Source organism: Oratosquilla oratoria, chromosome 12 (assembly GCF_046742065.1).
Source record: "Oratosquilla oratoria isolate Oo_2021 chromosome 12, ASM4674206v1, whole genome shotgun sequence".
Lineage (NCBI taxonomy): Eukaryota > Metazoa > Arthropoda > Malacostraca > Stomatopoda > Squillidae > Oratosquilla > Oratosquilla oratoria.
In genome coordinates, this window is record NC_134788.1 from 43100396 (window position 1) to 43156779 (window position 56384).

The 56384-nt window shown below is 39.2% G+C and overlaps 1 protein-coding gene across 2 annotated transcripts; it reads right to left on the reverse strand.

The window, feature by feature from the left end:
* Positions 1-11827: 11827 nt before the first annotated feature.
* LOC143031544 (uncharacterized) lies at positions 11828-26956 on the reverse strand. 2 transcript variants are annotated; one of them, XM_076195532.1, is made up of 2 exons: positions 26879-26956; positions 11828-14325 (listed from the first exon to the last, which is right to left on the reverse strand). In XM_076195532.1, exon 2 carries the CDS (start codon positions 14140-14142, stop codon positions 12712-12714), a length of 1431 nt encoding a protein of 476 aa, XP_076051647.1. In that variant the 5' UTR covers positions 14143-14325; positions 26879-26956; the 3' UTR covers positions 11828-12711. The 2 variants fall into 2 exon arrangements, with proteins under 2 accessions (XP_076051647.1, XP_076051649.1); XM_076195534.1 differs by having other exon boundaries at positions 26805-26892.
* Between the last annotated feature and the right edge of the window lie 29428 nt (positions 26957-56384).

Consider the following 56384-nt stretch of genomic DNA (forward strand, 5'->3'; position numbering starts at 1 on the left):
CCTCCTGTGCTCTAAGACTCGTTTTTCATACACACACACACACACACACACACACACACACGCATGCACGCACACACACACACACACACTTGTGGCGCAGTTGGTAGAGTTCCCGGGCGCCACTACGGCGGTCCGGGTTCGAATCCCGTAAAGGGCTGATTTATTTCAGTATCGCTGCGCTGCGGGTCGTTACTCCAACTCTCGTGAGCAATGTGTGTGTGTGTGTGTGTGTGTGTGTGTGTGTGTGTGTGTGTGTGTGTGTGTGTGTGTGTGTGTGTGTGTGTGTGTGTGTGTGTGTGTGTGTGTGTGTGTATGCTCTGAACTCTCATTCGGGATGGTAATAGCTGTCGATCACGTGCCCAACACGTGATCCAAGACCGTGGTGAAACACACATTGGAGAGTAGGAGACGGGACCCCACTGGTGTTGTTCTTTTCATGTATACTACAGTTAGGTAAGCACACACACACACACACACACACACACACACACACACACACACACACACACACACACACGACTCGTTGGCGCAGTGGTAGCATTCGCGGCCACCACTACGGCGGTCCGGGTTCGAATCCCGCCCAGAGCTGAAATAATTTCAATATCGGTACGCTGCGAGTTGTTACTCCAACTCTCGTGGGTGGGGAAATGGGTGTGAGTGGGTGTGCGTGTAAGGTCACAACATTACCCATAGATAGGTCATATATGAGCTCTGAGCTCTCTTCCGGGAGGGAAATACTTGTCGATCACGAGTCCAACACGTGATCCAGGACCATGTCATCATCTATCTAGACGAAAACAAATTGAAAAAATAAATATATAAATGGATAAATGAATAAATATATAGATAAACAAATAAACAAACAAATATATAAGGAAATAAATAAACAAAATAATATAAGATACAATAGATGAATTGATTTTTTTTTTTTATTATTCTCTATATTGGCAGGCTACCTTCCTTATTAAAAGGGGAAAGTACATTTGGTATATAAATAGATGAATTTTCATAGATCATGTGATTGAAGAAATTGTGGGATATTGGTAAATAAAAACTCGTTTGTAACGACAGTTGATTCTTTTTTTTACAACCGTTATAGTAAAAGAATTTTTGAAATATTATCTATCAAATGTTCAGGTAGAATCAAAACACCCGAGACCAATATATATAAGAAAATTCTAAAAATTATTTCTGTTGGGTGTTTTAAAAAAAAATTAAATTTTGCAGAGAAAATAAATATTAGAAAAATGAAAAAATCAATTAGAAGATTTTTATGAGAAAGATAATTTATCCTTGTTTGAAAGTGAAAACAAAGTTCAGAATCGATCATAATGGTTTTATTGAGAATGAACGTTAGGATAATATATACTTTGTTCGACAATGGGCGACTTGGGGGAATACTACTTAATAGTATGCACTGTCTTTTCCCAATTTATTTTAAATCATACAAATTGGAAGAACAAATATTTCACTCAACAGGTAATCCCAACTATTATATATTACATTAGATAATATCTTATATTGTTTATTTACCTGTTTCTTCCCGTAACAAGCAAACTTTTTTTTTATTTGAAATATTTTTCTTTTCTATGCAAAAGTAATGTTAGGTTAGGTTAGGTTACGAGCTATTGGACAACGGAAATTTAATATTAAATACCAATGTTTGTGTGATCTTAAAACTTATCTATATAAATTCCATGCGTAAATTTGATAACTCTGCTTAGTATATAAGTACAATAGAAAATTTTGCTTCTGCATTATACAATATACACAGTGAACTTTATCGTACATTTTGATGTGTGAAGAAACAACGGGAAACTTGACAGCTACATATTTCATTGTTTTATCTTGGAAATAAATGACTGTAAGTAGGTGGGGGGGTAGGGGGGAGTGAGTTTTGTACCGTATACTAGAGTTCAACATTACATTTAGAAAAGAGGCCCACAAACTAGAATCCAACAGCAAATAAGAAAGCCGTGAAGTTAGGGCAGATCAGATTTGGAGAGATTAAATTTGGTCACATTTGGATAAAGTGTTGGGTTTTAATTTAGCTGAACTTGTTTCGAAAATTAGTGGTATATCTCTTGGGATTATTTGTGAATGTTTACATCTGTTCTTTTGTGTAATTTGTGTGTTTTTTGGTTACACGCAAAATCCCCGCAAAGGAAATAAATTGCTAGAATCGTTTCGCATCCTAAGTATATTACCATCAGCTAATGCTCTACTAGACAGCGACACCAACAGAACTGAGCCCCAGGATTTTAGTTCTCTTGTTTATAGGAAATTGTCGATTGATTTTACTGTTCAGGGTGGTCAGTATGTCTTGTTACCCCAATCAATAGAGGAACAAATATTACAGTAATACAAAATACCTCTCCTGGATTTAGTTTATTTACTGTAAGAACAATAGAACAAAATAAGAACATTGGAACAAAATTTTCCAATCACACTATTGTCATCTTCGGATGAGCTGGTTTGACGAAGTTTTCAGTGACGTCATGTCGCACAGTCCCCATGCTCATGTGCCCATACACTTACAAACAACCTGAATTAAGGACATGTATTTTGTATTACTGTAATACTTGTACCTCTTTGGTAGGGGTAACAAGACATTCGGACCACCGTGTAGGATATTTCTTTAATTCATGACTGTCTGAGATGAGTGAAGGTACATATGATTTCTGTGAGGAGACTTTCATCGTTTTCTTTTATTAGTTGATACAGCACATTCACAGCAAGCGGCCTTGCTGTGGATGTGCTGTGTCTTGTGACACTGCTTCTGACCCAGGGCAGTGGACAAGATGCAGGGATGACCCGTCATCCAGGAGGTGCCAAGGTAAGAGGGAGGGAAGAGGGTAGAGGGGAGTGGAGTATGTAGGGGATGGAATGGGTGGGAGTGGTTTCTATGCCTTTGTTTTTTGGCTACCTCCCGTGTAAGGGGGAAGAAAGCCTTTGGTATATGTATGTATATGTTCACTATAAACCCACTATCGGAGAAATAATAACGGAAAATACAGGGAAACTATATTTCGACTTCTATCTGTAGTCCTCTTCTGCTGAAGAGGACTACTGATACTAGTCGAAATATACAGTTTCACTGTATTTTCCGTTATTATTTCTCCGATAGTGGGTTTATAATGAACTTTTACAAATGTGTTATAACATACCAATCTCCAATATGTATGTATGTAGTTGTTGACCATGCTACCACAGCATGGTTCCCAATGATCAAGAAAACAAGCATTGACATCTTACAGCCTACACAAGACAGAGCGTCGAAACTAGTAACAGGATGTAGCGAAAACAACCCCAGTAGAATATCTGGATCCGGAAACCAATGTCGTCCCCATAGAACACCACATGAAAATGATAGGTACAAGCAAGATCGAGAGAATACGAGGTCTACTCAACAGCTATCCAGTATTTAGGTCGTTTTGCGCATTGACGTCACTAGAAGTGCCTGGCCCAAAGACTATATAGGAAAGACGGGAAAGCTCACGGAGAGCCGCATCGTCCCACACATACAATTTTACTGTGCGGCTCTCTCACTAGATGGCGTTTACGTCAATCACCAGTTTTAACTGTATCGTCTGTTTCTTTATTGAATATGTCAAAGATAAACCACAAGAACATTTTTCCAAAATGAAACCCCCATTTTAACGGTTGCAGAACATGAAATAGGTAAGTCTCCCAGAAACTCTGTGGTGCCTGTACGTTTTCTCTTTTACCTTACCTAACATTTTCACCATTTTCTCTGTGGGCTCCCCTTCAGATGACGTCACAACATGCGCGCGAGCAGACCTTGTATTCTCTCGATCTTGGGTACAAGGTTCTTTGCACGAGTCCTCATCTCCATTCACACCATCTCGCTACACTCGAGCACAACCAAGTGGGGGAAACAAGGCAGCATACTAAAAACATGTTGAGACATGAATAGAATCACCAGTGACGGTGACGTTGGAATCATTTGATCGACATCACCGTCAATGGTGATTCTATCCAGGTATGACAACGACAATAAATCCATCAAGGAAACGTACCAGTCTAAACCACTAGCTAAAGCTCCCCTGGTTCTCTGTGAAATAATAAGTGCGGACGGCAGTTAGCAGTCGACTTAGTTCCCTCGGGAAGTAGATTAACTTCCAGGTTGGAGAATTTCATAGGGTCAGTAGCTCAGTCGGTAAGGCGATGGGACTGACATTTCACGACCCCGGTTCGTATCCAGGGACGACAGTCGGAATTATTTGATGTTGAGACATTGTGATAGGTTTGAGGAAGGAGGAAGAGAAAGACAAGGGTCTAGGGCCGAGTTTATTCCTGACCGGTTTCGCTTATGGCTTCGCGAAACCGGTCAGGAATAAACTCGGCCCTAGACCTGTGTCTTGCTCTTCCTCCTTCCTCATACTAAAACACCTACAGCACAGGAACCTTCCGTCTGTACCATGCAACCCATTGATACAAATGCAATATTTACACTCTAGACAAGAGCCTTAAAGAAAAATCCTTCCCAAAAGAAGCAGCTACCATACTTGTACAAATACATTCTGGTTCATCACCCCAGCCATGACACTTTTTTATTATTATTATTATTATTATTATTATTATTATATTATTATTATTGTTTAACGTCACACACTCCCCCCAATCGGAAGGCTAGGACAGTGACCCTCACAGAGGGCTTTGTGACATGGAATTTAATGAATAATGCCCTTGGTTCAACTTTGCTGGTGGCAGGATTCGAACTGCCCTCACTTCGACCTCCGCCACAAGTAACGATGCCCTAACCCGCTCAGCCAGCGAGCTTCCTGAAACACAAGACAGACCAGAACAAAAAAAAAAAAAATAATAATAATAATAATAATAATAATAATAGAAAAAAAATAAAAAAAATTAAAAAAAATAGATAAATAGATAAATAAAATAAATATACCAAATTTAGCCACCACACGGAAAACACAGAATACACAACCTTACAACGTCTCACCCTAATAACATAACCAGACAGCAATACAATCTAATCTGAATAAAAGCATTTTCAAAGGGTGAATAAAGTCTACAAAAATAGCATACGTCAATCATCAACTGTTTTGTCCTCTCATAGATAATATTTACTACAAATTTCCCTACTGGAGTTGTAACGAAGGATGTGACAATTTTGGGACACGAAAGCATCAAGATAAGCTTCATAAGAACATAAGAATAAAGGAGACTGCAAGAGACCACAAGGCCCATACTAGGCAGCTCCGTATCCATCACCACCTGCCATCCCCATCCATAAAGTTGTCTAATCGTTTTTTAAAACAACTGATAGTTTCAGCGCTTACTAAGTTTATTCCATTCGTTGACCACCCTATTAGTAAACAAATTCTTGCCTATTTCCTTCTTAAATCTAAATTTGTCCAGTTTATACCCATTACTGCGAGTCCTGTCCTGTTGTTTTATTATGATGGCCTTGTTCGCATCACCCTTGTTATAGCCTTTGATCCACTTGAACACTTCTATTAGATCACCCCGCACTCTGCGTCTTTCCAGAGAGTGTAAGTTTAGGTGCCTAAGCCTCTCTTCGTAAGGCAAATTTCCGAGTCCATGTATCATTTTGGTCAGTCTCCTCTGTACTGATTCTAGTGAATTTATGTCCATTCTTTTGGACGGAGACCAAAACTGCACCGCATAGTCAAGGATGGGTCTAACTATCTATGTTTATCCAGTTGTAGGATACAGGAAAAGAACAATGCAATATAATATACAGCTTCAAATCCATGCATGGTTCCAAGGTGATCTATATCCTTATTTTCCAATTATCATATTTAGATTTCAATTCGTATAAAGTAAACCCTCGATATAACAGACGATATGGAGACAGGGGTCTGTCGTTATATCCGAAGATCCAATATAACTGAGGATCCCATATATCCGATGGAAATACCGGACATATCCGTTATATTCCGAATTTTGTCCGGTATTAGAAATTATAGTAACCCCTCGATATAACGGACGATATGGGGACGGGTCTGTCGTTATATCCGAAGATCCAATATAACTGAGGATCCCATATATCCGATGGAAATACCGGACATATCCGTTATATTCCGAAGTTTGTCCGGTATTAGAAATTATAGTAACCCCTCGATATAACGGACGATATGGGGGACGGGTCTGTCGTTATATCCGAAGATCCGTTATAACCGAGGATCCCTTGCTATAACGGACGAAAATCCGTTATAGAGAGGGTTTGTCCGGTCAGATTTTTTTTTTTTTTTTTTTTTTGTCCGGTATATCCGATATCCGGTATATCGAAGTCCGTTATATTGAGGGTTTATTGCTCCACCTTGGGCTATATCACCCAAGCTATTACAAGTATTTATGCATCTCTATGGGAAACTGAATTTCCTATCCTTTAGTATTTCTTAAGGACTGACCTCTTGATCATATTAACAGCTTTAAGGTTTAATGTTAAAATTGTCTTTTATAGGACGGATGACTTGTAAGAATTGTACCAATTATGTGAAATGGAAGAATTGGCAGAGTTGATGGAGATGATTCCAGTGGGGTAACATGTGACTAAGTGGATGAATCCCTTCCACGTTTACAATGATGAGCAGTTTGTGGCCAGATATCGACTCCCAAAAGAGTGTGTGATTACTCATCTTGAAAGCATTAGACCATCCCCCCAAAAGTAAGGAACCAGAGAGGAGAGAAATGTTTTTTGTGTTATTATGAAAATGTTAATTTGAATTTAGTTATTAGAATAGTAGCTACTACAGCGAGTTTCAATGGAATTTTGCAGCCTATAGTAATCAACAGTATTCCTTGAGCCCTCATACAACTCAACATGAAGAAAATTTGGATTGTTATCTAATCAGATACATCCATCTTCTACTCTTCTAGTCTTAAAACTGAGAATGATGGTAATAGGAATTAAAAAACTCATGACCAGCACTGTTTTGTACAACTCCATGTTCCATTATAGAAATTAGAGTTATCTGATGAGCTTTTTTAAGTACATATATACTCCATCCACTTGTGCTTTCCACACCTATTTTACAAATCTTTCTTCACGCATTCTCTCCATGTGTCCAAACCATCCCATTACTCTTTCATCAACACTATCTCCCAACTCCCTCTCTTCTCCTCACTTCTTGCTCTATCCAGCCAAGTAACCCCTAACATACATCCGAGGCATTTCATCTCAAACACATTTAAACTCTTCCTCTCTTATGTTCCATGTTTCTGCCCCATACAGTGCTGTTGGCACAATCACCCCTTCAGTCTCCTCTTAGCATCCATTCCCAAATGTCTATTTCTCATTACACTTTTTAATCCCCCAAGGCATTTACTTGCTTCTCTCAGTCTACATTCTACCTCCACCTCCACTCCTCCCTTTCCTGCCACATTTGCCCCCAAGTATCTAAAGCTATCCACTTCCTCCAGTCTCTCTCCCTTAATACTCACTTCCAATTTGCTGTCATCCTCTCCCCTTGTACATCTCATCACCTTACTTTTACCCACATTTATCTTCAACTTCCTTCTTTCACACACCTTCCCAAACTCCATCACTTTCTTAATCCTCTTGTCCTGCTACAAGGGCAGTGTTGTCAGTAAACAACAACTGGCTTATCTCCTATATTTCTCCATTTTCTTTAACCATCTCCAATTCTCAACCCATTACCCTTGCATTTACCTCTTGCACCACCCCATCCATGTATAAATTGAACAGCAATAGCAGCATGACATATCCCTGGTGAAGTCCCACCTTTACCTCAAACCACTCTCCATTTCTGATTGTAACAGAAGCACTACTACTCTCGTAAAGACTCGTGACTGCTCTTAACAGCTTTCCTCCTACCCCATATATCTGCAATACCTCTCACAGTGCCTTCCTGCCTACCCAGTCATAAGCTTTTTCCAAATCCATAAAGGCCCAAAAATCATCCTTACCTTTTCCTAAAGCTTTCTCACATATATGCCTTACCACAAAATTCTGATCCACACAACCTCTATCTGTCCTAAACCCATACTGTTCTTCACCAATTACTTCCTCTGTTCTTCTCTTAATCCTCTCAATCAAGCCCCTCCCAACCACACTCAACAAACTGAACCCTCTGAAACTACTACACTCACACTTGTCCCCATCTAACCCAGGTACCTTACCTGGTCTCTTCCTATTAATAACCACTTTCACTTCATCTTTCTCCATTTTCCTCATTCATGCATGGGGGGACGGAGAGGGGGGGTCACCGATTTAATGAAGCGGCCTTGCTGTGTCTTGCGACACTGCTTCTGACCCAGGGCAGTGGACAAGGTGCAGGGATGACCCGTCATCCAGGAGGTGCTAAGATAGGAGGGAGGGTGGAGGGGTGTGGAGTGTATTCAGGGATGGAATGGGTGGGAATGATTTTATGCCTTTTCCTTTTTGGCTACCTCCCTTGTAAGGGGGAAAAAGCCTTGGTATATGTATCATTTTCTTACCGTTTCCCACTGCAACTACCTTTCCCTCCCTATCCTCCTTCACATTTAGCAACTCCCTAAAATACTCTGCCCACCTTCCTCTTACTTCCATTATCATCTCTCCATCTGCACCTTTTACCTTCTCTTCTCTACTTGATTTGCCTCCCCTTAATCTTAACTTTCTTCCAAAACCTCTTTTTATTACTTTCAAAATTTTCTGTCATGCTCTTACCCCATTTCACATTTTCTCCCCATTTTGTCTCCGTCTTATGGCCTCCCTCCTTGAAACATCCCATTTCTAACTCTATCCTTCACTCTTCTTCTTGTACTCCTCCTTCTTTCTCATTTAAGCAGTTTACTTAAGTATGTACCTCCCTACCTTCTGTCCTTTTCCTCTACTCTCAACTTACCTCCCACCAAAAATTATCTGGTATTCCCCCACTCTCCTAAGAACATGTGCATCCAAAACTCTTCCCACTCTTCTCCTGGTTACCACTGTATAGTCCATTAAAGCCCTATCTACCGCCCTCTCCCATGTGTACTTATGCTTGTCTTTCTTCCTAAACACTGTGCTTCAGGCACAGATCAAGGAATGTTATTGGGGCGGGGGGGGAACCAATAACCGATATTTGAAATACGGCGATATTTTAACCCCAAGACAATGACGCCAAATGAAAAGTTGACACCTTCAAATTCTACTAGCAGATAAACAGAAAAGCCTACGTGGCTGAAACAAAGTGTAAAGAACTACAAGCCAGTGACATAGAAACATCCCCACACTAATATAATACACAAGTGTAATGCTTCTGTGGGAGAGTTCAGGAACCATTCTCACCCGATATTGAACCACAGACACAAAACTTGAGGCAGCTACCATTGTTGCAAATTCTTGTTAAATACTTTCTAAAAATGATCAGCTTCTTTAGAAGCTACTGAAATATACCACAAGATGGTATAAATTAGGTGAATAATAATTGTCTTATGACAAATATTTCCAAAATGCATATCATCAGTAAGTCAACACAGATCATTAAATTATCAAAGAATAGGGAATATGAATGTCACATCTATTCCATCCTGTCCTTAGGTCTTTTTAAAGAAACTTTTTCATTTTTCCTGGGTGGAAACTACTTAAAACACACTAGAACTAATGGTCAATGTTAACCATAGTTATCAATGGTTTCCATAAAATAATGACTATTTGCAGTGACAAGACATTATAAATGTGATGCCTGCTGAAATAAAAGATTCAGCAAAAATCACCAGCATCATAATTGTGGAAACCAAATTGAATGAAACATTGATATATTAAGTACATATAAAATATCAAACATTCATAATCAACAGTAAAGTCTGAGTATACACGAGACACCCCTTATCTTTATAGTTTTCTTTCATACATTCATTTTCTGTGATTATATGTGACTAACCTCTTCCATGATGTCTACAAATCAGATAAATTTCATACATTTACCAAAAGACCCCTTCCCCCTTATGAGGTAGCTAGCCAATGAATCCACACCCTTCACAAATCCAACACTCATTTGTTAACTTGTATAATTTTCAGGCCTCAGAGGTGTATGAATTTGTATACTTATTATTCCTTACATATGTATATATAAATACATATATACAAGTGAGTAAGGTCACAGCATTACCCATAGATTGGGCAATATATGAACCCTGAGCTTTCATCCAGGAAGGTAATAACTGTCATCACAAGTCCAACATGTGGTAGGATTGAGGAGGCTTGAAAATGCAATGTCTCTTTGTGGCAACAGGGTTGATTGTTGTTGTTGTTGTCGTTCCCTAGACTGTCTGTCCGAGCAGTCCCGTCTCCCCACGGAATGCCATAGCCGAAACTGGGTTTTCCCACAAATCCTTTATAGAGCGTATGTTGTGTTGTTTGCGTGCATGATTGTGTATAATGCAGTCTTCCATTATGTGTTGTATGGTATGGGGTGAAGTGTTACATCCTGGGCAGCTGTTCACAACGCGGTCATCCAGCCTCTTCTGGTAGCTTAGAAGTGCTGGGTGGTGACCGCACCGCAGTCTGGCCAAGTGGACTCTGTCCTTTCGTGGGAGAGAGGATTCAGAAGGGTGGATATCAGGGGGTCTGGCATGCAGCAGTGAGTTGTCTTTCAGTGTGTTAATGGAGCGGTGAGTGATATGTGGCAATAGGGTTGATTGTGGTGCTTGTGTCCATTGACGATGTCGACAATGGTGATTACTATCCCATAAAGGTGGGCAATTGCTCCAGTGTTACCACCATAGATTGTTCTCGCATTTGTAAGGGGGGCTCTTCATTCACTCACAGGGACGTGTTGTATGTGGGAAAGCAACAGAGGGACTTTGATACTAGGAGTGTTATGGCTCCCTTCCTGTTATTCTTTGAGCATTACTATCATTTACACCACATTTGGTTGACCTCACTGGAGGAAGCTCCTCAGCTAATTCTGGGGAGGGGAGACATGTACGAGGGACCTTTTCTAGCCTCCTCCCTACGTGAGGTGAGGATCCTAAAATGGGCTGCTCAATCATACAGCCTCCAAACTTCAGTGCCCCATATCCCACTACATCACCACCCATGTGGATTACAACTTGGGGCTACCACCTGCCCCCACTATTAAACACCACCATTGGAGGACTTTTTACTAAGTGGAAGAACTATTTTACTCTCAAATAGTAGGAGGGAAGTTCGATAGTGACTAAATGTAGTCACAGTCACTGCCTTACTCCTGGAAACCTCCAGATGGGAGAAGGACCCAACATGCATCACATGGAGGTGATAGGCAACAGTTGATCTTCCTCTTTAGATGTCATGGCTCCAAATGTCACCTTAAGACCTTATCCTCTTCATGATGGAGAGATGAGGTAAAGAAGAATGCTGGATCTCATAATGATATCCACACAAGTACAAGATACCCAAGGAATATTTGTACATATCATGTTTACATATTGTCTCAGCAAGTCTTGGAAAAACAATCTTCAAATAGGGCTGGGTGGAAAGTGGTGTATGGTTGGTGCTGTGATACATGAGGGGGAGTGGGGTGAGAGTGTGTGAAAAATAAATTGATGCAGCCTGAAGGGATTTCTCCCCGTCTTCTCCATTGCATGAGGGGATGGAGAGAGGGGTTGCATATTTAATGAAGCAGCCTTGCTGTGGATGTGCCATGTCTTGCAACACTGCTTCTGACCCAGGGTAGTGGGCGAGATGCAGAGATGGCCAGTCATCCACGAGGAGCCAAGACAAAAGGGAGGGAGGAGGGTGGGAATGGAATGTTTATTGGCTACCTCCCTTGTAAGGGGGAAAAAGCCTTAGTATATGTATATTTACACATTGTTTCAACAAGTCTTGGGAAAACAATCTTCAAATGTGGAAATAACAAGCAGCATTGTAGTTCAAGTATTTAATAGATATAACAAAAAGTATCATCTTTCATAATGTACAAATGGTTATTAATATACTTTTCATCTACTTTTCTCAATAAGTTTTGTGTACCAAAATAATTGCCTTCACTGCATTGCACTGGAGAGACTATAATATTATGTAATCAATCATTCTGTTAGCCAAGATCTCTTGCAAGAGACCATGAGCTCAAAGATAAACCAGTGGATCGGACCAATACCCACTCAAAGAATGAATGTTGTTGTTGTTGCCTGGATTTGGCTAGAGTAGGGCACTGTAGGATGAAATGTTTGATATCTTGAGTGTGAGAGTTGTGTATGATGAAGGTAGTTTCTGTGGCCAGGTCTCTTCTATGTTAGCGTTGTTTTAGTGCTGGATAGTGACCTGAATGGATGTGCTAGTGTAGTTCTTCCCTTGAGAGGAACATTTCTGTGAAGCTAATACCTAGAAGGGTTTGATGGGGCAGATGACTTGGAGGTTTGTCTTTAAGAGGTTCTTCTGTGATATAAATGTAAACGTGTTTTTGTATGGATGTGTAGTGCAAATAAAGTGGATGATATAATAGTACTGATAGAGCAAAGTATTGAAGGTACTACAGCAAAATATATAAAACTGTTGCATAATATCTATTCAGCATCACAAGGGATGTCAATCAAAGGAACATTCAATTACAAATTAACTTTGCACACTACATATAGGCAATAAATATTCATGAGACCAATGATCCTATGCAATATATGATGATTTAAAAAATCCTATTTTGTGTTCAGAAGGTGCAAGTTGTCACTATCCATTGGTTACTTGACTAAATACTGTATCAAAAACAAGTTTAATGAAGACAATCTTCTAAACTTTTACATAGACAAATCCCACGCATTCTGATCTTGATTAGGCTCCGTTTTTATTTCAACTTTTAAAGACTTGTCCAACAGAGAATTGACACTCAAACTATTGGTGGTAATTATTTGATCAAATGTACCAGGTACTTCCTCCTTAACTGCATACGACTGAACGTGTTCCGTTTGTGGTTGGGCACATTCAAGGACATCTGAACCCTCGGAGTCCGTTTCGGCGTTATCTATCGACCTTCTCCTACGAGGACGAAGAGTTCGCTTACACGCTTTAACTTTCTCGTGTGTCCTCAGATGACTCTTGAGGGAACCTAACTGCGAAAACTTGGCGTCACAAATTGTACATTTGTGTGGCTTTTCGCCTGTGTGTGTCCTCATGTGCGACTTGAGGTTGAAGTTGTTGATGAAAGCCGCCTCGCACAGTTGACACTTATAAGGCCTGGCCCCTGTGTGGGTCCTGTAGTGAACCGTCAGCGCGGCAGACTGCGAAAACCCTCTGTCGCACTCGGGGCACTTGTGCGGCTTTTCCCCTGTGTGGGTGCGTTCGTGGGACCTGAGACTGTTCGTGGTGCTGAAGGCAGCCGCGCAACTCCTGCACTTATACGGCTTCTCTCCGGTATGCGTCCGGTAATGAACCGTGAGAGAAATGGCCTGTGCGAAGGCGGCGTCGCAGAGCGGACACTTGTACGGCTTTTCTCCGGTGTGCCGCCTCATGTGGACTGTGAGTCCGAACGCCTGCGAGAAGGTGGCGTCGCACGACGAGCACTTAAACGGACGCTCGCCCGTGTGCTTCCTGCGGTGGAGCTGAAGCGTACCCGACCTCGCGAAGGCGTCACCACAGTAAGGGCACTTGTAAGGCCGCTCTCCTGTATGCGTTCGCATGTGTACCGTCAAAGTATACCTTCGAGCGAACGAAAATGAACAAAACGCACACTTGTGCGGGCGTTCACCTGTGTGCGTCCTGAGGTGCAGTTCGAGAGATCCTGCCCGTGCGAAGGTAGCGACGCAAAGGCTACACTTGTAAAGTTTCTCGTCTGCGTGTGCATCTTTACGGTGAGATGTCAGTTCTCTCTTTTTTTGATACGTTGTATTACATAATGAACACGTGTAAGATTTCTTTTCCTTTTCGTGTTTTACCATGTGGGCCATCATCTGATCTACCGTAAAAACTTCTTCATCACAAACTTTGCAATGTACAGGTTTGGTATCATGACTTTCTACACTGTTGACTATATTTGCTGGAGCAAATGCATTCATGTGTACACTCTCATAGGAACTTTGTTCAGTAGCTGTAACAGGAACATATGCTGGATCCACTGTAGAGAAAGGCATTCCTTTACAGTCAAGACTCTTTACACTGTTTGCATTCATCTTTTCTGAAGAAATTACATTCATATCTGCACCTTCACAAGATCTACTTTCTATAAATTTCATAACAGGACTCTGGATTGCATCCACTGTTGAGAACAAACAAAATTGTTGTACTTGACTTGAACCACATCAATTGTAAGACTTTTCAATGATTTCTAATTTTACAAAATATCTTCAGTTTTCTTCATGTTTAGGTGCAAATCCATAACCAACAGCAGACATTTACACCTTGTCACCAATTTCTCTCTGAAATGGTAAAAAAACAAAACAAAAAAATAGTTACTATTGAAGAATACAAGAAAACAATGGTTTAACACATCTATTTCGGATGGACCCCTTACCCAACTAGGTACTGAGGTAGCAGACGTCATGATTGGTTAACTTTTGCCCCCTAGTGCTTGATAGGGAGTAGAGCATTTCCCAATAAGAGACTAAACATGCCACCACACTCTCCACCCTCAATTCTCATCACCCACTGATCCAAAAATTCCACCCACATGTCAGTCTACATCTATTTCAACTCTCACATTGGCATCCCTAGCAATGAAACAACCAAAAAGGCAGCTCAAGAAGCAAAGTTTTTCAATACCTTCACTCCCATTTCCTGCAATAGATTGCTATCCCATCCTCTGAGCCACAATACAATTCCACAATACCATTCCTGCTATGGGAGTTTGCCCAAGCTCAAAACTTACACACCTACAAGCCCCACTTACAGCAACTTTTGGACGTCTTAACTTCTAATATTTCCTGATGAAAAAGGAAACTAATTCCATTAAGTACGAAGGAGTGACCGTGCTGACAGCACTGTATGGGGCAGAAACAAGGAGCACGAGAGAGGAGTTTCACTGTGTTTGAGATGAGGTGTCCGAGAAATGTGATCGGGGTTACTAGGCTGGATAGTGAGAAACGAGGAGATGAGGAAGAGAATGGGGGTGGAAAAGGAGTTGGGAGATAGGGTTGATGAAAGAGTATTGGGATGGTTTGGACACATGAAAAGAATGAAGAAATATTGGTGAAAGAAGTGTGGAAGGCAGAGGTAGGAGTGAACATGGGGGGTGACCAAAGATGAGATGGATGGGGTAAAAGGACAGAAGACGGAAGATATGGGTGAATGGAGAATGGTTATGTATGGATGATGCTGTCATGCATGAAAGGTAAGATTGAAAAATAAGTTGATGTAGCCTGAAGGGATTTCTCCCTGTCTTCTCCATTTCAGCATGAAGAAATGGAAAGGGAGGGTCACCGATTTAATGAAGTGGCCTTGCTGTGGATGTGCTGCATCTTGCAACACTGCTTCTGACCCAGGGCAGTGGTCAAGATGCAGGAATAACCTGTCATACAGGAGGAGCCAAGAGAGTGAGGGGGGTGGATAATGTGGGGATGGAAAGAGATGTTTTTTGGCTACCTACCTTGTAAAGGGGAAAATGCCTTTGTTATATGTATGTATTAATTCTATTTAGTTTTTCCGTTTCTTGCTAAGGAGGCATATATTTTGTAATTCCCATCAAAACAAGGAAGAACTGAGGTTTCCCACTCAGGAAATGACATATAAACAATTGTGCAATATAATCTGTACAGTAGAATGCAGCCAATACTTTAAGGACAATAAGAGGTACCCCCTACAGACCAGAGCTACACAATTTTCTCCATGTTAGGGGAAATCTCTACTCAGAGAAACAATGCTACTCTATTGCATTGCTACTGTCCCTCCATTATGCTGTTCCTTCCCTCCTAATATTACCCTGTACCACTTCTTTGAGTATATATTTCCATTTTCGCCTCTGTTCCCTGTGGTAGGGGGAAGAAAGAATACTGCCCGTCTTCACACTCAGGTTGTAAAGGCAGCTAAAATGGGACAGGTTGATGGTCCTAGGCATCCTGCTATTTGTAACCCTGATGGGTACAGTCCTATGATAAGTTATGGCATAAGAAGGTCTAGTTTTCCAAAGAGAAGCCTATGATTTGGATCTCTTAATGTGTGTGGATGTGATACAGATGAGAGTAAAAGGGAAGAGATAGGCAGTATATTTGTGAGAAGGAAGATGGATGTGTTGGCATTGAGTGAAACTAAGTTGAAAGGGAGGGGTGAGTTTGAGTTTGGGAGTGTAGTGGGGTGTCAGGAGTGAGGAGAGGTCAAGGGAGGGAAGGGGTGGCTACACTAGTAAGTGAAGAGACAGGTAAGTGTGTGGTGGTGTGGAAGGTGTCTTCAAGGTTAACTTCCTCAATACGAGTCAAATTCTCGCTTGCAGTATCAGATGCCTGATGTAAGATGATTCAATGATGCACTGCAATACTTGCACTATAAAATACAAAGACACTGCTGATTTACTAATTCTTTTTCACTCTGAGTAATATAAAAACAGGAAACATGATCAAGCCAGTTCACAGAATTCGGGAGTAACTCGGCTACAACTACAATATCCTCGCATACCCACTTGCGCCTCAGGATGCCTATGTGGGTGTTATCATATGGAGGAGGTTTATGTGGATTAAGACGAAACTGGTAAGGGAGATGTGGGTATTAGTAAACTCGTATGGGCCTTGTAGTGAGAAGAGTAGAAGGGAGGGAGGCTTTTTGGAAAGATTTAAAAGAGTATTTGGAGAGTTTTGGGAAGAATGTCAATGTAATAGTTTCTGGAAATCTCAATGCTAGGAGATAAATCAATAGACGGAGTGATTAGGAAGTGTGGAGTGCTGGGTATAAATCATAGTGGTGAGTTAATGTTGATGTCTTTAGAAAGAGATACATACATATACCAAAGGCTTCTTCCCCCTTACAAGGGAGGTAGCCAAAAAACAAAGGCATAAAATCCACTCACATTCACCCCCTCCCTCCCTCTTCTCTTGGCTCCTCCTGGATGAGAAGTCATCCCTGCATCTCACCCACTGGGTCAGAAGCAGTGTTGCAAGACACAGCACATCCACAGTAAGGCTGCTTCATTAAATCGGCAACCCCCCCTGTACGTCTCCTCATGCAGAAATAGAGAAGACAGGGAGACTATCCCTTCGGGCTGCGTCAATTTATTTTTCACACACTCCCTCCCCCACTCCCTTTCATGCATCACAGCATCATCCATAGAAAACCATTCTCCATTCACCCCTATCTTCTGTCTTCTTCCTTCCTTCCTCAACAGACATTCCCCTCTTTCCCAATACCCCTTTTACCCCATCCATTCATCTCATCCTTGGTCACCCCTTCATGTTCACTCCTACCTCTGCCTTCCACACTTCTTTTACTAATCTTTCCTTGCTCATTCTTTCCATGTGTCCAAAGCATCCCAATACTCTTTCATCAACCCTATCTCCCAACTCCCTTTCCACCCCCATTCTCCTCACCTCATTTCTCACTCTATCCAGCCTAGTAACTCCCACCATACTTCTCAGGAACCTCATCTCAAACACGTTCAAACTCCTCTCTTATGTTCCATGTTTCTGCCCCCTATACAGTGCTGTTGGCACAATTACTCTTTCATTCAATCTCCTCTTAGCATACATCCCCAAATGTCTATATCTTATTACACCTTTTAATCCCCCAAGGCATTTACTTGCTTTTCGCAATTTACATTCCATCTCCACTCCTCCCTTTTCCACCACATTCGCACCAAAGTATCTAAACCTATCCACTTCCTCCAGTCTCTCCCCCTTAGTACTCATTTCTAGCCTACTACCACTTTCTCCCCATTGTACACCTCATCACCTTACTTTTACCTAAATATATCTTCAACTTCCTTCTTTCACACATCTTCCCAATCTCTGTCACTAACTTCCTCAATCCCTCCTCTGATCCTGCTACAAGTGCAGTGTCATCAGCAAACAACGACTGGCTCACCTCCCACTTTTCTCAATTTTCTTTAAATCTCCTTGCTTACCTCTTGCACCACCTCATCCATGTATAAATTGAACAGCCAAGGCACCATAACACATCCCTGGTCAAGTCCCACCTTTACCTCAAACCACACACTCTCCATTTCTGATTCTAACACAAGCTCTATTACTCTTGTAAAAACTCTTGACTGCTCTTAAAAGCTTTCCTCCTATCCCATATATCTGCAATACCTCCCACAGTGCCTTCCTGTCTACCCTGTCATAAGCCTTTTCCAAATCCATAAAGGCCCAGAAAACATCCTTACCTTTTCCTAAAGTTTTCTCACATATCTGTCTTACCACAAAAATCTGATCCATGCAACACATACCTGTCCTAAATCCACACATCCCCTTTTCCCTTGTAAAGTGGAACTATAGTCACTCCTCCAGTCCTTTGGTACTCTACCCTCTCTTAAATAAACATTAAATAACCTTACCACCCAGTCCACCATCACTGTACCTTTTTTTTTTTAAAGACATTCTGCTTGACACCATCCAGTCCAGGTGCCTTACCTGCTCTCATCTTCTTAACAACTCCCTTCACTTCATCTTTCCTTATTTCTCCTTCATTTTCCTCACTCATCACTTCGTCATTTTCTTAGCACTTCCCACTGCAACTACCTTGCCCTCCCTATCCTCCTTCACATTTATCAACTCCCTAAAATACTCTGCCCATCTTCCTCTTACTGCCTTTTCTTCCATTATCATCCCTCCATCTTCTCTTATTTGATGCACCTCCTCTTCCTCTTAATTTCTTTCCAAAACATCTTTTTATTACTTTCAAAATTTTCTGTCATACTCTTTCCCCATTTAACATCTGCTCTCCTCTTTGCCTCCTTTACCTTGTGCTTTACTTCTCTTTTCTTTTCTTTGTACCTCTCATATGACTCCCTCATCCTATTTTGTAACCAATCTGTGAAAGCTCGCTTCTTCTCTTCTACAACCTTCTTTGTTTCCTCATCCCAGCATTCACTACCCTTCCTTCTATTTTCCTCCTGTCCTTCTTGTTCCACACACCATCTTTGCACACTTTGTGACTCCCTCCTTCATTCCTGATAACCTCCCAAACTCACACTCGCCCTTCCCTCTCAATTTAGTTTCACTCAAAGCTAACACATCCAACTTTCTTCTCACAAACATACTACCTATCTCTTCCATTTTACTCTCATCTGTACCACATCCACATACATTAAAAGACCCAAACCTTAGGATACTGGTTGGAAAACTCCCAGACCCTCTTATGCCTTTACCTTTTTTAGGGTATCCAGTCAAAATGGCCCCGCATTCTAAGTACCAAAATGGCCCCCTGGTCTAATATAACGGTACTGCACAAGGGATAGCTAACGTAACTGTTAAAAAGCACTTCTTCAATACCTAGCTATTATTATTTTGTCATCTCCATTCTTTATTCTCTGTGGAGTCGAGTATATAATCCTAAACCCCTTCCATACGGTGCCACATATGTAGGCGTCATGAGGAGCAAGTGGATACGTGAGGCTGCCATATCAGCATCTTGATTATATTCATTGTAGTTGCCCCCTCCGTAATGACATTCTCTTTAAACTGCCTGTAATCACATTTTCTATGGTTATCAAAATTCACGGGTGAAAGAGAGAACGATCGATATAAGCGGTGACTATATTTTATGATGCGAGTATTATTACACGTTGTACAGCTGGCATCGGCTGCTGCCCGCGAGATTTAAGGCCCATACTGAAGAGGTTAAAACTGTCGTACCTACTGTACCACTACCAGTCTCCTGGGGATGTTTGGGATATCCTGACCAACATAGGTAGTCAAAGGTGAGCCCAGATAAGGAACAACAAAAGTTATTAGCTAATTATCAACCAACGGCCCAGCAATTAGTTAGAATGAGGCTGTTTTGACTTGCCCGGGGTTGTTTTGGTCACAACGGTCCAGCTATTAAGTACCAAAATGGCCCCATTACAAAAATGGCTCCCGGTCTAATTGTTAACCTCTTCAGTACGGGCCTTAAATCTTGCGGGCAGCAGCCAATGCCAGCCGTACGACGTGTCGTAATAATACTCGCATCATAAAATATAGTCACCACTTATATCGATCGTTCTCTTTCACCTGTGAATTTTGATATCCATAGAAAATGTGATTACATTCAGTTTAGAGAGTATGTCATAACGGAGGGGCAACTACAATAAATATAATCAAGACGTCGATATGGCAGCCTTGCGTATCCACTTGCTCCTCATGACGCCTACGTATGCGGCACCATATGGAAGGGGTTAATCTAACGGTACTGCACGAGGGATAGCTAATGTAGCTATGTTAAAAAGCATTTGTTCAATACCTAGCTATTATTATTTTGTCATCTCCATGCTTTATTCTCCATGGAGTCGACTTTATAATCCTTATGATGATATTCATCAGTTGGGAGTATAGATGATGTAAAATTGAAATAAACTCAAAAGTATTTCAATTATACAGTGGAAGGGAAAATGGAGTTAACGAAGAAGGTGAGGGGGGCTGGGAAATATCAGATACTGAAAATAAATGTCACAGATTCTTGAACAATGAAACTAAAAATGGAACTGCCAAATTAATATGTACGCTCATTCTGGATGAACAGGAAGGGAGAATCACAAAATTAAATTTATTCTACACATAATGCCTATAAGCATAGATCTAAAAGGCTGTTACAGATGACGATGATAAAATAATACAATAAAACGTATGCACAATGGTGGCACTTCTACCGCTTAGAGTATGTAGTCCTGAATCTTTAGATGAAGAAATAAAAAGGATTTATGAAATAGCATCAAACTTGAAATGCCCAAAACACATGTTAGTTAGATCACAATACAAGGCCAGGAAGTCATACTCCGATTCTTCCCCAAAAGATTCTAACAAAAAGAATCTTTTGGTTCTTCCCTTTCATCCCAATCTGGTGAATCTTCCTCGTGTTCTTACGGTTTTTAATGCTAATGTTGTATTCAACCTCTTCAGTACGGGCCTTAAATCTCGCGGGCAGCAGCCGCTGCCAGCCGTACGACGTGTCATAATAATACTCGCATCATAAAATATAGTCACCACTTATATCGATCGTTCTCTCTTTCACCCGTGAATTTTGATAACCATAGAAAATGTGATTAAAGACAGTTTAGAGAGTATTAAAAACGCAGGGGCAACTACAATAAATATAATCAAGACGTCGATATGGTAGCCTCGCGTATCCACTTGCTCCTCATGTCGCCTACGTATGCGGCACCGTATGGAAGGGGTTAAAAACAATACAATCAAAGAACTTCTCGTCAAGAATTCGCCTGATAATTCAGTGTGTTGTGTCTACAGTATTCCTTGCAAGAATTGCAATTCTTGCTACATTGGTCAGACTGGTAAGGAATTAAAATTTAGGTTGACCCAGCATGGGTATAGTGTCCGTACTGGCCAATCGTCAAGTGGTATTTTTCCTCACATTAGAGAATACAACCATTGTATTAACTGGGACAATTCCCAAGAAATTGTTTCATGTAGTTCCTATTCAGTAAGGAATATTATTGAATCGTATCATTGAAAAAAAACTTTCAATGAGAATCTAAATTTAAGTACTGGTCTTTTCAAACTAGATAATTTTGTCATCAACCAAATTGTAGGACAATGTCACAAAGCTCCGCCTTAGCCATCTTGTGTGACCTTTTATCACATGTGTCAATTGTCACCCACTTTGTTTATTCTTGTTATTATTTTCATTTTTATTATTTATATTTTTGTTTCTGTGTAACACAATCCATTGTATTGATTGGGACAATTCCCAAGAAATTGTTTCATGTAGTTCCTATTCGATAAGGAATAGTATTTAATCATGTCTCGTAAAAAAGAGAAATCTGCATAACAATCCTTTTGTATTTATGTTGAGTGACCTCTCCTGTTCTCTACACTATTGTTTTTAAGCTTAGATAGATGAAAAGGTTCAGCATTCCGTTCTTTCATTTCCTCGTGGTTTCAAGCAAAATATATTTATCCACGTGATTACTGTGATCACTGTTGCATTAAACAGAAATTATGAGCCAAGAGGAAGATCCTTGTATCGTTTGCCGCAAGCAGGTCAGGCCGCGTCAGCAAGCACTTCTCTGTAATGGCTGCAGCAGATGGCAACATAGAGTATGCAGCACGGGCATTACCCAGGATGAATACAGGGAGGCAATGAGGAGCAACAAGACCATCAGTTTCAGATGTCAAGAACGTAGTTACCACCTCGTCATTGGCTTACCTTTGGCTGAGAGCAGCAAAACGTCAGAGGCTATAACGAGCTGGACAGAGGACCACGAAAGAGAGGCCATTCTACCCATGGGATCCAAAATTCAGAATGCAGTGGAAGATGCGGAAAACATGGACACTAGCATAGGAATTGGTTTTCAAGTCCCCTCAAATTTAGAAGTCTTCCCTGGAAGATGCCACACCCATGTCGTATGAATCAGAAAAGGTTGAGGAGACGAGCTACAAAGTTATATCGGCAGGATCCCAGAAAAACAAAGTGCAGCCTGCGGATAGCAACGGTTGTGAAGACAAGAAGGAAGAATGGCAACATGACGTGATGCTGCAGTTTGCGAAACAAGAACGTTTGGTGCAAGGCAGCGGTATCACAGAAAGGTGTGGATTTCATGAGAGACTGCCAACCCCACATCCATCCAAGAGAAGTCGGTGCTGCAAAAGCGCCAGAAATGCAAAATGTTGTGAAAGAGTCTGCGGCAAACGAAATTTTCACGTCTGCTGCAGACATTGTCAATTGGGTGATGTTGAACAAAATACAGATGTCGAGAGAACCAATCGAGGCACTACAGAAACCAGTGAATCTCGCTAGAGCAGCAAATCAATACAGGCAGAAGATGTGGCCAGCAGAACCACAGAACAACACCCAAAGACCTGTATCACACACAGATACTCTCTTCTCTTCCTCCACAACCACCAAATACCAGCCTCTGGAAACATTCATAATCATATCACTCACCGCTCCATTAACACACTGAAAGACAACACTGCTGCATGTCAGACCCACTGATATCCACCCTTCTGAATCCTCTCTCCCACGAAAGGACAGAGTCCAACTGGCCAGACTGCGGTGCGGCCACCACCCAGCACTTCTAAGCTACCAGAAGAGGCTGAATGACCGCATTGTGAACAGCTGCCCAGGATGTAACACTTCACCCCATTCCATACAACACATACTGGAAGACTGCATTATACACAATCATGCACGCAAACAATGCAACATACACCCTATAAAGGATTTGTGGGAAAACCCAGTTTCGGCTGTGGCATTCCTTGAGGAGACGGGACTGTTCGGACAGTCTAGGGAATGACAACAACAACAACAACCACAGGATCTTGATTTTAAAATCGACGAAGGCCACACTCCCGCGGATTTTCTTTGCAAAAACTTACATGTTGATGGAAAACGGCATTTGCTATTTGCCACCGAGAAGATGCTCAACCTGCTGAGCCGATCAAAAATGTGGTACATGAATAGAACATTTAACCCCTTCCATACGGTGACGCCTACATAGGCGTCATGAGGAGCAAGTAGGTACACGAGGATGCCGATGTCGGCGTCTTGATTATATTTATTGTAGTTGTATCTGCATGACCCTCATACTCTGTAAACTGGCTTCATCATATTTTCTATGGTTATCAAAATTCACGGATGAAAGAGAGAACGACCGATACAGCCGTGACTTTATTTTCTATAATGTGAGTATTATGACGTAACATCATACATCTGGCAGCTAATGCTGCCCGCGAGATTTTGGCCCAGAGTGAAGTGGTTAAAGTTGTCAAGGAGCCTTTTATGCAACTGTTCAGTGTGCATTTGTTTATTCAAAGTGTAGATGATACCAAACAAGTACCTCTTTTATTTGTTTTGATGTTGGGGCGACAGAAATTTTTTTAGAAAGAAAGTACTGAAAGCCATCAAATGCCTAACACCCAACAATGACATTAGGAAAATTGTCATCGACTTCGAGCGGGAAGTGTGGAAAGCCATTCCATCGGTGTTTCAAGGAGTTACTATTCGAGGATGTTCCTTTCATTGGGCTCGTGCATTTGGCAGAAAAATACAAGAAATAGGTCTGGCTCCAGCATATCGTAATGACAAGGACACGCACAAACTTTGTCGCCAATTTCTTGTGTTGCCCTATCTCTCTCAAGAACACATCCAGCCCATGTTCGAGAGACTAGCAACACATACATCTACAAGCTTGCTGACAACATTGGTGGATTTATTCACACCAACTGGATCGAAAGTTCACTCTGGAATCCTGAAACTTGGAGTATATATAAGCAGCCGATTCGTACCAACAATGACGTTGAGGGTTGGCATGGTGCACTGAATCGTCACACCATTGTGGGAATTTCTGTTTTTATCTTCTTGTTAAACTTTTGCATGATCAATCGCAGTTAATCAATATACAAATAAGATTAGTGTCGGACAACAAACTGTAAATGTAGACAAAGAAAGGAGTATAGACTAGTGTAGGGACATGTAAATAAAGTGCGGGATTCCCATATTGCTGGTGACGAGTCGGCCTGTCAGGTGCTTCACAAAGGTTCGCACCTAATTGCACCAAACTTTGACAGAATGGATAATTATTGAGGTTTAGTGCTTTGTTTTATAAATTTGATTATGTGCTTTGCAATTGTAAATATTTTGTATGTAAATATCTTGTTTATTTAAATACAAATTTTGTAAATTAAATATCTTCTTGTTTGTTTTGAGTGCATTACAAAGTACCTACTGTACCACTACCAGTCTCCTGGGGATGTCTGGGATATCCTGATCAACATAGTCACAAAGGTGAGCCCGGGTAAAGAACAACAACAGTCATTAGCTAATTATCAACCAACGGCCTGGCAATTAACCCCTTCCATACGGTGCCGCCTACGTAGACGGCATGGGGAGCAAGTGGATACGTGAGGCTGCCATATCGGCGTCTTGATTATATTTATTGTAGTTGTCCCTGCATAACTGACATACTCTCTAAACTGGCTTCATCACATTTTCTATGGTTATCAAAATTCACGGGTGAAAGAGAGAACAATCTATATGAGCGGTGACTATTTTTTATGATGAGAGTATTATGACGCAACATCATACGGCTGGCAGCTAATGCTGCCCGCGAGATTTTGGCCCGGAGTGAAGTGGTTAATAAGAGAGCGAGGCCGCTTTAACCACGCCACTGCAGGCGAGGCCATTTTGACTGGTAATTTTTATTTGGCAATGTCCCCTGTAGGGCTACAGGGAGAAGGATGTTTGGTCCAAGTCCGTCCCATTTTTCTCGCCTCTTACGATCCAAGTGGAAATACTTGGCGGCAGTATTCTTTTCCTCCCACCACAGGGTAGGTGAAACAAGGAAATGAAAGTCAGAGAAATGGTACAGGACAGCAACAAGGGGTTGGGGGACAGCATAACAGAGGGACAGTAGCTGTGTAATAAAAGTTTCATCATTTCTCTATGAGCAGATTCCTCTATCACAGACAAAATGACGTGTGGCTCTGGTCTGTAGGGGCGCCCCATATAGACCCTAAAGTATCAACTGCAAGCATGCTATTTTGCCATAACAACATGCAGCCAATACCTCAGATGGGGTGTGTGTGTATATATATATACATATATATATTATGGGAAAGGTGGAGGGGGAAACACGGGTCTTTATCTGATTATCGAGTTTATTCCTGACCGGTTTCGTTATAAACTCGATAATCGGTTAAAGACCCGTGTTTCCCCCTCCACCTTTCCCATATTTGTCCCAATGTCTCTCTATATATATATGTATGTATATATATACATATACATATATATATATTTTAAGAGGGGTGTGTGGCATTAAAACATGTTCTATACATATACTTAATAAATCTCTTAACAAAATTTCATACAAATATAGGTTCCAACCTAACTAGTATTTCATACATCTCTCAGCACCTTGATGTCTAAAAACTATACTTACGCAATACCACCTGAGATAGTTAAGTTAGGTTAGTTTCTGCCCCAGCAGAGGTTCTTTAATCTATGACTACTAAATGGTTCACTTTTACTCAATTCCTAGTCAGTTCCAAATCAATCATCAATTGCATTATATAAATCATAACATAATGCCAAATTTTTGTATTATTCCAGTATCCCGCAAACACATTTTTAATTTATTTAGATATTTCAAATTTCTATTTTTTTACTATGTAATGGTTATGTTACGATATATTCATTTACGAGCTGTTGGGCAACAAATTTAATGTAAAATTTACACATTTGCAAGTTCTAAATTTTTGTTTCAAAAACATCCTAGTAAACTGGGTACATCACTTTCAATACATTATGTATTGTTGAGACATTGTAATAATTTCAAGGTGGAAAAAATAAGACATGGGTCTAGTACCGTGCTCATTCCTGGCCAGTTTCAACGCGAAACCAGTCAGGATTAAACTAGGAACTGAACCCATGTCTTCTTTTTCCACCTCCCCCTTCCGTATGTACGTGTAAGCACTACATTAGAAAAATATGGGCCAATTCGCCCACTAACGCAATCATATTTCCAAAAAAAATAATGAATAGCCATTGATCTTTTGATAAAAAATTAATAATACACTTAAATCTATTGCTGAAGGGAAGTGATTTAAGGGTTACAATAAATAAAATGATTCATCAACCATTCCTTTCAATACAATGAGGCCGTGGAAACTATATTTACACCCAAGAAAAGATACTTTTAACTTTAGGCCTCCCTAACCTGCAGTTTCAGATTTACGTTCATTCAAAACAATCCAGTAATTAATCCCCAAATTATATTTCAGTTTAGTAAAACAAACTGTATTCACTACTAATTCAATCTCACCATTAACATTCCCTCCATTATATTTTTGTTTTTCTTCTATAAGATGTATGAGACACTATGGAATGACTTCTTACCTTGTCTGACCAACCGCTGATATATATGTAAACAATGCTTCACACATGGCGCTGCCTTCGCCCGCCCATAGAAAATAATAAAGATTCCAGTTTACAAGTTATGGTACATCAACTCAAAATGCATATAATTGATATCTATTAATTAGATTAATCAATAAATTTACGCTAATGAAGCATATCGAGAACAAAAATGTGTAATGATATGTTATAGGGATGATAAAAGTAAACATCTTTTTGAGAAAATAAGTTGTATTCTATTCCCTGTTCAAATTAGTATATTTTTCCCACGGAAAAATTATATATAATGTTATGTTCTTTCTTTTTTCCCAAAGGCAACAAGTATATTTCTGATTTGTCCGAATTGTTTGAGAAAATTTGTAAAGGTAATTATGTTGATAGGTGGTTTGTGAAAAGAGCATAAAGAAATCAAATAGTTACGTCCAAAAGAATGACTGAAAGAGTTCTGGACGTAACTGTACAGAATACCAATGGAATATTGATAATCATAAGATGGTTGAAGGCTTGAGAATGGATGTGAAAGGATTATCACACTGGGCTATTTTTCCTCCCACGGCCTAGCCCAACGCCCATTTGAATAACTAGAATATGACTTCGCTTACAGAAGTCTAGATTTCTCTAAGAACATTTAAAAAATATATCCAACATTCGTATAATTTCACCACATCTTAGTTCATCATTCATCTATGCTATATACGACGGAAAGATGATTTGATATTTGAAGATTTAAAAAATGAAATATTGTCAACGAAGTCGTTTTTTTTTTTTTTTTTTTTTAACTCAAATGAACTCGACGGTCGACGCTGGTGAATAGGCCTACAGAAACTGAGGGACCAAGGGATGATGGGGGAATATTATTGAGGTTTTCAAAAGTCTTTATGGGTATGAAGATGTCCCGTCTACGAGGTTCTTCACGATGAATACCATCAACCTAAGAGACAATGGAAATAAGTTTACATTTTTTTGTGTGTGTTATCCTCGGCATTTGTAATTGTTATTTCGAACTGTGCTATTTTCATGATCTGCACTTCTAGTATATTAATTCCATGCGAAATAAAATTACTTAATTCCCTGAAATTGACAAAACGTGTACACTGGAGAACTATACATTAGGTGAACTGCTTCTCGATTAGAATTATAGATTAATTGAATGCTCTGCTGGATCATATAGTTACAACACCAAGTATAGTCACATTCAAATATAGACAGAATAGATCTGATTAAAGATGAGAGGGCTTAAGAGCTCATTGAAATAATTTAAGAAAAAACACATGTCTAAAGAATGGGAAGAAATACATTATTCCATACAGATGCATGAATATGTGAAATAGCTTAGGTGATATAGCCCAAGCCCAAACAACACATGAGTTCAAATCTAAAAATGATAATTGGAAATCAAGGATATAGATTAAGTTGGAACTCTATATGAATTTGAGTCTAGGTATGTTAGAGAATTAGATATTAGGAGACGGGACACGACGAGCGTTGCTTCTTTCCTAATTTAGACTAGGTAACTCTGTGACAGTTGTAATATGATATAATATAATGCGTAATCTATAACTGCGTGAGACTTATTAACTCACTGTCGAAGAATGAGATAAGACAGAAGATCTGTACATTTCGACTACTATCTGTGGTCCTCTTCTGCATCAATCTGCTGAAGAGGATCACAGATAGTAGTCGAAATATACAGAGCTGGGCGCGTTCCTCGGTGCGTTCCTCTTTAGTTTGGCCGCGGTTATCGCTCCCAAACTATCAAGACAATATAGATGCCGGTATAGTATGTTGCCTATCTTTTGGATGTTGCTTACGAAATTTTTCTTTGGTATAGTATGTGGCCTACTGGACTTTTATCTCGGTATGAACCTGTCTCTTAAGCTTTAATAATTTGGGAGCGCTAACAGCGGCTAAACTAAAGCGGAACGCACCGAGGAACGCGCCCAGCTCATCTCATTATCCTGTACCACTTCGTTATATCATTATAATTGCGTGTGTACCTACGCAGTCATACGTTACGCAATACCATCCTATTACAACCGCTAAAAGCCTGACTAAATAAGATATAAAGAATATAATGGACGAGGAAATATGTGAATAGTAAAGTGATGAGTTTCAAAGAGAAAATATTCAATTAGAATAAAAAAGGTGTGAAATGAAATAGAAGTGTTAGTCTGTTAGTACTAAGAAATACAAGTGTAAAGTCGTCATCACATTGTCGTCTTCATCAACGACGACAACTGAGAGTTCGTTTGAGACAAAACGACTTCGGTTACAACATTTTGTTTTTCAAATCTCCAAATATCAAATTATCCTTCCGTCAAACCCTGAAAGGCGAATTAAAACATTGTAAATCTATAAGAATGTTAGACATTTGAAATGTTCTTAATGAAATCTAGATATCTGTAAATGAAGTCATATTCGAGTTATTCAAACGGAAGTTGGAGGATAACAAAGAAGGAGACTGCAAGAGACCATAAAGCCTACACTAGGTAGTTCCATGTCCATTACCACCTGTCATCCCCGTCCATAAAGCTGTCTAACCGTTTTTTTTAAACAACCGATATTTTCATTGCTCACTACATAGTTACTAAGTCTATTCCATTCGTTGACCACCCTATTAGTAAATAAATTATTTCCTATTCCCTTCTTAAATCTAAATTTGTCCAGTTTATAACCATTACCGCGAGTCCTGCTCTGTTGTCTCAATATGATGACCTTGTTTGCGTCACCCTTATTAAAACCTTTGATCCACTTGAACACCTTCATTAGATCACCCCACACTGCGTCTTTCCAGAAAGTGTAAGTTAAAATGCCTAGGCGTCTCTTCGTAAGGTAAATTTCTGAGTCAATGTATCATTTTGGTCATTCTCTACTGTACAGATTTTAGTGAATTGATGTCTATTCTATAGGACGGAGACCAAAACTGTACCGCATAGTCAAGGATGGGTCTAACTAACGCCGGATAGAGTGTTATAATTACTTCTGCATTTCTATTCGTAACCATCCTAGCAATGAAACCTAATGCTCTGTTAGCTTTATTCCTGGCGCTAATGCACTGTTTCCTGGACTTAAGGTCAGGACTCACTAGAACTCCCAAATCTCTCTCGCACTCAGTTTTCTCTAAAAACGTGTTATATAAACTATACCTGCTTCCGGAGTTCTATAGTCCTACGTTTAATACGATGCATTTTGAGATATTGAAGTTCATTTGCCATTTCACCGACCACGTGAACAATTTGTCAGGATATTCATGCAGAATATCGGCGTCTTCTGATAACCTAATTAGGCGTCCTATTTCAGTGTTGTCCGCAAACTTACTAACATCACTACGAATCCCATCGTCCAAGTTGTTTATATACATAATGAACTATAAGGGACCCAAACAGACCCCTGGAGAACTCCACCAGTAACATTGCCCCATTTGAATTTTACACTGTTTTTGGTGACCCGCTGTTTTGTGTGACTGATCCTTGCTGTAATCCATTCAAACACTTTTCCTTCTATGTCATGGGGTTTGACTTTATTTACTAGTCTCTGCTGGGCCACCTTGTCAAACGCTTTGCTAAAGTCATGGTAAATACCATCGTGATTATCATTACCTGACGCCTCATATACATTACAGTAGTGTCAAAATATAGAAGATTAGTCACACATGGGAGGAAAAGTAGCCCAGTGTGATATCACCTTATGGGAATTGTGACTGTTATAGCCAATAGTTTAATTAATGGCGTTTATGTCCTCACGGAGAATATCTAGCTACCATCATACGATGTCTATTTATTTATTATCATTGTTGTTAGTTTTTATTATTGTTGTTGTTATATAATTTATCCTATTTATTTCTTATTTGTTTATTTATTTGTTAATCTATTTACTTATTACAAAATTGTTGGTTTGCATTGTTTATATAGGGACCCTATTTCCTTTGGTGTGTTTGGGTCTGGGCGAATTCACCGACAACAATTCATTGACATGCTCAATTCATCGATATACACAATTCATCAAAAAATAAAAATGAAAATATTCTAATTTGAAATATATAACTAGGTCGTGTTTTCATCCTTGATTTAGCATACTTTTACCTTTGTTGAAATAATATAATTACTTCCACAGCCTTTATTTAGGATAGCCTACTACAAAAACAAGGTAGAATTTCTTTTCGTATTTAAAGAATAATTAAAATTCTTTAATGACAAATCTATTAAAAATACAAATTAGTTTAACCTAAACTTAAAACTATAAATCAGTTTACTTAAGAGAGCTAGGTTATGGGCTATTGCCCGCAAATAATCAACGGCGTTGCTATATAAAGGATATCTTTCAACAATGTTTTTTATTCGTTCAGAAGAGTCACGATACTTCTTTCTTTGTGGTTGAGATGAAGTACCAGCCAACAATAATATCACAAATTATAACGAAAACATAGAAAATGAGAACCACTGATGTAGGGTCGATATATTGTCGTCAGGTTTGTCGTCATAAGCTTTGCTTCACGCTCTCCCTTTTCAACAAGTAATTTCGTAAAAATAATTGTATATATATATATATATATATATATATATATATATATATATATATATATATATATATATATATATATATGTATGTATGTATGTATAAATTGTAATTCATTTAATTGAATAAACCTTAAGAGGTTATCCAGGACTACTGAACCGTTCGCGACTGTTTGAACTGTCCGTGGGAGGTTCTGCTCACGTCTACGTCCTCTATGACATCATTCCTTGGCTGCGTATGAAGATGTGGTTCTGGTCCATTTAACGTCTCCCGTCCTCTTGTTGGCGTGGCTACAAGTTACTTGCCATGTGTAAACATCTGATTGACAAAAGAAATTGGGTAGGTTGCTCAGAATTTTGTCAAGCAGAGGTTTATACACGGCAAGTAACTTGTTGCAAGAAACTTGCCTCCCAGCATGGCCCGTGTAAACAAGGCCCAGTATATCGGGCAAGTTTTGCCTGAACACAGCACGTTGCTTGCGTATACATTTGATTATCAGCCGTATGCCATACACGACATCATTGTAGTGAACAATCAGTTTAGATCAGTGTAACTCAACCTTTTTTCACTCCATTATATATATATATATATATATATATATATATATATATATATATATATATATATATATATATATATCAAACACAATGCACTTTAATTCTAAACCATCTAGGCGCATGCAGAAGTTGTAACGTGGTACGCCCGAGGACTCGAACCTATACGGCGAAAACGTTACCAGTGCCGAGTGACTAGGGACCCATTCAGTGTTGTGTATATATATATATATATATATATATATATATATATATATATATATATATATATATATATATATATATATATTATATATATATATATATATATTATATATATATATATATATATATATATATATATATATATATATATATATGCATGGATGGGGTAGTACAGGAGGTAAAGACGAGGATAATGGGCAGGGGACTGAAGATAAAGAAAACGGAGAAAGGTGGGAGGTGAGCCAGTTGTTGTTTGCTGACGACACTGTGCTTGTGGCAGGGTCAGAGGAGGGATTAAGGCAGTTAGTGACAGTTTGGGAAGATATACGATAGGAGAAAGTTGAAGGTAAATGTGGGTAAAAGTAAGGTGATGAGATGTACAAGGGGAGAGGATGGCAGCGAATTGGAAGTATTAAAGGAGAGGTTGGAAAAAGTGGATAGCTTTAGGTATTTGGAGTCGTATGTGGCAGGGAAGGGAGTAGTGGTGGTGGAGGTAACTTGTAGACTGAGAGAAGCAAGTAAATGCATATGTGGAGGATTAAAAAAGAAAGTAATGGTAAATAGGGATTTGGGAATAGATGCAAAGAGATTATATTCACCTTGGTCTTCACCTTGGTTTTTGGATCACGTGTTGGACTCGTGATCGACAGCTATTTCCCTCCCGGAAGAGAGCTCAGAGCTCGTATGACCGATCTATGGGTAATGCTATGACCTTACACACACACACACACACACACACACACACACACACACACACACACACACACACACACACACACACACACACACACACACACACACACACAACTCCCCGCCCACGAGAGTCAGAGTAACGATCCGAAGCGCAGCGATACCGAAATAATTTCGGCCCTGGGCAGGATTCGAACCAAGTACTACGAGCACCACCGTGCTGGTAGTCCAGCGCTCTCCCAACCGCGCCACCGATGGAGTGATTGTGCCAATGACATTGTATGGGGGAGAAATGTGGAATTAAAGAGAGGTAGAGAGAAAATGTTTAAACGTGTTTGAGATGAAATGCTTGAGAAGTATGGTCGGGGTTACAAGGCTGGATAGAGTGAGATATGAGGAGGCAAGGAGGAGAACAGTGATAGGAAAGGATATGGCACATAGGGCTGATGAAAGAGTATTGGGATGGTTTGGACACATGGAAAGAATGAGAGAAGATTAATAAAAGAGGTGTGGAAGGTAAAGGTGAATGGAATGAACTTAAGGGGGTGACTGAGGATGAGATGGATGGATGGGGTGAAAGGGGTAATGAGGAAGAGGGGAATGCCTGTTGAGCAAGGAAGGGAGAAGGAAGGAGATAGGGTTGAGTGGAGATACTGTGACCTAAATAAGAGGGGGGATCCGGAAATAGAATCAATTTGGAAGTAGGTAGAATCAACTTTGCCAACCGTGTAGTTAATGATTGGAATAAACTTCCTGCACAGGTAGTGCAATGTAGTTCAGTTCGAAGCTTTAAGAATCATTTAGATAAACACCTAAGCAAGATGCTGTAATGACTATAATTTGTTTTATATTATTTGTTTTTGCTTTGTTATTATTTGTCTGTCTGATTTTCATTTATTATTAGTTATATATCCATTTATTATTATTCACTATTTACCTGTTTGTTTATTATTTAACTATACCTATGCATTTATTTATGTATTTCATTTGTTATTTACATTATTATAGTTTTTATTTATTTTATTTTTAATATGATTTTTTTCGCATCCGACCTAGATATGGACCAAAAGGTCTCCAGTCGGCATGCTCCGCCTTTGTAAATCCTTTGTACCGCTTATGTTTGAATGATATTTTGCTGAAACCCAAAGGGTTTTCTCCCCGTCTTCTCTTTTTCTGTATGAAGGGACAGAGAGGGCAGGATGTTGATTAAGTGAAGTAGCCTTGCTGTGGATGTACTGTGTCTTGCTTCATTGCTTCTGACCCCCCAGGGCAGTGGGCAGGATACAGCCTGGATGACCTGCCATCCACGAGGAGCTAAGATGAGACGGAGGAGAGGATGGTGGATGACAGTGGATGGGGTGGGAATGGGTACTTGCCTTTTGACTTGGCAAAATTCCTTATAAGGTATATATATATAAATATATATATATATATATATATATATATATATATATATATATATATATATATATATATATATATATATATATATATTGAACAGTTTTAGAAGTTCCGCCATGGGATACGAACCCTGACCCGTGCGTCGATAATCACGAGGTCAAGACGTTAGCAACCATGCTACATGGTGATGGTACAAAAGGACTGTACTAGTCCCCGACCACGCTTCACGTAACATTGGAAGATCTAATCTCAATTTCATCTAATCCCGTATTAGGCGAGCCCTCCGACAAGTTGTGTATGTTTCTTAAGAATGTTGTGTATGTTTCTAAAAATGTTCAATCTGTCTTAAGAAACATATATATATATATATATATATATATATATATATATATATATATATATATATATACATATATATGTGTGTGTGTGTGTGTGTGTGTGTGTGTGTGTGTGTATTCACCTCACCTCGGATCTGCTGCAGTCTCTGTCGAGACAGCCAGACACCACCCTACGGCAGCGAGCTCAGAGCTCATTATTTGCCGATCTCTGGGTAGGTCTGAGACCACTCACACACCACACACCGGGACAGCAAGGTCACAACTCCTTGACTAACGTCCCGTACCTACTCACTGCTAGGTGAACAGGGGTTACACGTGAAAGGAGACAAACCCAACTTATCTCCGCCCGGCCGGGGAATCGAAGCCCGTTTCTCTGGCTTGTGAGGCCAGTGCTTTACCAATCCGCCATGTGTGTGTGTGTGTGTGTGTGTGTGTGTGTGTGTGTGTGTGTGTGTGTGTGTGTGTGTGTGTGTGTGTGTGTATGTATGTATGTATATGTATATATACACACACAAATTTCACAAGTTACACGTGAATCACAAACATGCAGAGTCCACTAGGAAGAGGAAAAACACACGGAGTCCGAGCGCTTACATGATATATTCACATTATCAAGGAGTACAAAAAAGCGAGTACAAAAAAGTGGAGATACAGAATATAAATAGAACAAGTGAGACATTTACCCTCCTCTCCGAAGCCTGAAAGCCCAGGTTGGGTCCCTCGGCGAGGTCGTGGAAACAGATCATTATTATCACATTAACTTTTAAGATATGTATTATCTATGTTATTGACAATATATGGATCTAATTTATATAATCCTAAAATATTATTAATAAGTTGGTCATAATTGTATTTGATAATTCTTGACTATGATATTTCTTTCTGTTATATTCTTACACTGTATAATTTTTGAATCATTTTTCCAGTCAATAGGATGGTCAAATTCACAAACATGTTTAAAAAGGGCACTAGATTCTTGGCCCTTTTTAATATTGTTTTTATGCTGTTTAATCCTAACCTCTAATTCTTTTCCTGTTTGATATACATAATATTTGTCACATTTACTACAAGGTATTTTATATAGGCTACACAACCTGTAGAGCTATCAGGGGAATTTTCTATGAGAAGATTTTTTAGGGTTGTATTGTTCTTGAAAGCTACATTTACATTGATCTTTTTTAAGTATATTGGGAATCTCTATAAGAGTTTCATTAAGGGGAAGTACAAGTAAATTATTTTTCCTCAAACTTTTGTTTTGGTTCACCTTTATAGAATGTCCTTTTTGCTTGAAAAAAAAAAAAAAAAAGGGCCCAAAAAAGAATTCGGGATATCTCAACTGTGTTCCGATGTCATAAATTTTGCTCATTTCGTCATCCACAAATTCTGGGCTGCAGATGCGCAGGCCACGAAGGAACATGGAAGAAAATACTGATTGTTTAATTCTATTATGGTGGGCTGAATAGTAATGTACTGTATATACGCGTTGACATTGGTTGGTTTTCGGTGAATACTATATTTAGATTTCCTATTGCATCTATGAATGTTACAATCTAAGAAAGAAATGCATGAATCTTTTTTAATTTCTTAATTTCTACAGTGAACTTTATAGAAGGAACCAATTTTAAACATGTTCGTGAATTTGACCATCCTATTGACTGGAAAAATTATGTATCTCCACTTTTTTGTCCTTGCTTTTCTGTACTCCTTGATAATGTGAATATATCACAAAAGCGCTCGGACTCCGTGTGTTTTTCCTCTTCCTAGTGGACTCTGCACACACACACACACACACACACACACACACACACACACACACACACACACACACACACACACACATATATATATATATATATATCATCACAGGAGAAGAGAAACTTGTAGAGTACTTGCAAATGCATGAAAGTTCTTACTGTCTACAAGTTTCTCTTCTCTTGTGGTGATATTGCATAATTTGCTTCACAGTAATGTGAAAATCCTACACACACACATACATATATATATATATATATGTATGCGGAAAAACATCAAAAAGAAAAACTGATGACCGAGCGCTTTCGTCTATTCAGACATCCTCAGAGTACATAGAAAAGAAAAATGAAACAAGAATATATATACAGAGCATGAGGTCAGGAAGAGAGCCGGGAAAGGCTGTGAGGCTCTAATGTCGACCTGACCCGTTCGCGGCAGCGGACGTTTGGGCTACTACTTTTTTCACAATAAAATTGTCTAGTTTATACGTACCATGACTTAAATTTAAGTTATTGACAAATGTATCTTTGATCAGACTGGATTCTATTATATTTCTAGTCAAATATGACTTATTTTTGATCATTTCTTTAGCACCCTCCCAATTTATGCAATGATTAAAATCCCTTAGGTGAATAAATAATGCATTAGAAATTTGCCCACTCTTGACGCTATACTGATGCTGTTTTAACCTTGCTTTTAATTCTTTTCCAGTCTGACCAATATAGCATTTGTCGTAATTTTTACATGGAATTGAATATATACATCCTTCTTCCTTATAAGGAGAATTTTTCTTAATAAAAGACTTCTAACTGCATTTATTCACTTAAGGGATTTTAATCATTGCATAAATTGGGAAGGTGCTAAAGAAATTGTTAAAAATAAGTCATATATGACTAGAAATATAATAGAATCCAGCCTGGAGAAAGGCGCGATCTCCAATATTACAAATGATTACAAAGGCGGAGCATGCCGACAGGAGACCTTTTGATCCATATCTAGGTCGGATGCAAAAAAAAAAAAAAAAAAAAAAAAAAAAATCATATTAATAATAAAATACTCAATAAAAACTATAATAATGTAAATAACAAATAAAATACATAAATAAATGCATAGGTATAGTTAAAATAATAAACAAACAGGTAAATAGTGAATAATAAATTGACATATAACTAATGATAAATGAAAATCAGACAGACAAATGATAACAAAACAAAAACAAATAATATAAGATAAATTATAATCATTACAGGATCTTACTTAGGTATTTATCTAAATGATTCTTAAAGCTTCGAACTGAACTACATTGCACTACCTGTGCAGGAAGTTTATTCCATTCATTTACTACACGGTTGGTAAAGTTGTTTCTACCTACTTCCAAATTGAATCTATTTCCGGACAGTTTGAGACCATTGTTTCTTGTCTGATTCTCATTCAATGTGAAAATTTGGTCACTTTTGATGTTGTCAATTCCCTTTAAAATCTTAAAGACCTGTCTACGCTTTTTTAGGGAAAACAGATTCATGTGTTTTAGTCGATTTTCGTATGATTTATTTTTGAAATACCATGAGGTGGTTGTCCGTTAGGATATTATAGAGAGACGCAGTGGCGGTTCTTCCTTTGGGCGATCCCCCGGGCCGCACTTGGGAGGGGGCGGCATTGCTCCTTTCAAATGCAGATCAAACCATGTAGTAGCAATAAATATTTCAATAAAAAGTTGTTTTGTGAAAGTTTTGGTCGTCTTAACCCCTACCATACGGTGACGCCTCTGTAGGCGTCATGAGGATGCCGATGTCGGCATCTTGATTATATTTTATGTAATCGTACCTACGTGACCCCCATACTCTCTAAACTGGCTTCATCATATTTTCTATGGTTATAAAAATTCATGGGTGAAAGAGAACGAGTGATAGAGCAGTGACTTTATTTTTTTATAATGCGAGTATTATGACGCAACATCGCACGTCTGGCAGCTAACGCTGCCAGACGTGCAATGTGGCCCGTATTGAATGGGGTAAAACTTTTTATTTACATTGTGGAGGGGGAGGAGCCAAGCATTTTATGTGCATTGTGGAAAGGGGGCGCCGAAGGTTAGGTTCGCCCAGCGCGCCATGTTGGCTAAGTCCGCCTCTGGAGAGACGGGAAGATCAGTGGAGCTACGGACATATGAACACAAGAATGACGTCAGAGCTCACAGAACCTCCAACTCGCTAGTAGTTAACTTAGACAAATATGGTCATCTTCCAGATTGGAACAAGATAGAGGTGCTCCACAAAAGTCTAGAGAAAAATAAAGGAAAAGTAGTGGAGGCAGCATACATTACTTCCCACCCCTGCATCGACCATTGGAAAGGGTTTATAAAACTAGCAGGAGCGGTAGGTACTCTAATTATCAAGAAGGTAAAAAGGACAATTGAGAACGGAGGGAGAAGCGGCGTGGTCGGAGTCACATGAGAAGGGTTGAGGACGGATGAGAGTATGGAGGGAGAGGAACAAGGCAAGGATGGATTATATAAGCTGTTAATTTTCTGAGACTGTATGTAATTTGAGAATGTCCTGGTAAGGACGAAACGTCAGTGAATAAAACTCCAACTGTTCTCTGTGTTTAGCTCACCGCCCTTCCACTCATATTTATACATATACATATATATTTAATTATATATACATATATATGTATATATATATATATATATATATATATATTATCAACCACAATGCACTCTAATTCTAAGCCATCAACATAGGAAGAACCGTGGAGGCACATGCAGAAATTGAATCGTGGTATGCATGTTGCCTCCACGGTTCTTCCAATGTTGATGGTTTAGAATTAAAGTGCATTGTGGTTGATAAAATGTATCTCTAGCCACTGGGACCCATTCAGTGTTGTACACACACACACACACACACACACATATATATATATATATATATATATATATATGTGCAAAGTAGACTACTTGGAAAAAGAAACTAACAGAGCAGAGCGCTTTCGTATATTACATCTTCAATACAAAAAGTACTTTTTGCACGGAAGATATAATATATGAAAGCGCTCTGCTTCGTTATTTTCTTTTTCCAGGTGGTCTACTTTGCATAAGTGAACACACATACCCATGTTCTTATTAGCATATATATGTATATATCACGGGTTTCGTTCCGAGACCCGTGACTCTCTTTTTCCACCTTTTTCAAATTGTCACAATGTCTCAACATATGTATATATACAGTATATATATACATATATATATATATATATATATGAATATATATATACATACATATATACATGTATATATATATATATATATATACATATACACATACATATACCAAGGCTTTTTCCCCCTTGCAAGGGAGGTAGCCAAAAAGAAAAAGGCATAAAATCATTCCCACCCATTCCCACCCATTCCATCCCTGAATACACTCCACTCCCCTCCACCCTCCCTCTTATCTTAGCACCTCCTGGATGACGGGTCATCCCTGCACCCTGTCCACTGCCCTGGGTCAGAAGCAGTGTCACAAGACACAGCACATCCACAGCAAGGCCGCTTCATTAAATCGGCGACCCCCCTCTCCGTCCCACCATGCATAAAAGGAGAAGACGGGGAGAAATCCCTTCGGGATGCGTCAAATTTGCTCACACATACTACCTCACCCCCCATCCCCCCTCATGCATCACATCATCCATATACAACCATTCTCCATTCACCCCTGCCTTCTGTCCTCTCCCGTCCTTCCTCAACAGACATTCCCCAAAGCCCCCTTCACCTCATCCTAGGACGTCCCTTCATGTTCACTCCCTCCACATCTGCCTTCCATACCTCTTTTACTAGTCTTTCTTCACCCATTCTTTCTATGTGTCCAAACCATCCTAATACTCTTTCATCAACCCTATCTCCCAACTCCCTTTCCACCCCTGTTCTCCTCCTCACCTCCTCATTTCTCACTCTATCCAGCCTAGTAACCCCCACCATACTTCTCAGACACCTCATCTCAAACACATTCAAACTCCTTCTCTCTTCCTCTCTTATGTTCCATGTTTCTGCCCCATACAGTGCTGTTGGCACAATCACTCCTTCACATAGTCTCCTCTTAGCATCCATTCCCAAATGTCTATTCCTCATTACACTTTTTAATCCACCAAGGCATTTACTCGCTTCTCTCAATCTACATTCTACCTCCACCTTCACTTACCTTTTCCTGCCACATTTGCACCCAAGTATCTAAAACTATCCACTTCCTCCAGTCGCTCTCCCTTAATGCTCACTTCCAGACTACTGCCACTTTCACCCCTTGTACATCTCATCACCTTACTTTTACCCACATTTATCTTCAGCTTTCTTCTATCACACACTCTCCCAAACTCTGTCACCAACTTCCTCAATCCCTCCTCCGATCCTGCCACAAGCGCAGTGTCGTCAGCAAACAACAGCTGGCTCACCTCCCACTTTTCTCCATTTTCTTTAACCATCTCTAATCCCTGACCCACTACCCTTGCATTCACTGCTTGCACCACCCCATCCATGTATAAGTTGAACAGCCAGGGTGACATAACGCATCCTTGACGAAGTCCCACCTTTACCTCGAACCACTCACTCTCTCCATTTCTAATCCTGACACAAGCTCTACTACTCTCATAAAAACCCTTGACAGCTCCTAGAAGCTTTCCTCCTATCCCGTATATCCGCAAAACCTCCCACAGTGCCTTCCTGTTTACCCTGCCGTAAGCCTTTTCCATGTCCATAAAGGCCCAAAAAAACATCCTTCCCCTTTCCTATAGCTTTCTCACATATCTGTCTTACCACAAAAATCTGATCTACACCTCTACCCATCCTAAATCCACACTGTTCCTCACCAATTACTCCCTCTCTTCCTCCCCTAATCCTCTCAATCAAGATCCTCCCATAAGCCTTCCCAACTACACTTAACAAGCTAATCCCTCTGAAACTACTACATTCACAATTGTCCCCCTTTCCTTTGTAAAGTGGAACTATACAGGCACTCCTCCAGCACTCTACCTTCTCTCCAGCAAACATTAAATAACCTCATCAGCCAATCCACCATCACTGTACCTCCTTTTTTTTTTTTTTTTTAGACATTCTGCATGGCATCCATCCAGACCAGTTACCTTATCTCCTTTCATCATCTTAACAACTGCCTTCACTTCATCCTTCCTTATTTCTCCTCCATTTTCCTCACTCATCACTTTCATTTTCTTAGCACTTCCTACTGCAGCTATCTTTCCCTCCCTATCCTCCTTCACATTTAGCAACTCCCTAAAATATTCTGCCCATCTTCCCCTTACTGCCTTCTTTTCTATTATCATCTCCCCATCTGGACCTTTCACCTTTTTTTCTCTACTTGATTCGCCCCCTCTTCCTCTCTTAATTTCTTTCCAAAACATATATATATGTATGTATATATATATATCCTTGGTAACCCTTCATTTACTCTTTCCACCTCTCCCTTCCACGCTTCTTTTACTAATCTTTCCTGGCTCATTCTTTCCATGTGTCCAAAGCTTCCCAATATTCTTTCATCAACCTGGTCTCCCAGCTTTCTTTCCACCCCCATTCTCCTCATCACCTCCTCACTTCTCACCCTATCCAGCCTAGTAACCCCTATCATAATTCTCAGGCACTTCATCTCAAACACATTCAAACTCCTCCTCTCTTATGTTTCATGCTTCTGCCCCATACAGTGCTGTCAGCACAATTACTCCTTCATACAATCTCCTCTTAGTATCCATTCCCAAATGTCTATTTCTCATCACACTTTTTAATCCCCCAAGGTATTTACTTGCTTCCCTCAATTTGCATTCTACCTCCACCAGATTTGCACCCAAGTATCTAAAACTATCCATTTCCTCCAGTTTCTCTCCTTTAATACTCACTTTCAGTCTGCTACCACTTTCTCCCTTTGTACATCTCATCACCTTACTTTTACCCACATTTATCTTCAACTTCCACCTTTTGGACACCTTCCAAAACTCTGTCACTAACTTCTTCAAGCCCTACTCTGATCCTGCTACAAGTGCAGTGGCATCAGCAAACAACAACTGGCTTATTTCCCACTTTTCTCCATTTTCTTTAACCATCTCCTATCCCCAACCCATTACCCTCTCACACTACCCCATCCATGTACAAAGTAAACACTCAAGGCAACATAACACATCCCTGATGAAGTCCCACCTTTACCTCAAACCACTCATTCTCTCCATTTCTGATTCCAACACAGGCTCTACTACTTTCATAAAAACTCTTGATTGCTCTTAACAGCTTTCCTCCTATCCCATATATCTGCAATACCTCCCACAGTGCCTTCCTGTCTACCCTGTCATAAGCTTTTTCCAAATCCATAAAAGCCCAAAAAACATTTTTACCTTTTCCTAAAACTTTCTCACATATCTGTCTTACCACAAAAATCTGATCTACACGACCTCTACCCATCCTAAATCCACACTGTTCCTCACCAATTACTCCCTCTGTTCCTCTCCTAATCCTCTCAATCAAGACCCTCCCAACTTCACTTAACAAGCTGATCCCTCTGAAACTACTGCACTCAGACTTGTCCCCCTTTTCCTTGTAAACTGGAACTATGCAGGCACTCCTCCAGTCCTCTGGCACTCTACCCTCTCTTAAACAAACAATAAATAACCTCATTGGCCAGTTCACAATCACTGTACCTCCCTTTTTTAGACATTCTGCATGACACCCATCCAACTCAGGTGCCTTACCTGCTCTCATCATCTTAACAACTGCCTTCACCTCATTCTTCATTATTTCTATATGAATTATAAGAATGATAATTACAAAGTTGATGAAGAGAAATTCTTGGCTGTATTACAAAGTTGACAATCATAATTATCTTACAATTCTTCTGCCAGGAGAGTGATGGATCTTTTTTCCCCAGATTCCGCACACTATATAAGAATGTATACTTTGTAACAGTAGGCCATTCCCCCCCCCCCAAGTTTTTGTCATGGCTTACAGTTAGAGAACAACTGGTTTAGACATTCTTAATGGTCATTTACACAGTCATACTTTTGGTCAAACAAGTGTTTGAAGTGATGGCTGACCATGTGAATGGGATATTTGGTTGTCAGTTCCGTTGGTCAAACTGTTTGAAGAGAGTTTGCCTGAGTCTGACTTTTCTGGGTAGCCTGTAAGTTACACGACATCATTGACAGTTTGTGAGGATGATGGTCAAACATCAAACCTTAATAGCTATTCACACCTTGAAATGGACACAATTACATCTGCCACTGGAAGTATATAGAGGAATATAATGGAAAGAGGGATGAGAGGAAGGCATTCTTGGAAGTTATCCACAAATGCAGAGAACATCCAGCTTTATGGAAGGTGAAATCAAAAGAACATGTTAACCCCTTCACTCTGGACCATCTCGTGGGCAGCATTAGCTGCCGGACATGCAATGTTGCGTCATAATACTCGCATTATAAAAAATAAAGTTACCGCTGTATTGCTCGTTATTTTTCACCCGTGAATTTTGATAACCATAGAAAATATGATGAAGCCAGTTTACAGAGTATGGGGGTCACGCAGGTACAACTACAATATATAGATTTAAGACGCCGACATCGGCATCCTCGCGTACCCACTTGCTCCTCATGACGCCTACGTAGGCGTCATTGTATCGAAGGGGTTAATACAATAACTAGAAATGAGGAGTTATCTGCTCTTCAAGAGGTACTGAAGAACCTAAAGCCGTGTTGCACACGAAATGCCACGGTGAATAAGATAAACTGCTTCTGGACTGATTTTAGGAAAGAATATAGGATATTAGAAAACTAAAAACATCTGGGAGTTCAACTGATGACATTTATACTTCTCTTTCATATTTTGATGAGATATTTGTTTTGGACCAAGACCATGAGATTTACTACCATCTGGACAGTATAAATAGCTTGGATAATGAGGTAAGTACTTTATATACATCAAAGTAGTATACTAAAATTACTTTATTTCCAAGAAGTAGTACAATCACTTTATTTCCAGAAAATAGTACAGGGTAGTTAAGAAAAGAAGAAAAAAACAAAACAAAAAAATACTTCCATGTTGATCAAACTACATGCAACATGACATCATCAATTTTGGCATTCATTTGCTATGACATGTGAGAAGAAATAAGGCTTCATTGTAAACAGTTATATGGAAACATTTGAACCACAGTACAATTTCTTTTTGCACAAGGTAGTACAAATATTTTACGCAAAGTCTTTTTGCCATGATACTGCACCTTCATTAGCAAAGTATTCCTTAAATCTAACTCTTACTTCTTTTGCAGCTTGGGAACAGTTTTGTGTTTCCTGACTATTCTGTAAACCTGCTACAAAATTAGGATCAAACGATAACCCTGGTAAGGTTATCTTGTTTGAAATATCATCCCTATGGAAGCAGTCTTCTGGAGAATATTTTGAAGGGCATGACTTTCGTAGATAATTGTGAAGGACAACACATGCCATAACAACCTTTTCAATACTTGATAACTTCAGATTTATTGTTGTGTAGAAGATCTGAAATCTAGAAGCCATTATTCCAAAAGTATTTTCAACAACTCTTCTTGCTCGTGATAGTCTGTAGTTGAAAATTCTGTTCTCTGTATTCAAATCCTCTTGAGGAAATGGTTTCAAAAAATCTGGTCTCAGTGCAAATGCTTCATCTCCTACAAAAACATAAGGCAAATTACGATCAGAATTACTAGGGGTAGCATCATCTGGGAGAGAAAGTGTCTCACTTGTAAGCCGCCTTCCAAATTCAGTGTTGTCTATAACACTTCCATCTGATACATGTCCATTCGTCCCTACATCAGCCATGATGAATTCATAGTTTGCATTAACAACTCCCAATAACACAAGGCTGTTGTACCCTTTGTAGTTCAAAAAATACGATCCAGAACTTGATGGTGGCTTGATCCGTATGTGTTTCCCATCAACAGCACCGAGACAGTTAGGGAAGTTCCATCTATGCTCGAACTCTTGTCCAACAGCTTGCCACTCTTCTGCTGATGTAGGAAACTGAAATACAAAATAGCATCTCAATATTTATGTTGCCATTTTACATTAGTATATCTATGAAAAGATTAATTTGATTAATAGAAGATAGCAGCACTATGTTGAAAAGTCTGTAGAGCTAGCCTAAGATTTATGTTAACAAATGTTTTAATTGATAAGGGTGGGTAACTTGAGCAAATTATTTTAGTCCAAACAAATTGAATGAACATAATGAGCAGGCCCTGTTCAGTCTGCTCATTATGTTTGTTCAAGTTACATTGCTCAAGTGTATACCAACCATAATACACAGTAAGCCCAAGCATACTCCTACACAAACACACACACACACATAGGTGATCTACTGACTACATATAGAATCATGAAAGGTACAGAAATCCTTGACAGAAAAGATTTACTAAAAAATGACAATGGAAAAACAAGAGGTCATGAAAAGAAACTAAAAAAGGACAATTATAGAAGAGATAGGAAAAAGAATAGCTTCCCGCACAGAATACTGGATATATGGAATAACTTAGATGAAAAAACAGTGTGTGCAAATACTATTCACGATTTTAAGAATAAACTTGATGCTGAAAGATACAAAGATGGGTCACCACAAGCATAGCTCCCTTCCCATATATACAACTAGGTAAATATATATATATATATATATATATATATATATATATATATATATATATATACATATAATTCTACTATAATAAAGTAGTAGCCTCTGTCTGTCTATCTGTTTGTTTATTTGTTTGCTTGTTCACGGACTCCTAGGGTTTTGAAGATAGACCCCCATAATCACATATATTCTGATACCCTATCACTCCAGGTACTTGGACAACTATATTTAATTTCAAAAAAAAAAAAAAAAAAAAAAATTCTGGTTAGGGTTAAGGGTTAAAGTTAGGTGGTTTATGGTAAGGGAACACGCCACTACTGTAGTGTCCTCTTAAGTCGTGTATTATTTTTGTAACATAAGAATTAATATGATTAAACAAACCATTGCATGTGTCCATGAATATTATTTATATTTGCGAAAAGGTTGCCAAAAACCATGATAGCTTTTGTAAGAAGAAAGCATGTAAATGTAAAATGATTGTATAATTCTAACAAATGTTGAAATATTGGTTACTTTCATTTAATTTTAGTGCAGGCAGAAATTGATTATTCACAAACTCCTCCAGAGGACTTGCAGAGGTCGGACGTCGCTCTCCACTCCAGTTCACTCAACAAGCGCCCAGGAATCTTCGCCGGGCAGTGGCGGTGAGGAGACTTTTCTCCTTTGCTGTTGCCAGTCTGGCACAGGCCGACCTCTTTGTTGACATTGGCAGGCGGGTTTACACCAAAGACAAATACACACATTTCCCAAGTCACTTAATTTCTCTGTTTTCAGAGTTGTGCTTGGAAGAGAAGAGATACACGCACCCTTGCTCGCTACCCACAATTCAACTCTGATTCAGAGCCTTAACTCTTTGCCGGTTGGTTGCGAGAGAGGAATTGGGGAGCCTCTCTTGCCGACTGGCCCGCACCCACACCCTGGCCTCTTTGCTGACGCTGGCGAGCGGGTTTACACTTCTGACATTTACACACAATTCCCAAGTCATGTAATTCTCTGCTTTCAGAGTTGTGCTTGGAGGGAGATCGTACAACACCCGCCTGCCTGCCCCCCCTTTCGCACCGCCATTGGATCTACTCTGCTGACTCTCATGCCCAACCTGGGGCTAATCAGGAACGTGCTCTCTACACGCGGGAAGTGAACTCTACTCACTTCCTGTAAGATACATAAACACAATTCTCACGAATATAGCCATGCCCCACACACAAACATCTACACGTACTTTTTCTTCGACTAAAATTCACTTCCTTTCTAACTTTCTTATACTACATCTTCTCATTTCAGTTTACCTCCTATTAAAGATTTTTCCGTTTTTCCACCTTTCTCTACCACAGTAAGTCCTTGTTATATGGTACATATGCATTCCTGAAAACCTTACCGCAAATCTAAATTACTGTATACCGAACCCATTATAAGATGTAATAATAGGATGTGGCAGACGTACCTTCTTCCTGCTCTTTCCTCTTCAAAATATCTAACGGGTACCATATCTTACTGTAAATAGAATTGAGGGTAGTAATTACCAAATACCATAACTGTGAATTTACCGGATAATGAATTACTGTATAAGGAGGACTCACTGTACTACACCTACCATTTTCTCAAGTTTTGGTGATTCTAATCCCAGGCGTCGGCACCGCCATCCAAGTTCCCTGCCCATTTCTCCTGAGCCACGACCACAAACCGCCCCTAATTGCTCGCTCAATTGCCTGGTAGCAAAAGCCCTATTTTATACACTACTATCTTTCATTTTCTTACAGACATTCTTCCCCTCCCACAAAAACCGATCCTACGCAAACGGGTGGTCTTACCTAGCAAGTCGCAAACTCCTCCTATGTTTTTGTAAACAAACCCCTATAACTATATATATTCTGAAGATAAATAAACGAGATACATTTCTTCACCTTTTAGCTGTAGGCCATTATTGTCAATCCACACACACACATACACACACACGCCTGCAATAGAATGTGTACATATGATATTTGTGTTCATGTACACATATGTATTTTCAAACTAGGGTTTCCCAACCTTCGGGTAGGGGGGCACACACCTGGGAAGGGGAGTGTTTAAAGCTATATATCATTTCCAAAAAAATTATTTTGGTTGGGGTATAGGGTTGAAGTTAGGTGGGGGTATGGTTAGGTTAGGGATTATTCACGAACTCGCAGCAACGCGCGGGTAATTTGGCTAGTCTATATATATATATATCATAGTAGCTTGATAAGAAAATTTTGTTTTAGATTGCAGATGAACCAGTTGCGACTGAAAGAGAAAATGTGACATGTAGCAGGCCAGATGCCTGCTGTGAAACATTAATCAAACTTGATCAAAATCTGATAACATATTAGATATCATGGTAAAAAAATTAGACGGATCACTAGATAAAGATGATACTGGTAATGTGGCTTTTGGGAAATACACGACACATAGACTAAATTCAATGGACCAACATACTGTAATAATAGCTTGAAACATATGTAATGATGTGTTGTTTGAAGTAGAGATGGGAAATCTTACTATCATATTAAGAATCATAACAGCAGTATACAACACCATTTCCTTCGGATAGTTTTGTTTATAGTAGAAACAGATGATTCAGGTATGTCACAGTATTTTACAAATTTTCAACATTCATTTTCGATTTATTTGAGTTATTTTCATCTTTAAGATTCCGAATAATTACGAACATTTTTCCTAATAATTTCCTTACCTTCAGGTAGTCCTTATGAAGAGCTTTGTAGATAGCATCACATGTTTCTGGTATGATCGAAGACAAAGTGCTCGCGGCAATAACAGCGGAAAATTTCATGTCCTGAAGGGTTCTTCCTGTAGCTAAAAAACATAATGTGGCACTCAGCCTTTCATGAGGGGTAATGGCCTTTCTCATGTTTGTATCCTTATACTTAATCAAAGGAGTGACACACCTCAGCAGATTTAAATATGCTGCCTCGTCCATTCCCATATAATTACGCCAGACATCTAGCTGTAATTTCAAATCGACAAGCAAGTTGGGTTGTGGATTTTGTTCTCTTTCCAACAACCAATCCTTTGTCCACTTCGTCCTTTTTTTCTTTTTCCTTAACGCCAACGCTAAACCGATAGCAATTAGAAGGTCTCGGTCGATAGGCATCTTTGCTTACAACTGAGTTACACTGAGGTTGGATGTACGTTTGGTTTGACCGTCTGACACCTCTTCAGACCTCTTGACAAATAGGTTGGACAACCAGGTTTGATAAACTATTTGGCCGTGCAAATAGAGCTTTATGCGCTTCAAACGCTGACCCTCTTGTTACCTACAAGTTTCAATGTAGTCAATGTTTACATTTCCAAGGATCAACAGCGATGGCGTGAGATAGATCCTGAAAATATAAAAAAAAATTGCTAAGCAGTCCAAATATCGCATAAGACAGAACAGACTAACTGGTTAGCGAAAATTAATGAAAACCAGGTACATACATATACTTTCTGTGAAATGCAACGTATATTTTCTATGGTTCAGTACAACATCCAACCAGAAAAATAGCTGAATTTCCAGGGGGAGAAATATGCAAAGTAATGAATTTTTTGTCTATAAAAGACAACATACCATTTATTTTCATCGGCAAAAAGTAACGACTAGAAAAAATATGAAGTACCATGGGTAGAAATATAGATGCCGATGATAACAGAAGTATAATTTAGAATTTAGCGCTTTTTTGAGTGAACAGTAATTGTCAACAAATGTAAACAAGGGAAAATCAACAATTGTGTCATTGGTTATCTCCGTTAATAATAATTTAAGCATATTATTGCTGATAGCGCTTGATGAATGTCGACTATAGCTTTCGGACGCTAATAGTGATGATGAAACGAACGTAGCTAAATATATGTCAGCAGTATTCATGGAAATTACATTCTTTGGAATGTGAAACTTTGTATTTCGCTTACCGGAAGAAGATTCTGTGACTTGTATTAAAACAATAAATCTAAGTAGCTATGCTTACTCCCAAGAATGCCTCGCTCTGTAGTTGAAGCCAAAAATTTCTTATTGTGTGGAAGGTAAGTTTGATAGGTAATTCACGGTCATACAATTTACCAACAATGAACTACAGTCAACTCTGATTAAATTAACTTATTTTCAATTAGTATTACCATTGATAAATTAACTGTACCAAATTTCACTGTATCTACAAGTTTGAAAGCTATTTCTCACATCAATATTGAGATATCAAAATATCCAATGTACTGACACCACCATGTTTGTGTTCATGTATAACACCATATTCTATTGTATCTGCAAGTTTGAAGACATTTGGCTGAATAAGTATTGAGATATTAAGATATCTGATATCAATTGGATATACTGATATGTTTGTTCTCATGTGATATGGACATCACATAAAAACAAATACAGTGTCTCATGGCTCTGAATTATTGGTAGTATATTGGACACCTTGATTATCTTGATATTGACATGGCTTAATGCTTTCACACTTATAGAGGAAATAAAATCTTTGTAAGTTAGATTAACTTAGTGTAAGAGACAGGACTCTGAGCCAAACTATAACGGCACCGTAGCATAGGAACTGAATATCTCTCGTATCCAAAGTATATTAAACCCCTGTGAATGTACCTTCTTCCAACTAGCTAAACCAATGCAAAGAATTTATTATATAAATCTTTTTGAATTGGTACAATATATTCTATAAAAGTAGAAGGGATGGTGAACTGTTGGGAATATTGATAATGATAATATTATTATTAGTAATAATAATAAATAAAAAACATATATCATATATGTGCTGTAGGACCTCAAGGGAATCCCATGTCTCCTGAACTATGACACATACATCTATTCTATCTATATACCAAGCAAGTGCTTTTTCCCCCTTATAAGGGAGGTAGCCAAGTCAGAGTCACGTATCAGATCAAATATTATTACAATAAACAAACCACTGGCAATTTCAATTACAAGTAACAAGCAATTTGCGCAAATTGTGTGTACAACATTTTAATGTTTGTTTCTCCCCGCAGGGCTCGGGCTATATAAGGAGTAAAATGTTTTTTAATTATGTTATTTCTGAAGAAGCCCTGCTGGGCGAAACGTAAAATATATTGGACTCCCATACTCTGCGTTTGGCCTCTTCCCTTCAGAGTCACATACCTATTCCCACTCATTTCGCTGCCCCGCCACCACCCTTTCTGCCCCCCCTCCCATCTCAGCTTCTCGGTGGATGGACAGGTCCATCCTCTGCATTTGCCAATAAATACCCTACAGTACCCCAGTGGACAATAGCCCTCTTTTACGCACAACTGTCTATCCATTTTCCTCGCAGACCTTTCTCCCTCCCCCCTACAAACACTGATCTCACATAAGACAGGTGGTCTACTTCCTAGGTAGTTCATAGTCCATAGAGTGATTAGATTTTTCCATTACTCTAGCATGGCAACTGATACCCACAAGCCAACCCCTAGCATCCATTTGGAAATATATATTATATATATATATATTGCAGTAAATTCACAATGACATGTTTGAAAATAATATTGCCAGAAAAAACCACTGGGATAATAAGAAGCTTAGTCCCCCCCCCCTCCTCCCCCCCCCTTCCTAGAACGTTTTTCGTCTATTTGATAATGTCTTAAATAGACGAAAACGTTCAGGACTAAGCTTCTTATTTCCCAGAGGTTTTTTTCTGCATATATATATATTTATATATATATATATATATATATATATATATATATATATATATATATATCAGGGTTGCTGGAGGAATAGGCTAACTCATAAATAATGGCTGATTATTGATGGTATGCTTTAAAAACTGTTGAAATAAGGACCTAATTGTAGATATCACCCTATTTCTAAGTTTTATCAGACATTTAATATAGACCTATGGCCTTAGAGCTGGCTCACATTTTCTAATGGTGCAATAAAACACCATACTGTATGTACCTTTGATTTACATATGTATTATTATATATATGCCTGAGAACTGGATATGATTAATTTGAAACACACAAGTGAATAGCAGTTTTATTCAGTCAGTTTTTAAGATTGAAATGTCTATACCATGTAAATAGAAAATTGAACTTTAGAAACCCTCACAATTGGTTCTATTTAGGAATTGAAATTGGAGATACACATTCTCTACGAGTAGTAGGAAGTTTTGTTTCATCCAAATCTGTTGTAAAACTGATTAGTGTAATCTCCCTACATTGCAGATAATTATTAAAACTCTTAGAAACCATCACAATTGGTCATATTTAGGAATTGAAAATTGGAGATACAATTCTCTACGGAGTAGTAGGAAGGTTTTGTTTCATCAAAATCTGTTGTTAAAACTGATTAGGTAATCTTCCTCCCATTTGCAGATAATTAAACTCTTAGAAACCCATTCACAAGTGGTCATTTAGACATTGAAAATTGGAGATTACAATTTCTCTTACGAGTGTAGTAAGGAAGTTTTGTTTCATCAAATCTGTTTGTTTAAAATTGATCAGATATTCTCCCTCACATTGCAGATAATTAAACTCTTAGAAACACATCACAATTGGTTATTTAGAATTGAAATTGGAGATACAATTCTCAATGGGTCAGTAGGAAGTTTTTGTTCTCATCCAATCTGTTGTAAAACTTATTAGGTTTTTCTCCCTACATTGCAGCTAAATTTGAAACTCTTTGAAACCTCACAATTGGTCATTTAGAATTGAAATTGGAAATGGGGGGATTACAATTTCTCCGAGTAGTAGGAGAAGTTTTGTTTCATTCAAATGCTGTTGTATAAAACTGATTAGGCTAGTTGCTCCCTACATTGCAGATGATTAAACTCTTAGAAACCATCACAATTGGTTACATTTAGAATTGAAATTGGAGATACAATTCTCTACGAGTAGTTAGGAAAGTTTTGTTTCATCAAATCTGTTGTAAAACTGATTAGATTATTCTTCCCCGTACATTGCCAGATTAATTAAACCTCTTAGAAACCATTCACAATTGGTCATTTAGAATTGAAAATTGGAGGGTACAAATTTCTCTTATGAGTATAGTAGGAAGTTTTGTTTCATCAAATCTGTTGTTAAAACTGATTTGATTATTCTTCCCTACATTGCAGATGGACCCGGCCAAGATGGTCTTTCCAAAAATGAACTAGGAAACATTGTTAACCAGGCTGGTGAACCAGAAAAGGTACAAACCTTTCATGAATAACTCGTTTCCTAGTTTTAGATCCATAAGTGAATGAGTAAATTCTTTCTTAAAGTTGTGTTAATTTGGTGTATGACCATTTTATATCTGTGATGTATTATCCTCTTATTTCTCATGTCCAGCATTATGGCCTGGTAAACAGACTGATAATTTACATACCTGTTAGGCTCAAATGAGGTCATTACACAGGGACCCCCATTGTCTCAGGAAACTGACATGGAAAACCTATCTTTTGAGGCAGACGGCAGGTGAGCTTCTCAAGAAAATGTAATCCTCTGTGGATGTGACCTTTCCCTCAAGCAGTAGATTTTCATAGGCACATGAGCACACACTCAGAGAAATTAAATCGTCTCAATTGTTCTTGTGTAATGCCACGTTTAGTTGTGCAAGTAAACTAGGACGACCACATGTTGACGCATACTAGGCAAAATCACCTTATTGATTGTACACTCTGTGATGCATTCATTCGCATACAAAAGGGGAATAGTTTAAGTAATCCATATGACTTACACATACCTCTGACAAAGACCTACAATATGTGAAATTTGCTGGGTGCTGCCTTTTCCCGTCCATTCGTACTCTGAATAAAAACCACAATTTTGGAGCATACTGGCGAGAAATCCCACGTATGTACCGTATTGCAATTCAGCGTTTTTTAACACGGAATAACTTTAAATTGCCACATGAAAACACAATTCTTTTAGAAAAACCGGTTTTATACCGTGTACAGTGTGGTGGGAGCGTCATTTTATTCTTATCCTTCTCAAGCTTAAACGGCCATTCGGGTTAGACACACTGATGAGAGAAGTCTTTCAAATGTTCCTTTTGTGATGCTGCCTTTTAACACATCCGACAAGCCTGAAAAGTCACCGAAAAGTCACACACAGGGAAAAAGGCCCATAAGTGTTCATTGTGCACTGCAGCCTTTCTGTTGCCGTGGGGATTAAAAAGAACAACATGACTAGTTACATACAGGAGAGAAACCGCTACGGAAATGTAGCAGCTGTAACGCAACTTCTTTTAGCAATTAGATCTTCTTTAAGATAGGCATCATCTAAAGAGGCACACAGGCCTCACGAGTCCCCATAATCATGTTTCGAAATGTGATGCAGCGTACTTACGAATTCGAGTAGTCTGCGAACTTCACAGTGTTTACACACACTGGGAGATAAAAACCGCACAGTGTGCTCGGAATTGTAATCGGCTTTCACTCGTTTGGTGGCGACTTGAAGATTCACATGGAGAAACTCACACTGGAGAACGACCATTCAAGTGCCAGCCTTTTGCATGCCCACGTTCAGCCAAGTAGGTTCATTTTGAAGACACACATCATGACACATTCAGCGGGAACGGCCTTTTAAGTGTAGTCATTGTACAGCCGCCTTCACGACCTCGGGGGCACTCACGGACCCATTTAAGGACACACACAGGAGAAAAGCCATATAAATGTTCCTACTGCGATTCCGCCTTCTCTCGCGCATGATCACCTAAAGCATTCACATCAACAACCACACAGGTGTGATTTGCCCCACAAGTGCCCAAGTATGTAATGCTGCCTATTCTCGACCCGCTTCCCTCAAAGCCCACATGAAAAGTACCACGATAAGGAAAAAATCCCACAAATGATCATATTGCCGTTGCGACTTTTTCGCGAAGCGAGTTACCTCAAGTCTCACTTTATCGGTCATACAGGTGATCATCCTTACAGTTGCCACATTTGTGATGCGTCCTGTTTACTAGCCGTGGACACCCTTGAGTCACATTTTCAACACACACGTATTAAGAAACAAACCAAATGTTAATAATTTGCAATGCGGGTGTTCACTCGGACATTGAACCTTGGAAGCGGCATTTGCAGACGCATAAGTCCAGCAGCTGAAAGTTATTGATGAACAAATGACCCCCATAGAAAGGAAGTTCTCCATTAAAGTAGAAGATGGTCTTACTGCCCCTTCAGAATCCATTTCTGACGTGAGAAGCATGCGTTATTCGTGGTTTTGGGATCAAGTGGAAGTTAAGGAGGAGGTTGTGTGTTAGACCAGGATTAAACTTTTCTCAGCCATGTTCTCGTCTTGGCCTTTGCATTCATTACCACGTTGTACTCTTTGCTGATTATATAACATTTCATTTTACTCCCATATTAACTTTATATGTCATTACATCTTGAAACCAATTGTGATACAAATTGGTAATCCATGTTCATAAATATAATCCAAACTTCTGTCAAATCAAGGTGGGCTAACATATGAATATCACAATTCTAAGGAAGAGGATGTGACTGATATTCGGGTAATGTTAAAACTTTACACTTGATTGTGCATGCATATTTCTTCTTGCGATATTATGAAATGGATGCATGACAAGCTTGCCACATGCACCTTAGTTTTGAGATAATAGGTGTCTTGGTGATGGCCTAATTTTATATTAAATCTTGTAATTACCAAATTATCCTTGCATGTTGAGATTGAGATTCCATTAAAAAATATGGACATGTATGCATAGGTTGAGAGGGGAGTATGATTTTAGAGGCTGTACCATCATTTGACTGTGGGACAGGCTTTTCTAACAAGAATAAATATGGTTGGTTTGGTGTTGTGGAAACAGCTTCAGCAGTGATTGAAATTTTTAAGATTGGTAGAAATAAGTTTATATGCCATTGTTTACTGTTTTACTGGCCAGAGATGATTTCCGAGTAAAAATTATCTCATATTGTTATTATGTATATTATCTACTTATGAGGCAACCTTAACAGTATTTCCTCAAAGTTCTATATTAGGAACAGTTCGAGGGAGCTGATTATTGTACACATTTCTTGCCCTAAAGGCATTTTTGTTAAGTAAACACACAAAACACGACCGCAAAAACCCCCCCCCCCCCCCCCCCCCCTCCCCCCCCCCCCCACCCCCCCCCCCCCCCCCCCCCCCCCCCCCCCCCCCCCCCCCCCCCCCCCCCCCCCCCACCCCCCCCCCCCATTCTATTTATGAAATCCTATATATGCAGATTCTTATTCTAGGATAGATTGTGTGGGCGGGGGTAATAGTTCTTGCAATAAAGTCTTGTACATATTGAGCTAATATGTTGACATTCTGTTCATCCCTTTGACTAATGGCACTGTAGATAATTTTTGTGTAGATATAAAGCAATTGTTTGGTCTTAGATATGGTTAATACTGACAATATTGAATTATACATTTCAATCCTGATTA

Coding starts and splice junctions, on each gene's coding strand:
- LOC143031544 (XM_076195532.1), bottom strand. CDS start 14,142: ATGAAATTTATAGAAAGTAGATCTTGTGAAGGTGCAGATATGAATGTA.